Below are 72,089 nucleotides of genomic sequence, written 5' to 3' on the forward strand. Positions count from 1 at the left end.
CGTTAAAAGCTATTCTAGGCTACGTCAGTAGACACAGCGTGAACAAGGCTCGAGGTAGTTGACAAAAGCGTATAACATTAAATGCGATGCTGTACGGAACACGCAAAGCATTAAATGCATTCAACGGTCATCTTCTCCAACGCCTATAAATATGAAGTTCTGATGAGAAGCAAGGTTAACGATCCTGAACAAAACAATTCAAATTAACTTGCTGAAACTCTGTTCAAATCAAAACTCAGAATCTTCATCTTCAAATCAAAGCTCACTACATTGCTGTTGTAATATATTAGTGAGATTAAGCTTAAACGATTAAGAGAAATATCACAGTTTGTGATTATCGCTTTTAAGAAGCAATTGTAATACTCTTAGAATTGATTACATTAAGTTGTAAGGAACTAGAGTGATCGTGTGGATCAGAATACTCTAGGAAGTCTTAGAGGTTATCTAAGCAGGTTGTAACTAGAGTGATCGTGTGGATCAGTAGACTCTAGAAAAGTCTTAGAGGGTATCTAAGCAGTTGTTCCTGGAGTGATCAGTGTGTGATCAGAAGACTCTAGAAGACTTAGTTGCTGACTAAGTGGAGAACCATTGTAATCCGTGCGATTAGTGGATTAAATCCTCAGTTGAGGTAAATCATCTCTGCGGGGGTGGACTGGAGTAGTTTAGTTAACAACGAACCAGGATAAAAATAACTGTGCAATTTATTTTTATCTGTCAAGTTTTTAAAGCTACACTTATTCAAACCCCCCCTTTCTAAGTGTTTTTCTATCCTTCAATTGGCATCAGAGCGCCGGTTCTAAGGTGCAAGCACTTAACCGTGTTTAGAAAAGATTCAGGAAGAGAAAAACGCTTCAGTAAAAGATGGTTGATGAAAGTGAAAAGTCTACACCTGTATCTACATCTGGCTCTGCTGAGCAATACAACGGTAACAATGGTTATACTAGACCGCCGGTATTTGATGGTGAAAACTTTGAATACTGGAAAGATAAACTGGAAAGTTACTTTCTTGGTCTAGATGGTGATCTATGGGATCTTCTGATGGATGGTTACAAACATCCAGTAAATGCCAGAGGCGTAAAGCTGACAAGGCAAGAAATGAATGATGATCAGAAAAAGCTTTTCAGGAATCATCATAAATGCAGAACTGTTTTGCTGAATGCTATCTCTCATGCTGAGTATGAGAAGATATCTAACAGGGAAACGGCCTATGACATATATGAGTCCTTGAAAATGACTCATGAAGGAAATGCTCAAGTCAAGGAGACTAAAGCTCTAGCTTTAATCCAGAAGTATGAAGCCTTCAAGATGGAGGATGATGAAGACATTGAAAAGATGTTTTCAAGATTTCAAACTCTTACTGCTGGATTGAGAGTTCTTGACAAGGGATACACCAAGGCTGATCATGTAAAGAAGATCATCAGAAGCTTACCCAGAAGATGGGGTCCTATGGTGACTGCATTCAAGATTGCAAAGAATCTGAATGAAGTTTCTCTGGAAGAGCTTATCAGTGCCTTGAGAAGTCATGAAATAGAGCTGGACGCAAATGAGCCTCAAAAGAAAGGTAAGTCTATTGCATTAAAATCCAATATCAAGAAATGCACTAACGCTTTTCAGGCTAGAGAAGAAGATCCTGAAGAATCAGAATCTGAAGAAGAAGATGAACTGTCCTTGATCTCCAGAAGGCTAAATCAACTCTGGAAGACCAAGCAAAGGAAGTTCAGAGGCTTCAGAAGTTCAAAGAAATTTGAACGTGGAGAATCTTCTGATGACAGAAGATTTGACAAGAAGAAGGTCATGTGCTATGAATGCAATGAGCCTGGACACTTCAAGAATGAATGTCCAAATCTTCAGAAGGAAAATCCCAAGAAGAAGTTTCATAAGAAGAAAGGTCTTATGGCAACCTGGGATGAGTCAGAAGATGATTCAGACTCTGAAGATGAGCAGGCTAACTGTGCGCTGATGGCGACAGAAGATGACGGATCAGAATCTACATCAGAATCAGATTCTGAAGAGGTATTTTCTGAACTTACTAGAGATGAGTTAGTTTCCGGTCTAACTGAACTTCTGGAACTCAAGTCTCAGATCAGTCTCAAATACAAAAAGCTGAAAAAGCTATTTGAATTTGAAACAAAGAAGCTTGAGTTGGAGAATTCTGAATTAAAAGAAAAACTTTTAAAATTATCCAATAATGTTGGATCTCCTTCTGATTCAGAAAAATCCACTCCTAGTCTAAACCATATTCTGAAAGAATATGATTTAAGTTTCAGGAAGTTCTTATCTAGAAGTATTGGCAGAAGTCAGCTAGCTTCTATGATATATGCTGTGTCTGGAAACAAAAGAGTTGGCATTGGTTTTGAGGGTGAAACCCCATACAAACTTGAACCTGTTGATGAAATGAAATTTACATACAAGCCATTGTATGATCAGTTCAAGTATGGCCACTCTCATGATATTAGGCACACTTCACATGCTCAAAGTTTCCACATAACACACACCAAAAAGCATGTGACACAACCTAGGAAATATCATGAAACTCACATTAAAAATTATCATGTTGTTCCTCCTATTGCTTACAATGTTAAACCCAAGTTCAATCAGAACTTGAGAAAATCTAACAAGAAAGGACCCAAGAAAATGTGGGTACCAAAGAAAAAGACTATTTCTTTTTCAGATTCTCTTGGTGACAAAGAAGATAAAAGTCAACATGACATGTCTCCTGGACTCAAGTTGGTCTCAACACTTGAAGGGAAGAAAGACTGTCTTCCAAGTTCTGGTACTTAAATCTGTTGAAGAAACTTTGTCTGAAGGAGATCAGAAAAGATAGTTTATCAATCATTTGTCTTGTTTGTTTCTCAAGCAATGGTGTTTCGTTCTTAAGTATTCTAAATGCTCTAAATGCTACAGAATATACAAAATTGAAACATTGATTGTGGACGAATCAATAAACATCTGGTTTGATGATAAACTTGTTTCTGATAAAACAAAGCAACTTAAGAATTTCTGCAGATACAGTTTTGTCTTATCAGAAGCTGCAAAACAAAGAAGTGATCCTCCAGAAGTTGTGTATATCAGAAGTAATGGATCAGAAGATCATTCAGATTTATATCAGCACACTTCAGAAGGAGTGCTTCCAGAAGAGAAACTTGATCAGATCAGAAACAGTGATCAGAATCTGAAGGCGTAAAGTCTATTTTGAAATTTACAGCTGTCATCTATTATCTTATGGTGAACACGTGTCTGTATGGTTTGTACAAAGCGTGCAGTTGAAAAGACGCCGACCTAGGTAACTGTTTTAAATCATTTCATTTACCACGTTCTCTCTCCTCACGTCACTCATCATTTAATAAAATTGATTTCCTTTGATTCTGGAACTGTTCAGTTTATATTTCTTTTTATTCTCCTTTTTCAAATCCGTCTCTATATATTCTTTTCAAATCATATCTTTCATCTTTTTCGCTCCCTTGTCTCTCTCTCTCTCCTCGCATTCTCTCGTTTGAAAAGTTCTTAGCCGTTTTCTAAAAACCCTAATCGAAAACCCAGTTCGCTTTTCTTGTTCGTTTGTGTTCATTCTGCATCCATGGCTGCCTTCTCATCCCAAAATGCTGAGTCATCTGTTCCTCATCATCTCCAAGAAGAGACTTTGCAACTCACTCCTGTTGTTGCATGCTCCATTCCTAAAGATGAATTGGAAGTTCTGTGTGAACTCATGGTTGACTTTGACAACATTGAAGAAAACCAATTTCACCTTAAAGAAGACATCATCTTTCAAGGATGGACCTCGTTGTTTGCTGAGTTCGTTGGTCCAGTTTATCCGGATCTTGTCAAGGAGTTCTGGGCACATGCTGTGGTTGCTCCAAAATCTATACTTTCTTTCGTCCATGGAAAGTTTGTTGTTATTAGTGAAAACATCCTAAGAATGATGTTTGATCTGAAAAACCCTGAAGGGGTTTATGAGTTTGATCAAAGGGCAGATTTGGGAGATGTTCTATCCACTCTCTATCTAAATGTCAAGAAAACAAAATACGTCAAGGATTTGAAAGATGTCTACAGAATCTGGACAAAGATCCTTCTTGGGTGTTTCTACCATAGGAAATCAACACATGCCTCGGATTTCATCAGTAATGATCAAAGGTATATTCTTTATTGCATTGCCACTCAAAAGAAGGTTGATGCGATTTACATTATCTTCAACCATATGTGGAAGGCAGTAAAGGATTCCAGAAACGCTTTCAGAAAAGAAAATGGTGGAACACTCATTCCTTTTGGTAGAATTATTACAAACCTTCTGGTGCATTCCAAGATTGTTGAGAGTCTGGAGTCTGAAGGTATTATCAAAGACCTTACTGTCACCTCTGGAGCCTGTCTTAATGCTTTTTCTTTAAAGAAAATGAAAATAATTGACACTATCCTCAAAGTTCCTCAACCTCTAGCTGGAACAAGAATCAGAAGAAAACCAGTACTAGCTGACTTTGAAACCTTCTTCAATAGTGAGGTACCTGAAGTCAGAACTAAGTATCTGAAGTCACAAAAAGAGGATAAGAGTCTTAAAGATCAAGACAAAGGTGCTCCTATTAAAGTGAATCGTAAGAGGGAAGAAAGGACCAAAAGAAAGTTTGATCATCCTGCTGCTACTACCAAGAAAGAAGTGGTCCCAGAAGAAGTCATTGCAAAGGTTGCTAAGGCTGTCTCTGCTGATTTTGAGAAGAAAAAGAAGGAAGCTGAGAAAAAGAAGAAGAAGTCAAATAACAATGCTGAGATTGTTGAAGTTGTTGAGAAGAAGAAAATCAGAAAAAGAAAGATGATTCTTCCAGAATCTGATGAAGAAAATATCTCTCAAGAGGCTGAGAATCAACCAGAAGTTCTGGCATATGTCAGAAGGAAAGAAATCGCTAGCGGCAAAACAAAGATTATTGAAGAGCCGAAGAGTAAGAAGCAGAAGAAGACTGAGGATGTGGCCAAAGCTTTTCTGAGAGGTTCCAAAGGTATATGCATTTCTGAACCTGATTCTGTTCCTGCTGTTCGTTCAGAAGTTGCACCAATAGAGGTTGTCCCCACACCTGAACCAGAAAAAGCCACATCAGAATCATCTGTCCCTGTCCATGTTCTTACACCTCCATCTTCTCCTATAACCATTCCTTCCTCTCCACCTACCATAAATCCTGTTCTGGATATACCACCCCTTCAAACTCTCTTTCCATCTCAACCTTCTCTCAATGCCACCCTTGAACATACTCCCTCCACCTCTCAAAACAATCCTTGTGATTCTCCTTTTCCAACCTCTGCATCACATGAGCAGCTGCTCCGTGATTGCAACTACACTCCCAAGCCTCGTCCTGAAGCTGAAGTGGTAGTGTTAGATTCTGATACTGAAGCAGAATCTTCTTATAGGTTGGATAGAGAACCTCATCCGTACTTCACTTCCAACCCTGCCTTTTCAAAAACCCAAATAAAATTCCGCCCTGTATATCCTATTGGTGTCGTTTTTGAAAACATAAAGAGGAATCTCAGAAGTACCTTTGATACTCTCAGAATTGCTGAAAGTTCTGGATTGAATGATGTTGCTATGCGGAACTTCTGGAGGATCTTTCGCAGAGAATCAGATGCTCTGTTTTTAGAACTTCAGGAAGCCTGTGTAGCTGCTGCCCCACGGCCTCGTGGAATTCTGAGGAATTATGAAGATTTCTGGTTTGCTAGTCTCAAAGGTAGATATCTGTTGGAAGAGAAGCCCTTCTTGGATGAGATGGAACAATTAAGACTTGCTGCTGCATTGGAAGCCAATCCTTGCAGGGAGATTGTGGTCTGGATACCTCAATATCCTGTTCTGCTAGGAGACTTCAAGACTCTCTTTGACTTTCTGAGGGAAAACCCTTCTAAGAAAGACCCAAGCTTGGTCATTCCAGAAGTTGTTGACCCACCAGAAGTTGAAGGTCCTTCTGCTCCCAGGAATCTAGCTGCCATTCTTCAGGCACTTGAGAATGGAGAATCGGAAATTCCTGCTGCAGAATATGGAGATGCTTCCATGCAAGAAGCAGATGTTGAAGATCATGTTGCTAAAACTGTTCCTGTTGAGGAAATCCCTGCAAATGATCTATCTATGGAAGTTGCAGATCAACATGCTATTCCTGTGGTTGAAAGCGGTGAAGCTTCGTCTGATGAATCTTCTCGTCTTGCAAGGACTCTGGAAGAAATTCAGAAGAGACAGGATGAGCAAAGCTCACTCAATGCTGAGTATAGCGCCTTCATGGTGAGGCAAGAAGGACACAACAATATGGTTCAAGAGATGCTGACCAAGATCTTGTCAAGACTAGGGCCATCTTAGATTGAGTCTGTGTTGTTTCTTTCTTTTTGTTGCATCTGTCTTTGTGCATCTGATCTTTCTTGTCTTCATGTACTTCCATACCTGCTGTTTAAACTTCAATGAAATCATCTCCTTCCTCCGTGTGTTTCGTTTGTTTATCTCTGAATCTTTTTTGCTTTTTGATGATATGACAAAAAGGGGGAGAAAGATAAATGATAAATGATTTGATTTAATCAGTTGCATTTACTAACAAGAACTGCTAGTTCTATATGGTTTAAGTGTTTTGCAGGTATAAAGAAGTGAAGAGAATCTTCAAAGCAAACACAAGAAGCAAAACCATGGAAACTGAAGCAAGCTGAGTGCTATCAAGCTTCAGAAATCAGAAGCAAGAAAGAAGAATAGAATTTGATCCATATTTGTCTACTTGATCTGACAAAATTCTATTTTTGCTCTGATACATTATTTTAGCCTATATGGCTCTGATACATATCATGTGTTCTAATATACATTTTATGTTCTGACTCGTTCATGCTGACTTTTGTCGTTTAGTTTTTGTTCTGTAACATTTCAGGATGTAGAGATGCTCAGATGATGCTCTGGTACATTCAACAATGTTCTGATACAAATCTAGCATGAAGTGATGTTGGTAGAAATTCAAAGCTCTGAAGCTATCCGAGGGAAGCAGAAATCAGAAGCTGTGAATGTTCTAAAGATCCAGAAAACTCAAGTTCTGAAGCTGTCCTAAATGGAAGCAGAAATCAGAAGCTGTGAATGTTCAGAAGATCAAAGAAATTCAAGTTCTGAAGCTGTCCTAAATGGAAGCAGAAATCAGAAGCTGTGAATGTTCAGAAGATCAAAGAAATTCAAGTTCTGAAGCTGTCCTAGATGGAAGCAGGAATCAGAAGCTGTGAGTGTTCTAGGGATCTAAAGAAATTCTAGTTCTGAAGCTGTCCTATGGAAGCAGAAGTCAGAAGCTATGAATTCTCTAAAGACAGAAGCTTATATGATCGTCTCTACCGAAATAATCAGGGAAGTCTTTTATTAAAGTTCTTCGAGTATTTATTTCAGGGGGAGATTATTTATCTCAGGGGGAGATTGTTAATCTCAGGGGGAGACATATTCATATGCTTATGCTATAGCTGTGTAATTTGTCTTTTGCCGTCTGTTCTTTCTGATCGCAAATTCATATCATTTATATATGTTTTTGTCATCATCAAAAAGGGGGAGATTGTTAGAACAAGATTTGTTCTGATCAATTATCTTAGTTTTGATGATAACAATAATATGAATTTTGCTTAAGATAATATGGTACTCTAATCCAATGCAATTTCCTTTTCAGGAAATATATAAAGAGTACGCATAATTCAGCGCTCAGAAGCTTTGTCTCAAAGGGTTCAGCATGCAACATCAGAACATGGTCTGGCAAGACATCAGAAGATGGTCGAAGCAGAATCAGAACATGGGTCTATGGAAGCATCAGAAGAACAAGAGAACAGAAGCACTGAAGTACTGATGGTATCACGCTCAGAAGCACTTCAAGGTCAGAAGATCAGAAGATGCTATGCACCAAGCTGTTTGACTCTGATGATATTCAAACGTTGTATTCACAAACATCAGATCAGAAGAAAGTACAAGTGGCAAGCTACGCTGACTGACAAAAGGAACGTTAAAAGCTATTCTAGGCTACGTCAGTAGACACAGCGTGAACAAGGCTCGAGGTAGTTGACAAAAGCGTATAACATTAAATGCGATGCTGTACGGAACACGCAAAGCATTAAATGCATTCAACGGTCATCTTCTCCAACGCCTATAAATATGAAGTTCTGATGAGAAGCAAGGTTAACGATCCTGAACAAAACAATTCAAATTAACTTGCTGAAACTCTGTTCAAATCAAAACTCAGAATCTTCATCTTCAAATCAAAGCTCACTACATTGCTGTTGTAATATATTAGTGAGATTAAGCTTAAACGATTAAGAGAAATATCACAGTTTGTGATTATCGCTTTTAAGAAGCAATTGTAATACTCTTAGAATTGATTACATTAAGTTGTAAGGAACTAGAGTGATCGTGTGGATCAGAATACTCTAGGAAGTCTTAGAGGTTATCTAAGCAAGTTGTAACTAGAGTGATCGTGTGGATCAGTAGACTCTAGAAAAGTCTTAGAGGGTATCTAAGCAGTTGTTCCTGGAGTGATCAGTGTGTGATCAGAAGACTCTGGAAGACTTAGTTGCTGACTAAGTGGAGAACCATTGTAATCCGTGCGATTAGTGGATTAAATCCTCAGTTGAGGTAAATCATCTCTGCGGGGGTGGACTGGAGTAGTTTAGTTAACAACGAACCAGGATAAAAATAACTGTGCAATTTATTTTTATCTGTCAAGTTTTTAAAGCTACACTTATTCAAACCCCCCCTTTCTAAGTGTTTTTCTATCCTTCAGTATTCTTGGATGCGCACCATTATTGCATAAGTGGTTTATTTCACACTTATCCCGTTCTACACTAAAGAATGAAGACGGTTTGACTTGGGTTCAGAGAGTCATGAGGCTTTCATACGACGATATCATTTGGAACCAAAAAGAGTTTGAAGGAACCCATTTGTTTGATAGTTGTGGAGACTTCCCAAATGTACCTCTTCTTGGTACTCGAGGAGGAATAACTTATAATCCCATACTAGCCCGACATCAGTTTGGTTTCGCTTTGAAAGACAAACCTCGCTCCATATATCTTAACTCAGAAAATTTTGATTACGATTCAGATACAACCGGAAAGAAGTTGTTTATTAGAGCTTGGTCCAAGGTAAAGAAAGTATGCATAAGAGAATTGGGACTAAGGAGTTACATCCCTTCAGATATATATTTTAGGTGGATTTATGAGCGAGTTGTTGAGTATGGTATGCCATATCCGTCTGATATCCCTGTTGTGCCAAGGGTTACCCCTCCAATCATCCCTGTGGTTTTGGAGCCTTATGTCCCCGCTCCAAATGAAGACCTTGCTGCTACCGTTGCTTCTCTAAGAAGGGAAAAGGTGGATCTTGAAAGGCGCTTGCATAAGGTTGAAGTTGAGAAAACAGTATTGGTGGCTGATGCTAAAGAGCGAGATGGTATGCTTGACTATTTCTCCCGCAAATGGAAGATTGAGGAATTCGTCTCTCTAGATCAGATACAATTATGGGAGCGAGAGATCGATAGGCTCGTCTAAGAAAGAAACGAGATGATCAAAGCTCACAAAGAGGAAATCAGAAGTTTAAAGAGAAAGCGCCGACTCGAAGACTGATTTCTATTTACTTTTATTATAGTTTATTATTTTCAGCACTTTCAGATGTAACTATTAACTTTATAACGTTATATTTTATATTTTTATAAGAGAATTAATATTTTTGCTTTTATCTTTCAAAATGTGTTAAAAGTCCTTTAATTCCTTGGAAACATTGCATACACATAATCATGTCATTCATAAATATCGCATCACAGGTTTCATAAAAACAAATGCCTCATCTTTCTGCTGTTCATTTCAGCGAGAAAATGGATCTCGAACAATCAGTCAAAAATCTTCAGGCTCAGAACAACCAGTTCCGAGAGATGATCCTTAACTTGGCCAAGAGGCAAGAAGAATTGAAGGCACTTCTGATCGAGAAGGAGAAGAATCAACATAAGCATCAAGGTGGTAAAGATAATCGGAAATCCAAACCTAAGCGAGCATTTACTCCGTTGCATATGCCGCTGTCTCGAGTTTTGCAACAATTGCTCAATCAAAATCTGATAACTTTATTGCCTCCATATTCATTTCCTACCAATCCCACTCCTGGGTATAAGTACCATGCGAGATGTGCTTATCATTCAAATAGTCCTGGTCATGACACAGAGGATTGTGGACCATTGAAGCATAAGATCCAAGATTTAATCGACGACCAGATCATTGACTTCAACTTACCTGAGGAATCTCATATGGCTGATACTGTGTACAATCGGAAAAGTCGTAATGAACACAACCAATCTGTGGGGGCAGTTCTGATCTCCACACAGGCGCCACAACAAAGTCGTCTAAACAAGCAGGGCACGCTTAAGCGTCAGTTTACAAAGATCAATATGCCACTGGCTCAGGTATTGCAACATCTGCTGATGGAAAACTTGATTACTATAAGGGATCCTCCCGTGAAACCCAACACTTCCGCTCCTAGCTATAAGCCCGATGCAAGGTGCGCATATCATTCCGATAGTCCTGGACATGACACCAATAATTGTTGGTCGTTAAAGAACAAGATCCAAGATGTGATTGATGCTGGTGAAATTGAGTTCAACTCTCCCAAGACTCCTATGGTGATCACTACTCCCATGCCTAATCATGACAAGACTGATTGATGTCTAGACGGACGAACTTTTGGATCATTAGTTTTACTTTCATTTGTGTAAATTCTATTCTGTTTGTTTAAACATTCGACTTATGATAGACATTATCTATTTTAATAATCATCATTAGTGCATTGCATATGTTTGTCTTGAATAAATTATTTCGTTATCACTCATTTCAAATTATGTCTTTACTTTGCATATGTTTTGTGATATTCAACTCCTGCTAAGCTGTAAGGCTTTTGAGGGAGGATGACGAAAATGATACCGTAACCTCATACAGTATGCTTTTGAACAGACTATGTTGATGATGTACAGGCATTGTTTCAATTCCTAAACAGTGGAGATATAAGGATGTTAATCCCTCGTCAACCCCGTTTGAGCCTAAGAAGTAGAAGTTTCTTTCTTGTACTAATTAAAACCCTTGATCATAACCTGGGGCAGGATAGTTCTCAGTTAATTTGGCTGTGCATTCTATTTTAAGAGAATCATTCAGTACACTTTCCAACAAAGGTTTCAATCACAAGCGTTCATCCGCACACATCAAAGAAGTGTTGGAGATGTCAATCAAAAGCCAACGATGGTTTATCAATCATTAAGCAAGGCAGTCAATATCTTTCAAAAATAAAAATGAATGAATGAAAAAACACATATACAAAGAAAAGCCTGCTAAGTCAAAAATCAAAAAGAAGACTTAGGCAAAAATTAAGGCATCCCGCTGACTGTAAGCTCAAAATAGACAGTTCAGGCAAAAGTTAGGGATATCAAAAAAATGAAAAAAGAGAAGTCAATAAATTCCTGAACAACACAATGTTGTGACTACCAAAAGGAAGAAGTGACTGCCATCTCAAAAGTTCTCTTTGCTTGTGAACTATCATTATTATCAAAGGTGCAAATCCAAAAGTCTCTTGGAACCTGAATGCATAAGTTGAATTAACTGAACTTAGGACTGAAGATCATCACGAAGAGGGGTGGGTACAAATAAACTTTGAGCCTTTATCCTTTGTTTCTTAAACCGTGAACCAAGCCACGTTACAACCCTGGAAAGTCCTAATTGAAGCATGGTTAGTTCGAAAGCATACTGTCACCAAAAAGGTATCCCGACTCCTTAAGGTTTACTAAAATGCTGAGTCGATATTTCGCTTCTACAAAAATAGCATGTTTTTACAAATATCATGATTTTACATCTCTTGCTTTAATGTTTTTTCAAAAAAACTCAAGACAAATGTATGCATTGCATCTCATGAATTCATTATTAAACATATTCTGCTACATAATTTCAAATGTTAGCATCAGAAAGAACTTGCGCAGGGTACAACTAATGACTGGAAGTTATCCCGACAGACAAGATTACTCCGAGAAGCAATGTCTCCTACGTATACAAGGGGCATGGCACGCTTTGCCCAAATCAATCTGGGGCAATCAAGTCAAGATTCGAAGAATCTCTCAAGGGCGCCAAAACAATCAGGGGCATGCATCAAAATAGATCTGAAGCTACTTCCCAACCAACATGGGATATTGTCTTTGGCCTATGATTACTAGGGGCATGTCGCCCATAGTGCACGTCTCATAAAGTCCTCGCGAGACGAATCTTTTCAAAGTCTCACTAGCAGGGGCAAATATATGTAAGTCCAGTTGGACATCTTGGTCAATACTCAGCGGTGTGTCCTAATCAAATCCAGGAATGGTAGTTGCTATAATACTGGGGGCAATGTTCAAGGCATCCATGCCTTTCCACAGCTCCGATTTCACAAGATCATATCCCCACAGAGCAATTCTCAAGAAGATATCTTCAAACATACTCGTCCCGATAAAGACATGACTCCCCAACAGAGTTTACATCTTCAACCCTACTGGTTCTCCAACACTTTGCTCTTCTCCAACATGGTGTATTAATATCTCTAATCCCCAATCAGGGCACATCAAGTTACTGATCGTCCCCAAGCAGAAATCATAAATCCCCAGCTGAGCATCTTCAAGATAAGATCAAACATCAAAATTACAATGACATGGAGATCCACCTTCTCAATCAAGATGTGTCAAATAGCATAAATCATAGTCATACGTTATAAATCATAAACATATTCATACAATTGCATACATGTTCATACATAATACATAATGCATCGCGACAAATGCATACATAACATGCAAGGTTCTCATTTATTTTGAGAATCCCGTCACATAAACACATTACATGCATCATGACATGGCATAAAAAAACTAACTTTGCCTTGTTCAGGTTACTGCTGCAGTCAAATAAACAACTTCAAAACCTTCGGATCTAAGTCGATACCTTGGACGATTCCTTAATGATCTACCTTTGGATCTAAGTCGATACCTTGGACGGTTCCTTAATGATCTACCTTCGGATCTAAGTCGATACCTTGGACGGTTCCTTAATGATCTACCTTCGGATCTAAGTCGATACCTTGGACGGTTCCTTAATGATCTACCTTCAGATCTAAGTCGATACCTTGGACGGTTCCTTAATGATCTACCCTCAGATCTAAGTCGATACCTTGGACGGTTCCTTAATGATCTACCTTTGGATCTAAGTCAATACCTTGGACGGTTCCTTAATGATCTACCTTCGGATCTAAGTCGATACCTTGGACGGTTCCTTAATGATCTACCTTTGAATCTAAGTCGATACCTTGGACGGTTCCTTAATGATCTACCTTTGGATCTAAGTCGATACCTTGGACGGTTCCTTAATGATCTACCTTCGGATCTAAGTCGATACCTCGGACGGTTCCTTAAACAACCTACCTTCAGATTTAAGTCGACACCTCAGACGGTTCCTTAAACAATCAACATTCAAAATCTAAAGCGGACACCTCGGACGGTTCCATAACGATCAACTTTCAAAATCTAAAAGCGGTAACCTCGGACGGTTTCGTAACGGTCAACGCTCGAAGATCTAATTCATTTACTACGAACGGTGCTGACACGACCAATTCGCAAAGATCTAATCCATCTACCACGAACAGTAATGACACGATCAAAATTTAAACAACTACTTCTCAAACACTTCAAACATAGTCTAAGACAGGCTCACCAGGATGGCATCTTCAAGCCCATCCCCGACAAAAGTCCCTTCGTCATCAGCTAGGGCAAATTTCTGGGTATTCTATTGTTCAATCCTCTTCCACCTTCAGATTCCGACTGACATACAAACCACTCTACATCTTCAGGTTTAAGAAAATTGAACAGGGGCAGCTGTCATACCCCAAAATTTGCCCATACTATTTCTCTTATACAAATTGAAATCAATACATAAAGCTCCAAGACATATTCTCATATACAAGGCTCAGAAACTAGGGTTTGGTTTGTTCAAAGGAAAATCAATGAATCAATGGCTCCAAGGCATCTTATATGGCTCAATATATCTCACATTATCTCTGTGACAAGTATCAAGTCTCAGCTCAAAGGATTGATCACTCAAATGTTCAGAAAGTCAACAGTCGACTGGGTTGACCTAAAAGTCAACTGTGGGCAAAGTAAAGTCAAAACTCCTGATTTTTTGTCAAGATCCTAATATTGAAGTATCATTCACCATTTGATCAAGTATTGATCATGGTTCATCAAGGAAAGATAAAAAATCAACAATTCAAAAAAGTTTCTAAATTAGGGTTTTCATAGGAGAAAGTCAACTAAACTTTGACCAGCCATAACTTTCACATGGAACATCAAAAATTTTCCATCCAAAGCTCACTTTGAAGGAAATTGGATTCTCTACATTTTTGTCTCTCACATGCCAAGTCTAAAAATGCTTCATTTGAGAGATATGGACCAAAACATTACAGGTCCTTTTCAAAAGTCAACCAAAAGACATTTTTTTCAAAAGAACATACAAGGAGCATGGAAAGTTATTTTGATATGAGACCAAAGACACTGATTAGAGGACTCTCTAAGGTTTCAAAAAAGTCATAGAACACCTCCATACACCAAAAATTGAGAGAGATACGCCTTGTCAAAGTTGGACCATTTTGGAGGGAAAAATATGAAGTAAAAGGATTCAAATTGAGATTTTTTGCAAAGGAGCCCAAGTAATTATGGCCCAATCTTGATCCACAAGTCATCTAAAGTCTCAAACCTAATTCCCACGAAATTTTGACTTTTATTTGATTTTATATAAATTTTTTGATCATTTAAATGTGATAATTAACTTATATAAATCATGAAAATCAAATATTTCATTAAAGAGCCAAATTCAATCATAATCAATCATCAATAATATCACATAATCCATAAAATTTCGTGCAAAGCAAGACTTGGAGAAAAAGATTGGAATTGGCTAGTTTTAGAAAGATTTAAGAATCAAATTTTCCCAAATTTCCAATCAATGATTCAAGAAGATTTCTTCCAATTCTATAACCCTAATTCAGTCTCCTATATATACACAAACAATCCAGATCACAAGGGCACGAATTCTGCAGCCAGAGGAATCCTAATCAAAGCTTCAAAATCTCAAGAAAAATTCAAGATCCAGTTCTAAGATTAAGGCCGATTCAAGAGTTGCTATTGATCCAAACGTGTCCCTAAGGCATCTCTGAGTGTGTCTCGATCTTTCTCCAGAATCAAAGCTCTCAAAATCATTGTCAATAGCCCTCAGTTTGTCACTTTTTATTTCGTGTCGATTTGCATCATACAAGCATCATTACTTAAAATCAATTGCATATTATTGTTTATCTTGGTGTGTTTATCGATTCTGGAAAATTTGGTGTGTTATTATGCTGTTATGAGTGACTTGCCATGTTAGGGTTCGTGCCCTTGAGATTGGGGTTTTCCAAACAACGTAAAATCAGGCTTCCAGATAGGTACCATTGGCTTCACGTGGTCGAGACGAACTCAATGGCACCATCGCGCCAAATTTCTGTAGCCATTTGCATGTATTCGTTATTTTGCAGGTATGGAAGATGAAGTTTTTATGGCGCTGTTGCAAATAAGCGTTGTAAAAGGTGTTTTGCAGAGATTCTGAGGTTGAAGACAAAGAGGTGTCACCCTCTGGTTGGCCCAAATGCGCGCGCGTCAGATTTCAAATCCTGGGAGATCCTGCGCATTAAGACGTACACGTATGCTGTGTACCCTAGCTCCTACAGCCATCAGATCCTCGCTAAAGCAGATCCTACGCTTATGAAGTTGCATGACCACCATGGACCACACACGCGCGCCACACCTGATTAAAAGTTAAGGTTTTTTTTAATTTTTTTATTTTCAATTACATAACTTGTTTTTTATTTATTTATATGAATATGTTTTTTTTTTTCTTTTTTCTTTTTACATATGTTATTCTTTTATAAAATTAGTATTTATTCAAAATATTTTTCCTTTCACAAATAATAAAATTATATTTATTTTATCTTATTTTGTTTACTTTAATTATTAAAGTATAGTTTTATTTATTTAAAATTCTTAAAAAATCATATTTACTTTATTTTAATTCATAAAAATTCATAAAAAATACTGTGTCTGATTTTATTTTCTCTTCTCGATTTAATTAATTAGGTCGCGAGACCAATAATTAATTAAATCGCTCTTGTTAATTTTATTTAATCCGTACCCTAATCAGGGTTCACGAGAATTAACCATACACTGAAATATTTGTCTATGTCCTTTTCAGGGTTTATCATCAGACATCTTCCAACTACGCGCCTGATCAAGATCCGAAGCTAAGTATTCAATTTAATTATTATTGTTTTAAAGTTTATTTTCTCTCCTTTTAATTAGGGATTGCCTTTAAATAAATCTTGCCTACATTCACTTTTCTGCCTTTGCTTTGCCATTTTTCAGGGTTAACCCCGAGGCTTCCTCCGACCGCCAACCATATCAGATCAAATTCAAAGCTAAGTATTTATCTATTTATTTTAATTTCTTATCCTTTTGTTTTTGATTAGGGTTAGCTATGTTTACCTCTGAGTTGATAATGCACTCACCCTACTTCTGCTTGCTATTTTTCCCACCTTTTCAGGGTTTGCTAACTGTCAAGGCTCGAATAGTCGGTAACCCTAAACGTTAATCTCCTTTATTCTTCTGCTTTTATTTATCTATTTATTATCCTCCGCTGGTTTCATTTTCCCTTCCCCCCGCTGGTTTCATTTTCCCTTTCCCCATTATTACTTTAATTATTAATATTAGTTGTTGTGGTTAGTAATTCTAGGGAGTGCATGCCTGTAATTAACCTAGAATAACTAATTATAAGATAAATTTCTGAATCAAATCACGTGATTGGTGCACACACGCACACTTTTGGGGTAACCTCTCTGTTGCCTGTTGCCTTGTTGCCTGTTGCCTTGTTGCTTGTTGCCTTGTGTTTCTTGCAGAATAGCCATGTCCCTCGAATATGAGGATACCTCAGCCATGTGGCCTCGGTTATGCAAAGGTCATACGACCCTAATGATGCTGCCTTCGATACACCAATATGACCTCGACCCTCGAAAGTTGCCTACGAAAAGGCTGAGGTATCTTCTGGCTGCCTACGAAAGGCTATTCTGGTTCTTCCCTTAGACTACCTACCTCTCTATGGCGTGGGACAGTCTTATGGCGAACAAACTCTCGATGACCCTTCAACCTCCAAATGAAAGGCTTCCTGCCCTCTTATGGTATGGATAGACCCTTTCACCCTGAAAGGCTAAAAGAACATTTTTCATCTAACCAGGTAATTGCCCCTAATTGCTTTGCCTTGCTCTAAAAACGTTTTTTTTCATATTCTTTCTCATAAACCTTCAAAATGGCTACGCTCATTTACGAGCTAAAGTCCATTTTCTTTTCTTCTACATTTCTGAAAACAAAGAGCAAAGCAATTAAGAGCCCATGGAAAACTATGGATGCAAAGGGTGCCTTACACCTTCCCTTGCATAATTACCCCCCGAACCCTGTTTTTATTTAAAAGGTTTTTCCTGTTCTTTTAGCCTTTTCGATATTTGGATAAAATAAAAGTCGGTGGCGACTCTTGCTATCCGCACATTTCGATATAAAGGTCAGTTCACCGTATTACAGTATGCTAACAAAGATGTCCTTCGTACGAAGGATGCGATTTAGGAATGTAATCCCTACAGGCTAGGGAACGCGTAGATGTAAGCACATGGTGACTGTTCAAAGTAGTCACTGAATCTCATGGCCATCGAGAGGCCAATCGACGTGCGTAAACAAAAATGTCCTTCGTGGGAAGGAGACGTAGTTGTAAAATACAAAGATATAAAAGGAAACTCCCTACAGGTTAGGAAGTGCGTAGATGCAGGCGCGGGGTGACTGTTCATCACAGTCACTAAGTCTCATGGCCATCAAGAGGCCAATCAACGTGCATAAATGTAGATGTCCTTCGTGGGAAGGACATGGTCTTGGAATTAGAGTCCCTGTAGGGAATGCGTAGGAATACCTGCAAAATTAAAATTCAAGGCATTCGCAGTATATAAATTTTACATATAAGCACGTAAGCACATAAGCCCTAGGTTCGTAGGTTCGACGTAACGGCTTAGGATGCCTACCCTTCCCATTGGTATATTCTAGAAGGTCTCATGGGGTCGTTCGTAGCCGCCGAGACTTTTTGTCTCTTTGGATTTTAGAACAACTCATTTTATCCATGAGGTTCGAATTTTAGTGGTAGGTTCCCAGAGAGATCAGCTAAATACCAAGTCTTGCCCTCAACAAAGTCAAGCTTCGTATTAGACATTTCCGGATATTCAACCCACTCTGAGTGGAATTATAATAAGACTCGTAGGCGATGTAATTCCCCTCTGGTCTTAAATATAATTCCCACGCTTAGGTTTAACACAATTTATATACAACCCAGAAATGCAATAAAAATAACAAATATTCAAATAATCAAATATTTAATTAAATTACTGTAAATGAATTAAATTGCAAATAAATAAATAAAATTAAAAAATTTAAATATTTATATAAAAACCATAAACCCTGGAAATTGCAAATAAACATATAGATAAAAAGAATTTAAATATTTAAATATAAAAAAAGAAATAAAACCTAAACCCTAATCCAAAACCCTAATTTTGGCAAATTAGCCAAACCCTAAAAAATTCGCCAAAACCTAAACCCTGCCAAAACCTATAGGAACATAATAATTCACCATTATAGTTGTCCCCAGCAGAGTCGCTAGCTGTAGCAACCTGCCCTAAAAATAAAGATTTTAGAGTCGCCACCTATTCTATCAGGGCGAATAGGAAACCCTACGCAGTTAAGAGATCGGGGTAAGATTATTATAATCAGGTCGAGGGAAGGTGTTAGGCACCCTCAACCCTTTCCTAAGGTTTGATCTAAGGTAAATGTTCATAGCAGAATTATAGAGGTTAATAGCTAAGGAAATGAATAGGGCGAAAAGTGAGATTTGAACTGAATTGAGATTTTGGGGAAGGGGACTCGCCTTGGTTATCCAAGTGCCTACGTATCTCCTTAGGGAGAATCAGAGTCAACGTAGTTTGGGCACAGGGTTGTACGCCTTAGAATTTGATTTGATATGGTTTGAAGGCTTTTTGAATGGCCTATCGTAGTTTTTGAAATGCGAAGTTCGAAGGTATTTTGAATTACCTTGTCGTAGTTTTGAACATCGCAGTGTTGAAGAGATGAATTTTGTAGTGTCGTGGTTTAGTGTGTTTTCGATGTTTTGGGCGTACAACCCTGATTTAATATGTCACCGTTAGTTGCGATGATCAATAGGTTTGATCATTATAGTTAACGGATTAAATAATGTATTGTTGGTTGCTCTGATCGATAGATTCGATCGTCACGGACGGCAAATGAGGTGTGTTTTAATTTTGTAATTAAATTTTATGTTTTATTCTTTTATCTCTCGTCATTGCGACTAATAGATTTAGTCGGATCGAGGAGAGAATTAGTAAAGAATTGATTAAATTAGCATTAATAAATCGATTAATTTGATTAAATTTATTTCTCGTCAATGCGACTAATAGATATAGTCGGATCGAGGAGAAAATTATATTAATCAAGAATCAATCGAATTAATGTTTTTTCCAAATGGCAGTGGGATTGGGAAAACCCTAATGCGTTGATAACTTTCTAGGGTTTTTGTGATTTATTAACAAAATTTAATTAAATCAATTAAGTCGAATAATCGAAATAATCGAATAATCGGGTAGAATAAATTCTAAAAAACCTAATATAGCCCTAATCCTAATTTCATTGTCCTATTAACTCAATTTTTAAATTAAATTATATGCATATAAAATAATTGGGATTAATTATATACTTATACAAATAATATAAAAAATAATTAAATAAAACCTGGACAGAAATCCTGTGTGGCAGCTTATTGACAGTGTATGGTAGAACTGCATGCTGGAGCGTGGGATCTGATCCTGACGAGATCCTGAGGTTCAGACCTGAGGTTGCACCATAGTCTCTCACTAAAGGTGCGCACCGGATCAAGAACATATAATTCACGAAAAATAACAGAGTTGGGGGTGGGGATCGAACCCACGCCCCTATGCTTAGAATCTTCATCCACCAATTGTGCCATGCTCTCCATTTGTTTAAGATATACGCGCGTTGGTAAATATATAAAGCAAACACAGTGATAATAAAAGGCGCGCGATTCAAAATAACCCAATCAAGATAAGCCACGTCTTCTCCTTCTTCATTTTGCTTTAATTTTCTGAAAAGTGGCTTTTACCTACAACCAAGCCGTAGCGATAACCTATAGTGACGGATTTTCAGCGTCACTACAGACCTACAAAATCAAAGCTTATCAAATATGCAATATAAATCGTAAGAGAGGGTATAGATCAATTGGAAATCATCATCTGAACACAATGGCATAGGTCTTATGGTCCCATTTTTCCTGTAATTTAAAACCCCTATTTGTAACCTCCGTGACCTAACAGTGGCAGATTTTGATTCATGCACTTAAACAGAAATTAAACCATATGGGAAGCTTCGTTTCAACACCAGGAACATGAATATATAATCAAATTTCGTTTATCATGCGTAATTTAAACAAATCGATTCAAGTTTGGAAACGCCAAACCGTGACCGTGTAGGCGAGCGTTCGAGGTGCTGCGACCTTGGAGAATAGATGGAACATGTTCAATGATATCCCAGGAACATGTATGAACTCTCAAAACACCTTGAATCGATCCCTCTCTCCAAAAACCAGTTTTGCTTTTCCTTAATTTTTTCTTCAGAATTGATTCGGTTTTCTCCTCTTTTTGCCGCCCCCCTCTGTCGCAATTGTTATTGGTATATATATGATTGCATTAGGTCATTTAGTTTGGCACAAAATCCCTTTGAATCAAGAAATTCAACTTGATTGCAATCACCATTGAAACTTTCTAAAATTAACCTAAAAATGCCTTATCTCTCTCCAATCTCCTTGGAACGAAATTGGCTCATATCTTGGCTCTAATGGGTGATTGAAATTAATTTAAAATAAATCTAAATCAATTCTTTTCATATTTTCCATATATTTGCCTTAAATTGGATTTTTAATGAATGAAAAATTCAATAAAAATAAAATAAAATTCAAATGGGCGTGGCCTTGGATTTGGAGACTCTTGGTACCCTTATGAGAAAGTTTGGATCATAAAATAACAGGCCCATTTGGAAAAAATCCAAGTTTAACCCTTATTTGCTTCACATTTTCTTTCCGAAATCAACCAACTGTGACGAGGCATATCTCCCTCAATTTTTAAGATATGAGAGAGTTCTAGGACTTTTTGGAAACCTCAAGATGTCCTCTACAAGCCACTTTGGAACATATTTTTCATTTGGATATTTTATCTTGATGATATGCCCTTTGACAAAAAACTGCTTTCGGTTGACCTTTGAAAAAGACCTATAATCTTTTGTACCATATCTCTCAAATGGTGCATTTATGGCCTTGGCTTGTGAGAGACAAAGTTGTAGAGAATCAAATTTCCTTCAAAATAGGCTTTGGTTAGGAGATTTTTGATGCTCCATGTGAAAGTTATGACCAGTCAAAGTTGAGTTGACTTTCTCCTATAAAAAACCCTAATTTGAACTTTTGCATTTGTTCATTTCTGAGTTTTTATTAATGGATCTTGATCAAAATTAGATCAAATGATGGATATAACCTCACGTACTTGATGTTGACCAAAAATCTTGAAGTTTGATAGTATTTTGACTATAGTTGACTTTTAGGTCAGCATAGTCGATTATTGATCATCTGAGCCATTGAGTGAGCGATCCTTGGAATTGAAGCTTGACTTTTGACCTGGATATGCTTTGATACATATGTGACACCTTGAGATCCATTTGAGGCCTCAGAGATTCAGAATCCTTTGATAAACTGCAAACCCTAATTTTGAGACCCTCGATTAGGAGAGAGTGACTTGAATAAACCTTTGAACCTTGAGCCATTGTGGATGCATAGAGGAGGGAAAATTTTGGGGTATGACAATCCTAAAGATTGGTAACTGAATGTTATGAACTTGTTGAAGAGACCTCAACTCTGAGTGTTACATGCCAAATCAACCACTCACCCTAGCATCTCATATATTTGATAATAAAAATCAATTTATTTTCTCGTTATTAATTCTTTGTAAGGATTTAATCCAACAAAACCAAAACCTTAGCTTTTGTTTAATTGAAATATTGATAAAGCTCTTATTCGTCAAGCAATCCTCGAGATTCGATATTCGGGGAATTTCCCCTTTATTACTACAGAGGCAAAATAGTATACTTTCTATTTTACCGATCAAAATTCGATGCCAAGAACAAAGTATAATGCGAGGGAAAAGTAAAGAACAAGGAAGAAGAAGAACACAAGAATTGGTTATAACTGCTATTCTTTCACTTTCTCTTAGAAAACAAGATTACAAGTTTCCAAGAATAACAAATAACCTCTCTCACCCTAAATTAGGATTTGCAGCTTAGCAATGATGAGAGACTAGTATGCTATTTATAATAAAAGCTAACATACTAACTAATGGGCTTTTTCCAGAAGGCCCATTACACAAGCCAACTTAATAAACAAGCTAACTTAACAAATTAGGGTTTAAACACTAAAATCTAATTTAACATGCTAACAACCCTAGTATCTTCGACACAAGCATGTGAACAACCTTCAACTTCATGCTTAATCCTTTCGAACCAAGAAGCTACCCTTCGACCATACTAGAGTTCGATCCAATATCTCACAAATCTCCACCTTGGACCCAACTCTACAATGTTAAGGGAACAAACTAGCTTTCTTCATGCAGCTTTATCAACTGCATACAGTGGAAAAACTTGTAACTCGGCAATGTCTTTGTGATCATATCAGCAGGATTGTCCTCAGTTGAAACCTTCAGCACTTGGACTTCTCCACGCTCGATTACTCCTTTGACAAAATGCATCCTCACATCAATGTGCTTAGTTCGCTCATGATAGGCTGAGTTCTTCGACAGGTGTATTGAACTTTGACTATCACATTTAACAGTGATACCTTTACCTTGAAGTTTCATCTCCTTAGCAAAACCTTCAAGCCACAATGCTTCTTTCACAGCTTCAATTAGGGCAATATACTCCGCTTCATAGGTTGATAGAGCAACCACCTTCTGAAGTGTTTCTTTCCAACTAATTGTTGTGCCAAACATGGTGAAAACATATCTAGAAATAGACTTTCTAGAATCCATACAACCTGCATAATCAGATTCGACATATCCTTCGATTACTGCTTTACTATCTTCACCCAAGGATCCACCATAAATTAGGACCCTGTTCAGAGACCCATTTATGTACCTTAAAATCCACTTCAATGCTTGCCAGTGAGCCTTTCTAGGATTCGCCATGTACTTATTTACAAGACTTACTGCATATGATATATCGGGTCTAGTACATACCATATCATACATCAAAGAACCAACTATATTAGCATATGGGATGCTATTCATATTGGCTCTTTCAACATCAGTACTGGGACACTGATCAATACTCAGCTTGAATTGAGGGTTTGTAGGAGTCACAACTGGCTTTGAATTCGGCATACCAAACCTTTTGAGAATCTTTCGTAGACATGCCTCTTGAGATAAGCATAACTTCGACTTCTTTCTATCTCTTTGAATGTCAATTCCAAGAATCCTAGAGGCAGCTCTCAGGTCCTTCATATCAAACTCCTTATTGAGTTCAGCCTTCACCCTCTTTGCATCTTCGACATTGTTACTTGCTATGAGACTATCATCCACATAAAGCAACAAAATAACAAATGAATTACCAAGTCAAAATCTGAATTAAAGACAGTGGTTGAACTGACTTCTAATGAAACTTATGCATGCCATGAACTTGTCGAATCTCCTATTCCACTATCGAGGAGATTGTTTCACCATACAAGAACGCAGTCTTCACATCCATCTGTTCCAGTTCAAGATCAAATTGTGCCACCATGGCAAGCAACATTCGAATGGACCGATGCTTCACAACCGGAGAAAACACATCATTGAAGTCGACACCTTCTTTTTTAGTGAAACCCCTTGCGACCAACCTTGCCTTGTATCTTTTCGACGTCACTCCTTCAATTCCTTCCTTAACTTTGAAAATCCATTTACAACTGACTAACCTTGCCCTAGCAGGTTTCTTGATCAGTTTCCAAGTGTGATTATCATGAAGAGATTTCATCTCATCATCCATGGCCTTCAACCATTCAGTCTTATTTCGACTGCTCATAACTTCCTTATAGTCTATAGGTTCTTCGTCTAGAACCTCACTTGCAGAGATTAAGGCATAAGCTATAAGATTTGCATACCCAAGTCTCTGAGGTGCCTTGATGACTCTTCTCGACCTATATCTCGATAATAGGTAGTCATCGACAGTTTCCTCATCCTCAGCATCTTCTGCTTCTTCTTCGACTTCATCAGGGGTATGCAATTCAGCATCAACATGCTCCACCTCAACAGGAATCTCTACTTGTTCCAGCTCTCGTCAGATGTTTCTGCATTTTGACCAACATTATCAATTTTCTTAAAAGCCATTTCAGCTTCATTGAAAACTACATCTCGACTGGTGATACACCTCCTGTGACCTGGCTCTAGGCACCATAGCCTATAAGCTTTGACTCCTTCAATGGTATCCCATGAACATGCATTTTAGAGCTCTAGGTTCGACCTTGTCTTGCCTAATGTGAGCATATGCTACGTAGCCAAATACTCTCAGTTTGTCGAGATCTGGTGGATGTCCTGACCAAACTTCTTCAGGTGTCTTCATATCTAACGCAGTCGAAGGACATCTGCTTAAAACACCTTCTTTAATCTGGCACTAGTCAACATGCATCTGACTCTCTCCAAAATAGTTTGATTAAACCTTTCAGCCAAACCATTTTATTGTGGAGTACCTGCAGTAGCTCTATGCCTTGCAATACCAGAGCATGCACAAAAACTGTCGAACGCCTCATTGCAAAATTCAAGGCCATTATCGGTTCTCAACCTCTTGACCTTCCTGCTAGTCTGATTTTCTACTAGGGTCTTCCAACTTTTGAAATTCTCAAAAGTTTCGTCCTTAGTCTTCTGAATGAATACCCATAACTTTCGGGAATAATCATCAACTATGGATACAAAATACCTTGCTTCTGAATGTGATGCACACCTTGTAGGCCCCCAAATATCAGCATGAATGTAATCAAGGGATCCATGTGTTCTTTGTTTTCCTTTGTTGAACTTCACTCTGCAAGATTTTCCAAGTACACAGGGTTCACAAAACTTCAGCTTTTCGACTTTGTCTCCACCAAGCAGATTTTGTTTCCCTAATTCGACCAGACCCCTTTCACTGACATGGCCCAATCTCATGCGCCAGATTTCTGTCTTCGACAAAGGTTTCGTGGATGCAACATTTTTCGAACCACTTACAACTTCAGCCTCAAGGGTATACAAGCCTTGTTTCTTCACGCCTCTCAAGACTTCCTTCGACCCCTTCATGACTCTTAGGATACTTTTCTCTCCTTGGAAAACATATCCTTTCTTGTCGAATTCACCAAGATAAAGTAGATTTCTCTTCAAATCAGGAACATACCTGACTTCAGTCAACAACCTTATTGACTCATCATGAAGCTTGAATCTCACAGATCCAACACCTGCAATTTTGCAAGCCTTGTTGTTTCCCAGCAATACTGATCCACCATCTTGATCACATAATTCCTCGAACAAGTCTTTGTTTGGAGTCATGTGCCAAGTGCAACATGAATCCATAATCCACTCTCTTCTCGAGTCACTGCTTGAAACCACAAGAACATCAGATGATTCAAAATCATCTTAAACAATGGTTGCATTGCCATTATCCTTAACTCCATGATCTTTCAGGCGTTCAAGGCACACCTTTCTCGTGTGACCCTCCTTCTTATAATGATAGCATCGAATACCAGATGCTTCACCACTATAAGACTTTGACTGGCTTTTGCCCTTCTTCTTGTCAAAATTACCATCCTTTCACAATAATTTTCCTTTAACGGCCCAACCTTCACCAATAGTCGAAGGTTTATGCTCTTTTCGTTCATTCAAGTCCTTAGAATACAAGTCTGATTGAACTTCTTCAAACGTCAGGGACTCCCTTCCATACAAGAGAGTTTCTTTGAAGTGAGCATGTGATCGAGGCAAAGAACACAATAGTAACAGCGCTTGATCTTCATCGTTGATCTTCACATCAATATTTTCAAGATCAAGAATCAGCTTGTTGAACATATCCAACTGCTCAGCCAACACTTTGTCTTCAATCATCTTGAATGAATACAAAGCTTGCTTCAGGTAGAGTCGATTTACCAGCGATTTGGTCATATACAAACTTTCAAGTTTCACCCATAACCCTGATGTCGTTGTCTCCTTTGATACCTGCCGGAGAACCTTATCACCAAGGCTCGACATAATTGCGCTGTGTGTTTTCTCGATCATATTCGTCTTCTCCGCTTCCATCAATTATGCATTCATGGCTGCCTCTCCCTTCAACGCTTCCAAACAACCATGCTGAACCAGTAGGGCTTTCATCTTCAAGCACCACAGACCGAAATCATTCACTCCGGTGAACTTTTCAATCTTATACTTTGTTGAAGGCATCTTCTCCACGCTCACTGCACCAATTTGTTGTGAATTCGATGCCAAGAACAAAGTATAATGCGAGGGAAGAGTAAAGAACAAGGAAGAAGAAGAACACAAGAATTGGTTATAACTGCTACTCTTTCATTTTCTCTTAGAAAACAAAATTACAAGTTTACAAGAATAACAAATAACTTCTCTCACCCTAAATTAGGATTTATAGCTTAGCAATGATGAGAGACTAGTATGCTATTTATAATAAAACCTAACATACTAACTAATGGGCTTTTTCCACAAGGCCCATTACACAAGCCAACTTAATAAACAAGCTAACTTAACAAATTAGGGTTTAAACACTAAAACCTAATTTAACATGCTAATAACCCTAGCATCTTCGACACAAGCATGTGAACAACCTTCGACTTCATGCTTAATCCTGTCGAACCAAGAAGCTACCCTTCGACCATACTAGAGTTCGATCATATATCTCACAGTATCCTTATAGAGAATGATTTAGATGATGATGCGAAGAGGAGGAATCAGGAAGCTATTTTATTCAAAGCTGACTTTGAAAAGGCATACGACTCGGTGGAGTGAAAATTTCTCGTTTATATGATGGAAAATATGGGGTTTAATGAAAAATGGAGAAGATGGATTGAGGAATGTCTGTGAACTACTAAAGTCTCAGTATTGATTAACGGAAGTCCTATAGAAGAAATTTCGTTGGGTAGAGGGTTGAGACAAGGGGAACTTCCATCCCCTTTCCTATTTCTCATGGTGGAAAAAGGATTTAGCTCAATGATGGATAAAAGTGTGCATAGGAGATTGTTTGACGGATACGAGTTCGGAAATGGTGAGGTGAAAGTGTCGCATATTCAGTATGCCGATGATACTATTGTGATGGGCAAAAGAAGCTGGAAGAATGTGTGGACAATAAAATCATCACTTCACATGTTCGAATTAGTATAGGGGCTGAAAGTTAATTTCCACAAGAGCTCTCTAATTGGTATTAATATACCTGTAGAGTGGTTAGAGGTGGCGGCGTCGGTGCTTAACTGTAGGGTAGGTGGAATTCCTTTTAAATACTTAGGGATTCCAATTGATTGGAATCATCGAAGGGAGGGTACATGGAAATCAGTGAATGCTACTATGAAAAGGAGATTATCATCCTGGAACAACAAACACCTCTCAATTGGTGGTCGTATCATCCTGCTAAAGTCAGTTTTAAGTGTGCCTCCTATGTATTATTTATCGTTTTTTAAGGCTCCATCAAGTATTATTATGAAATTGGAATCGATGTTTAATATTTTTTATGGGGCAGAGATTTAGAACGTAGGAAAATACATTGGATTCACTGAGATAGGATTTGTAGAAATAAGGCAGAAGGTAGTTTGGGCATTAAGAACTTAAACGCGTTTAATCTGAGTTTGGTAGGAAAGTGGAAATGGAGATTAATTACCGAGAAAATAGGTTATGGGTTAGAATCTTGGATAGTAAGTATGGGGTTAGAAATTTTGGAGGAAGCAAGCTAGATAAGTATAGCTCACTATGGTGGCGAGATTTACAGTCGATTGATAAGGATGAAGGGAGTTTTAGGGAAAAGTGGTCTGATAACAATCTAAGTAAGGACATTGGTAATGGTACTGAAATATCCTTTTGGGAGGATCCTTGGCTGGAAGGGAGGAGTCTAAAGGAAGGCTATTCTGAATTATATAGGGTGGCAACGGAGAAAGAAATATCAATAAGAGAAGTTATTAGGAGTGAGAGTAAGGGATCAGTTTGGATTGGAAACTGGGAGAGCAATTTGAATGAGGAAAATGTCAAGAGTAAAGAGGAAATTAAAGAAAGGATACATACAGTCACTTTGAGGGATAGTGTGAAAGATAAGTGGAGTTGGTGCAAGAATGTTTATTCGTTTAAGGAAGCGTACTCAGTGATCTTGAAGGGGTTAATATCCCAAATAGGGGAAAATAAGGAATTGACGGAGGTTTGGAGCAAAATTGTCCCGTTTAAAGTTTCGGTATTGGCGTGGAGAATTTGGCAGAATAGAATTCCAAGTAGAGATAATCTAGTTAGAAGGGGTCTCCTAGTAGAATCTCAAAATTCATGTCCTTTTAGCTGTGGAAAAGAGGAAAATGTTGCTCACATTTTCTTCGAATGTACTTAAGCTTGGCTAGCATGGAGTGAGGTCCTAGGTTGGCTCCTTATTTCTTATGTTTCTCATAATTCTGCAATGCATAATTTTGCTCATTTGGCAGGCATTGGCAGTGAAGGGCGAGTGTTCAGGGAGAGATTCTTAGTGATACGGTATGCTTGCATACGGATCATATGGAGAAGGAGGAATGAAAATATCTTTAGATCGTTGGTATGCCGCAATTCCAGCTACATAGAGGATATTCAGGCTCTGTCATGGAGGTGGTTAACATCAAAGATTAAAGGATTTAGTTATGATTTAAATCAATGGATAACACATCCAAAGGAGTGTGTTGGATGGATTAGCAACTCGTTTTATGGATGTGGCAGATCTCTATTGATTTGGAGAAGATGATTGTATAATACTGCAAAATTTGGGAGTGTGATGTAATTGCCAATTCAATATTTTTACAGTGTCCGTGAATACTCCATCAGATATTTGCTTGTTTTGGCTCTGTGGAGTTGTGAGGCTTTTTGGATTCAACTTTGGTGTAGGATGTTGTTGTGTGGCGTAGATTGAGTTTATCTTGACGGTGTTATTGGCTGGGTTCGTATTGGGTAGGCTGGGCTCTGCAGAGTTGATTTCGGAAAAGTGCTGGAGAAAGTTTGTTTAGTCAAGTTACTCGGGTCGCTGATGAATTTGTATTAGTTCGATAGAGGTCTTAATTTGTTGTTTTGTTTATTGTCTGATGTTGCAGGGCATTGGGAAGGGTGATGTTAGACCGTGGTTCTGGTTTGGTAAGGGTGTGTTTTGCTACAAGGCATTTGAGCTCTAGAGATTTAGTTTGTATTGGTTATGTTATTCTGTTGCTTCTGTACTGGTGTTGACTCTATGCTCTTATACCACAACATTAGGGGTAGATTTTTAGACTTAGCAGTATAGTAGTAGTGGTGTTCCTATGAAAGTGTTGAGTAGTAGCGCCTCATCAGTGTGGAATTTAGTCCGGAGTGTTGGCAGTCGACGGTAGTGAGATCCGAAGCGAGTGTTAGAAGTTAGGGTTATTGAGGTAATATCGCAGTTCAGAAATTGTAGTTTTTTCAGCAGTAATATTATGTCGTGTTGTATCGGTTTTTGATATGGTTTTCAGTAATTTTGGAGGCGGTCCAAGCTGTTTTTGTTGGAATTGTGTATCTGTTGGGGTGTTGGCAAGGGAGGGGTGGAGTATATATTGTTAAGACAACAATTTCTCGTTTTCTCATTAGTAGCTTTGGTGTTATTTTTGTAATTTGTCTTGGTATGTTTCTTGTGTTGTTATTTTTAGCTGCAACACTGCTTGTGATTGTAGTTATTCAATAATATATTTCCTTTGGCTTTGCAAAAAAAAAAATGTACAAAAAAGGTAGTGAGACGCTCTCTTTTATGAAAAATATAATTTAAAAATGTATCTTTTTATTTGTGAAAGGTTAAGTCGGAGATGTATTTTTGTAATAACCTCTAAAGGTGTATTTTTATTGACTGAGTTTGTTTATTTCACAACTGAGTAACAAATCCTAAAAGGTAATTTTGAGAATTTGTCAAACAGAAAATTAAATAAAACACCATCTTACATGTTCTTCTTCCTCATGATCAAATTACACTTTTCTCTCAAAACCCTTGAAAAATATCCTTCAATTCTCAATCAAATTTTACATTTCAAAACATCATTCTTGTTAAGAGAAGAAGAAGGCAACTGAATGATCCAGGTCAGCTAAGAAAAGAAGTTAAGAGATAAAAGGTCAGATTTTCCTGTAAGAATACATGCAACTTCGAGTGTACTCAAGTGCACTATGAGTCTCTCTATGCTCTAACTTGTTGCATTAGCAGTTGCATTAGCACACATGTCAAAAGAAAGCGACATAACGTTTCAATGATGGAACCACATTTAATGCGCTTGTTCTCCACTACTCTTTCAATTAAATTTAAGCGTTCCAGGTCTAGCTTATCTTAGACAACGTCTTGGAGGCCGGCCAAAATTCCTAAAGGCTTCCCCAACACCCTCCGTATCTAATAAAGCCATTGCCTATCTGTTATGAGCCGGATAAAGATCCAAATAGCTAAGCGTGTGTTTGGTTCTGCGATTGAAAAAATTGATTTTGAATGAATTGATTATGTAAAATTGATTCTGGATAACAGTGAGTTAAAGATAAAATGATTTATGTTTGGAGAAAATTTTGTAAAAATGTGTTGAACAATAAATTCCATTATAATAATCACATTTGATCAAAAGCTACAAATCTTAGATTCAAGTAGAATCAATTCTGAAAAACATAATTAATGCTGCTCGAGATCAACTAAACACGTCAAAATTAATCCTAGACATCCAAAATCAATTCTAGACGTTCAGAATTAATTCTAGATACCTCAAACGTGAAACCAAACATAAACTAAGGACGATTTGCCTCTTGAAGAGAAGAATTTTGAGAGTTGCACCTAGGAATATTATAAATAGAGGTGTTTGTTCTTTCCAAAGTAGTACTCCCTTGAATTGAACAAATATTTCGGTTTATGTGTTTGTTCACTGTATCTCTTGAATAACCGTTGTTATTTACATTCTCTATGAAATTTTAATGAAACAACCCATGACTGAGCCATTAATATGTTGCGTTCTCTCTGACGTAGGTTAATAACTTTCTTTTCCTTTCCAATGTCATCTACTACCTAGAAACTAGAGCAACTTCATGTAGCAGTATCAATTATTTCCAATAGTTTTAAGAAGAACAAAGCGTTCATATTATTTATACAATTCTAGTATTATTAGTTTAATTATGCAATTCCTTAATTGCAATAATATGGATGCAGCTCAATTAGATGATCAACCTTATAATGTTTGACTGTGAGTTTTTTTTTTTGATAATCAAAGAAGGTATATTAAAATAGCACAAGGGGTGCTAATCCACGATTACAAAAGAGAGGAGCCTAAACCAATCCCACAAAGAAGCAAAAAAACCACGCCAACCCCACCCAACCTAGCAAGAGAAATAAATTATCGGATTCACACACCAATCCACCCAAAGAATGGACACTCTAGAATTGTATGAACATAAAAACCATTCCCAAGCTACTAATTTTATCATCCCAAGCGCATCAAAATTACGCAACAAGACACTATTAAAAGTATTCTCATTCCTACAATTCCAAACCCCCAACAAAAAGCCAACCCAAAAAGTCAACTACTATTCATTTTATATTTGGTTCTACAAATAGACTCCAAAGAACAAAGGTGGTTAAAAAGATTACCCGAAAAGCTTGCACCATCAATCCAAAGCCAATCACAAAACTTATTCCACCAATGAAGAGACACCAGACACAAAGCAAAGAGATGCTCCGCATTTTCCTCTTCCAAACCACTAAGCGGACACAACAAACGTAACAGATTCACCAAAATCTTCTGATTCGACTGAGAGTTATGATGGACCGAAAAGGCAACAAAGTTCTGTATGCCGAGGCTGGGAAGGATTTTATTGACGCTCTCTTCATTTTCTCAACGTTGCCTTTAGGGACTATTACCAAACTTGTATCTAAGGACTCAAATATTGAAGCAGTTCCATTTGGAAGCCTGAGTTCACTCTATCAAAGCATAATATATCTTGATGAACAATATATATGCAAGGAAATGCTACTCAATCCTAGAAACTTAATGGAAGCATATTGCCATAAACACAAACTCAACATCGATGACACTGAACCTATACAGTATTTTCTCTGAGAGAGTTCGGATTGTAATCGGAACCAATTTAGCCTATTTAAAAATCTAAAGTGTAGTTGTGGAAAAGTAATGAATAGAGAATTACATCTGTCACCAAAAACAAAATTTTTGAGTTTAGGAAATGGCTTTGCTAAGGAAAACGCCACATTTATCATATCTGATGATCTTTATGTGATGCATAATGTTTTTGGATCTGTTGTACATCTACATCACAAACATAAAATCTCCAACTTTGAAGCCGTCGTCGAACAAAAAGTTGAAATCACCAAAAAAAGAGGTATGCATGCTATGCTACTATCTCTATAGCTCTCATCTTGTATTTGATTTTTCTTTCTCTCATTGATTATTTCTTCATTTTTTTAACATGTAGTTGATATTCTCAAGTTGTCATTGAATTCATAGACACCTTTGACAGATTCCATCTTTAAGAAGAAACATTTCCATGTAGAACATAAAAATAAAAATAAAACCGAATTCAAGAATGCAAAGGTGAAATCCGACAAGGGTATGCAGATGTCTTTGAAAGTTGTGAGACAAAAAGCAGGAGTAGACGGGATCGCAGGTAGAATTTTAGAAATCTGTTGCCCAAACCAAACCAATTAACATCGGGTTTCATTGGGTTGGTTTGGTTTTTGCTTGAACTAAAAAATATCCGACCCAAACACCACGATTTGGTTTGAATTCTAGTTTGGTTCGGATATGCCCGAACCAATGAACACCCTTATTATACTCAATTTTAATCTTGGACTGACTTGAGCATTCCAGACCTAACCATGCAATTCTACCCTGTGCGTCGTAACGGAGATTGGAGCCACGGTTCATGACATCAAATTCATCAACTGCATTCTTTTCTGATTTCTGAATGAAACAATAAATTATTAAAATCATGGGTCATGTTAACGAGTGGCCCCAATAAATTATTTTCTTTATTTAAGCATACTAAATAAAGAAAATAATAGTGTAAATATTGGTGTACAATGTGGGTTTAAGTAAGGGTGGACAAAAAATCAGAGTTGCCTGCAAACTGATAAATCCGAAAAAACAGTTTTTCTTTTAAGCGGGTCGAAATGCGTCTCGGGTGGAATATTTAAAAAATGCAGTTTGTAGAGGGTTCATATGGGTGGGCCGATTTTGAAATCTAGATCCATCAATAACCGAACTAGAGGTGGCAATTGAATCCATTAAGACAAACTTCATCCTATCCATCCACAAAAAAATCCATCCAATCCATCCACCAAATAAAAAAAAGTTAATGGATTTAATTAAATCTATCCAATTATGAACATGGATGGATTCAATCCATCCATAACATTTTAATGATCCAACGAATTATGTTAGTTATATACTTTAAATCCGTTAAATCATTTTAAAAAAATAAAAATAGTTTTTGGGAAATATAAAAAATCAAGCTTTTTGGAAAAAATTTGAGTTTTTCGAACAACAAAAAATCGAGTTCTTTAAAAAAAACCAAAAAGTGAGTTTATTTTTTTGAAATATCGAGTTTTTTTCTTTCTTTTCGGAAATACGAAAAAATAAATCTTTTAGAAACACGAAAAAATAGTGTTTTTTTTTCCGAAAAATTCGTGTTATATGAAAAACAAGTTTTTTTAGAAATACAAAGAATCAAGTTTTTTTCGAAAATATGAAAATTCAATTTTTTTTCGAAAATATAAAATAATCGATTTTCTAAAAAAATCAAGATCTTTTTTCATGAAATATCAATTTTATTTTTGAAAACGTTAACAAAAATATTATTGCAAAATATTTGAATATATTTAAATTAATTTTTTGGATGAATAAATATACATCTATTAAAATGATGTTAATGGATGAATTGAATAAATTTTTTAAAGACAATTTGTCATCCCACCCCATGAGTCTCTTACGCACCACCGAATTGGCCAAATTGTCACCGTGCTTCCATAGATGTACTTCCGGAAGCACCTCTTTTTTGTTTATTGTTATTTTATTCTGTAGCTGCACTTACGGAATTCTTCCGTAGATGCATATATGGAATAACCCAGACTCAGAAAACCAGAACAACAACATTTGTAATGATAAGAGATCCATTTATTGATTAAAATCAGCATTGATTTAAAGATACATTGAAATTTCAAACAGAAAATTAAGAAAACTAAGAGATCTAAGAAATTACAACGGTTAAAACAAAGTCACCTGATCCATTCATCATTAGAATGGAATCAATGTCGCCTTCCACTTCATCTCACCAACATTCCTTTTCTCCGGTCTCAGATGAGGTCCTTGTTCTAAGCCTCTGGATCCTTCTGATGACTTCGCCGGGTATGTACTCACACTCCAAAAAAGCAAAACCAACGGCAAATATCTTCTCGGTGGATGTAACACCGACCATCTCAAATAATGGGAGTTGATACTTGTTGGTAGAATCGAGAATGAGCACGGTCGGGAAAGTGCTGAACAACTTTATCGAATCCGGATGAGTCCAAAAAATATCTCGGACCATAACCTTGTCATCGCAAGTTCTGTACCGCGACACATATTTGTTAGCATCCAACATTTTCAACAATTGTTGCATCTCACTCCTATCTCCCCTAACCACCTTATTATTGCGGTACCGTTGATTATACACTTGCCTTACATTCAATACGTTGTCGGGTTCCTTCCTTTCCAATGTGGCAAGTATATTTTTCGGTTGGACAAGTTTCAAGGACATGTCTTTAATAGATGTCTTCTCTTTCGGATTGAGTCGACAAATACTAGGATGTCTTTGTAATTTTGCGCACAAATCATGGTTATGCAAACCACAAATAACACAGCATCTCCATTTCTTGCTAGCCTACATGTAACAACGGATCTTAAATGGACACACGCATTTTCTAGTACCCGTGTCGTCTCTTTTAAAATTCTTTAGAGGAGGAGGATATTTCCCGCTTCTTTCGCACATCATTATTACAAACGGGTTTCTTCTTGTCGTACAATTATCCGATCTACCTATTACCACACCAAAACCAAGGTTATTGGCATTCCTACGAATCCATGTTAGCATGCTTTCACGATCATCAAAGTCTTGCTTGCTACTAAAGTCACCTCCGACATCTATCATCTTTGCGACTACCCCATCAACATCAACACTCGTACAAACATCGACTGAAGGAGCTAATTCTCTTGAAATATTATCGGGCTGCACCATACCTATATACAAACAATTGACAAAATAACACAGAATTACATAACTGCTGGAAAAACAACTCAGGGATTGTTCCGTAGATGCACCTATGGAAGTGTTCTTCCTCAACACACGTTCCGTAGATGCATCTACGGAAGCAGCGTAACTTTTTTCAGAGAAATTAGTTGCATAATGTGAACAATGTAGTGGTTGAAGATGGATATTTGCCTGAAATTCAGACTTCTATTGCTCTCTTTGATTTGTTGCACCAAAAAGTTTGAGTCTTGAAGTGAAATAAGGTATTGATGATGTAGGGTTTTTAGGGTGTGGAATATGAAGAGTTTGAAGAAATGAAACAACGGGGGAGTGATCATGCTGGTTTAAAATATATCAGACACTTCTGTAGATGAATCTATGGAATATTCTGGCGCTAAGCCATTCCGTAGATGAACGTATGAAACTATCCCTGAACTGAATTTATTTGTATTTTCCCCACATATAAGTATTTTATAATACTTCTGTAGATGTATCTACGGAACAAATTATTATTTTTTAGATTAATGAGGTGTTCCCGGAAGTGCATATACGGAAGTTGAGGGTAAAAAAGAAATTTTATACAATGTATAAGAGATCTATAGAATGCATTAAGAAATCTAATTTTTTAATTAATGAAAGAATTAAATTGAATATTTGTAAATAAATTTTAATAAATTATTTTGATAATCCATTAACCATCTAATCTATATTTATCTAATCCTTCTATTTTACACCCGGAACCCACCTCCCATCAAAAGTACTACAATACTAATTGTACTATTTTAAAGGTTTTCTTTTGTCTTTATTAGAAGTATTAGAGCATCTCCAATGGTGCAACCCATTTTTGGGTTCTTTATGGGTCCCACTAGCCACATCATCTTAAAATAATTTTTATAATTTTTATTTTAATTGTATAATTCTAAAAAGTTATTATTGGGCCCACAACTTTACCTCATAAACTAATTTGATTGAGTACCACAATTTTTTCATAGTTGCATTGCAATGCAATGGTACTATGATGTGGCATGTCTAGGTGGAGAACTTATTAGAAGGAACTACCATTGAAGATGGTCTTAGAAGCAAAGCATATTTTTCTCCTAAAAGAAGATGTGACTACTCGATAGACACTAACACAGGTACTGTCACCTTTAATTTTATAGAAAAAATAGCTGTAATTAATTATTACTTTTACTAAAAAGTGAAACCACTAGCTGTTTTGTGAAAACCATTAACTATTTCTCTCTCTTAAAAACTAACATTTGCTATTAGCATTTTCTAGATCTTACAATGAAGTTCTCTTCCCATCACAACTTCAATTCTTTTATGAAATTTCCTTCTCTTGACTACCGTTGTTATTTACATTCTCTATGAAATTGTAATGAAACAATCAATGACTGAGCCATCAATATGTTGCATTCTCTCTGACGTAGGTTAATAACTTTCTTTTCCTTTCCAATGTCATCCACTACCTAGAAACTAGAGCAACTGTATCAATTTTTTCCAATAGTTTTAAGAAGAAAAAACCGTTCATATTATTTATACAATTCTAGTATTATTAGTTTAATTCTGCAATTGCTTATTTGCAACAATATGGATGCAGCTCAATTAGATGAGCAAGCTTACAACGTTCGACTGAGAGTTATGGTGGACAGTAAAAGCAACAAAGTTCTTTATGTTGAGGCTGGTAAGGATTTCGTCGACGCTCTCTTCAGTTTCTTAACAATGCCTTTAGGGACTATTGCTAGACTTGTAGCTAAAGACTCAAATATTGAAGCAGTTCCATTTGGAAGCTTGAGTTCACTCTATCAAAGCATAGCAGATCTTGACGAAAACTATATATGCAAGGAAATGCTACTCAATCCTAGAAACTCAATGGAAGCTTATTGTAAAAAACTCAAACTCAACATCGATGACACTGAACCTATACAGTATTTCCTCTGTGAGAATTCGGATTGTAATCGGAACCAATTTAGCCTATTTAAGAATCAAAAGTGTAGCTGTGGAAAAGTAATGAATAGAGAATTACATCTGTCACCACAACCAGAATGTTTGAGATTAGGAAATGGCTTTGCTACGGAAAACGCTACATTTATCATATCTGATGGTCTTTATGTGATGCCTAATGTTTTTGGATCGGTTGTACATCTACATCACAAACATAAAATCACTAACTTTGAAGCCATTGTAGAACAAAATGTCCAAATCACCAAAAAAGAGGTATGCATGCTATGCTACTTTCTCTAAAACTCTCATCTTGTATTTGATTTTCCTTTTCTCTCGTTGATTATTTCTACATTTTTTTTAACAGGTAGTTGATATTCTCAAGTTGTCATTGTCTTCAAAGACACCTTTGACAGATTTCATCTTTAAGAAGCAACATTTTCCAGCCAAGCTTAGAAATCGAAACCAAACCGAATTTAAGATTGGAGAGGTGACACATGACAAGGGTAGGCAGATGTCTGTGAAAGTAGTGAGACAAAAATCAACTGGAAAGATCTTGTTTGCTGAAGCAGGAGCAGATTTTATTGACTTTGTTTGCAGTTTCCAAACTTTTCCCTTAGGAGGAGTGTTGCATATGCTTCAAGGAGTCTCTTCTTTAGAATGTATTGATAATTTATACAAAAGTGTGGCAAAGTTGAGTCCAGATATGTATTTAGTGTCACAGGATGTGAAAGAAAAACTAAGGAAGCCTCTTGTTGCCGCACAATTTGAACTCGGTAACCAGATATTGCCAATTTCTGCGGCTTCCTTACCGGTACATTACTATCATTCTTATTTTGTTAAATCATGTTTATTTGGATCCGTTACTACTTCGCGCAAGCATGGAGGTTACTCTCGGGAAAGTTTTGTACCTTTGAAGTTGGTAGAACCTAAGTTTTCAGCTTGGGGAAAATTCGCGAAAGGACCGTCCATGTTTATGGTGACAGATGATTTGGTTGTGACTCCAATATCGTCATTCAACGCTGTTTCATATCTAAATAGTTTAAATGTTCCTCTGTTGGATGTGGAAGAAAGAGTTGTTAAAATTGGTCTAAAGGAGGTAAATTATCTCTGTAATACTCTTAGCATTGTTATTCATTTTGCATTCATTATTTCAATGTCTATATTATGTTGCAGGGTCTCAGTGTTCTAAAAGCTTCTCTGACCTCAACTTCTGCTCTAACAAATGGTCTCAGCAATGTTTTTAAATCGCGGTGGTGGTGGCGGTCGTTACGGTTGCGGTCAGTCGTCATGATTGTGTTAGTTTCTTTTGCGGTTGTTGGTCACAATGCAGCTGTTGTGGAGGGGAAATCATTTAAGTTGCCACAAGCTATAAAATTGGGATCTCCATTCCGTTACAATACTAACTCATCTTAGTTAGATAAATATTTGAAGTAGCATAAAACTTGAGGTTGTAAAATATTAATTTTTCTAAAAAGGTTTTAAACAACCATAGCTAATGTTGTTTATGATGCGGTTAGGATCGAATCACTGTTGCAGTACAACGAAAACCTTGGTATCAACCAATTAATAAACAATAGTGAAGAGCAGAAATGATCATAAAATTTCCTCTAGAATGGTTGTAGTCGATACAATTTCATCAGATTTTTTATTATGGTTTATTTTGTCTTTCTCAATGATATATTTTCATCTATATTATTTCAAATGGTCTAATGCAATTTGTAGCCTAGAAATCTTTATTCTATCTCCTTCAAAGAGAGACCAGAGGTCCATAAAAAGCTGAATTAATCTCTGTAGTATGCTCACCAAGTGTACCACATACATACAGCGCATGAAAAGAAAGAAACCAATATCTCATTTGACCTTGGTGAGATTTTTTTAGAAGAAAAGCTAGCCAAAAAAATTCTCAGATCTCTTCTAAAGAAGTTTGAAGGTTACAACCATTTAAGAAGCACAAGACATTAGCACTGTCGTAGTGGATGAATTTATTGACTTGCTAATCACTTTTGAAATGGCTATTAAAGACAAATCTAAAAAAAAACAAAAGTGTAGCACATTGAAAATACCAATCGTTAGTTGGTTCAGTGGTGATTGGCGCTGAACTTGGTAGGGAGGGCCACGGTGAACTGACCCCCGAGTTATTTTTTGAAAATTTTGCACTTTTTAAAATAAAAAAATTCTGTGGAAAAAAAAACACATATTCTATCCCTGGAATTTGTAGATTCTTCTGTTTTGCTCTAACGTTGGATTTGGTCAACAAAATTGATCATGTGGCGCTGTTGTGTTGACTTTTTCTATTTTATTTATTTATTTAAGGATTACGTGGAAATGCCATGTGGAGGTAGTAGAAGCCCTTACCACTAGGCTATTTGTTTTCCTTGTTTAATAGCTTGCATGAAAATCTATATATTACATAACTACTATTTATTTTTCACATTGATTTTACATGACAATTATTCAACCATATTTCATATTTTAGTTTATTAAATAATATAATATTTTAATATACTATTATTTAATAAAATAAATGAACCTAAATATAATATTTTAATGTATTATTTCAATTTATTAAATAATATAATATTTTAATATACTATTATTTAATAAAATATTGAACGTAAATATATTTTTTAATAAATTGAAAGTTAAATACTTAAATATTTAAATATTTGAATAATTTATTATATAATGAAATTAAATAAAGTAAATTTTAAAATATATTTTATAAATATATTTAATAAACTGAAAGTAAATAAAGTAAATATATAAATATTAAAATAATGAATGTTTAATACTTTTGTTTTTATTTTTATTTTCCATTTATTATTATTTTATTATTTACTATATTATAATGTTTTAAAACTTTTAATATAAGTTAATTGAATTATTAATATAATATTTAATAAATAAATAAATATGTTAGTTAATGTACATAAATTAAGTAACATATATTGGTTAACATTATTTATTTGTTAATGTTATTTATTTGTTTAGTGTAATACCCTACTAGAAAAGGTTGAAATAGCCACGAAAATTTAAAATAATGTTATTATCTGAAGAAATTGATGTGATGTATAAAGTTTTAAATAATACAATGAATGAAATAAATAAAAATATTATATTATTATTAGAAAATACCAATAGAATTGCAGATTATACCTTTAATAAAATAAAAAATGGGCTTAATCAAAAAAATAATATACATGAAACCTTTGATGAAAATAATAGAGATAAAGAAATTGATGAAGATATAAATATTCAAAAAATTAGGAAAATTCTTTATCAATTAGAAACCTTGTTAAAACATGAGGAAAGTAATAGAAGTATAACAATAAAAGATTTAGAAGAAATATTAGTTAGAACAAAATAAGTAAACCAACTAAAAGTAGTTAAACAAGAACCTATAACCACATTTATGTTAATAAACCCATCATCTTCATGGAGGGGATAAAAACTGAATACATAGAAGCATTAAGAAGTTCTAATGATATTGAAGAAATTAGACAATTAATGGAACAACTACAAATAGTAGAAGAAGAAAATAAGCAAGTAGGAAAAATGGAAAAAAAAAATAGAAACTAAGGAAGAGAATGAAGAAGTAATATTAAAATTATAATTCTTCAGAAATAGGATCAGAATTAGGATCTGAATCAGATATAGACGAAATATATATGGAAAAAGGAGAAACAAGTAATTCTAAACAAAAAAGAAAACATGAAGAGAGTTGAAATCCTCATAGTTTTTGGGAAAATTATGAAAATGAAACTATGAATCAAAGAGGTTATACAAAGGCTAGTGCAAAATGGACAAAAGTTGCGGAAGAATTTAAACCTTACTATGAAGAAACTAAATCTAAAAAATTATTAAATTTAGGCTGTGTAAGAAATCCAGAGGATATACTACAAAGGTGGTCTAATGATATGATTATGCTTATAGCAACCGATGATAAATTTTCTAAGATAAACCTAATGGATGTCAAAAATTTAATAGCTTATAGAACAACAGGAAATGTGCTGAAATTCTTAACAAGTATTAACGATGAAACATGGAATCAATATATAGGAATAGTAGAAAATAATCAACAATTTGCTAAACTAATAATGTAATTAATATATAAAGAATTCATAGACTACAATACTTTTGAACATAAAATAGAAGTAAATAAACTTTTACGAGAAAAGGCAGAAATTCATCTAATTAATATGCAGATATGTAATATGTGTGAAATAGATAGTTTCATTTGTGAGTATAAAAAAATACTATTATGAACTAGATAATGAAACTAGGGAAATATATCGAGGAGTCTTCATATCCAAGTTACCGTATCCACTTAGTGCAAAAATAAGGGATATATGGAAATCCCAACCAATTGAATTAGGTGATAGCTTAGGAGGAATTATTCAAATCATATATAATGAATTAAGACGGAAATGTATAAAGAGTACAAGATATAAACAATTAAATAGAGGTAGAACCTCACTTTGTTGTGATATACCAGAAATAGAGCAACCAGTAAATTATTGTTGTAATCAACGAAGTAGAAAAAGTTACAAAAGAAAACATAAATTAAGAAAAACTTATCCAAGAAAAAAGGCCTATAAAAATACTAGAAGAAAGTATTTTAGAAAGAGAAAGCAAGCACCTAAAAAATATTGTCCAAAAGTAAAAAATAAATGCGTATGTTGGATATGCAATGTAGAAGGTCATTATGCCAATGAATGTCCAACAAAGAAAGAAAAAGATCTTAAAGAAAAATCAAAACTAATAAAGAAAGTATATAAAATATATAATTTAGAACCATTAGCAGATGAACTAAGTGATTCTGACTGTAGTGTATATGAATATATAGAGGATGAGTTATCTTCAGAAGAAACAAAATCTGAATAGTACATATATCAAAATCAAAATTGAAAAAGAAAACAAAGAAACTGAAGCCGATATAGATACATGAGCAAGTATTTGTATAGCAACCAAAGCATTATTTAGTAAATGGAAAAGATTAGAGAAACCATTAAAGATTCAAATAGCAGATGGCTCAATACACCCACTAAATTGGGTAGCTACAAGAATTACTTTAAATATTGAAAATAAATTATTCATAGTACCTACAATATATCAACAAAAAACAGGGTTAGATATAATAATAGGAAATAATTTCTTACGATTATATGCACCCTTTTGCCAATACTTAGAGTATATATCGATTAAGGCTCCATATATTAAAGGAAAACAACTGAAAGAAATTATTGATATCCCTATTATTCATTCCTCACAAACAATTTATTCAAGAAAACAATCAGAGCTCTCCAGACTTAAACGTGGTGAAATTATAGATTTAGTTTGTAGAAAAATGTGTTATGCATTAATTAATTTAAAACCAGGAAGAAAAATCCCAATACATATTGAAGAACTATTAGATAAAGTGTGTAGTGAAAACCCATTAGATCCTAAAATTAATAATAAAAACATGGAACTAGTTGAATTGAAACTAAAAGTCCCAACAATAGAAATCAAATGTAAACCTGTGATATACACAAAACAAGATAGAGATGAATTTGCTGAAGATATTAAGCAAATGTGTGAAAAAGGATTAATAAGACCATCAAAAAGTAAACATTCAGCACCAGCATTTTATGTTGAAAATTATAATGAGATTAAAAGAGGAAAGAGAAGGATGGTAATTAATTATAAACAAATAAATGATGCGATGGAAGGTGATGCGTATTTTCTTCCAAGAAAGGATATAATTATTGAAAGAGTTAGAAATATGAATTGGTTTAGTACTTTTGATTGTAAGTATGGATTTTATCAAATAAGATTGTCAGAAGAATCTAAAGCTTTAACAGCATTTAGTTGCCCTCAAGGTCAATATGAATGGAATGTTCTTTCAATGGGAATGAAACAATCACCAGGTATTTTCCAACGCAGGATGAACTCTATCCTTAAAGAATTCAAAGATTTTTGTCTTATTTATATTGATGATATATTAGTTTTTCAAATAAGGATTTAGATGATCACTTTAGAAAGGTAGAATTAGTACTTAATAGGTGTTTAGAACATGAAATAGTATTAAGTAAGAAAAAAGCTATAGTAGCTCAAAATAAAATCAATTATTTAGGATTAGAAATTGAAAAAGGGAAAATAATAATGCAAAAACCTGTATTAGAAAAACTTCAAAATTTTCTCACTAAACTAAAAGAAAAAAATGAATTATAAAGATTTCTTGGATTACTAACATATATTTCAAATGAAGGTTTTATTAAAAATCTTGCAGCTGAAAGAAAATTACTTCAACAAAAACTTAAGAAGGATGCTATTTGGTCATGGACCGAAGAAGACGAAATACTTATTACTAAATTGAAATATTTATGTCGAGATCTTCCTGAATTACATCATCCATCAGATGATGATCTAATTATTATTGAAACTGACGCATCAAATGAATGTTGGGGAGGTGTTATGAAGGCTAAGCCCCCTGACCAAAAGAAAGAATTACTATGCAGATATATGTTTGGAACCTTTTCAGACAGTGAAATTAATTATCCTACTCATGAAAAAGAAACATTAGCATTAATTCGGATGTTAGAAAAACATCGAATTTATGTTCTTGATAAAGAATTTATTGTTAGAAACGATTCTACTTATGTTGCAGGTTTCAAAAATATTAATCATAAAGGAACTTACAAGCAAGGGAGACTTATAAGATGACAAATGAAACTAGCCGAATATAATTACTCAATTACTCATATTAAAGGCGAAAAGAACGTACTTGCAGATATACTTTCTAGAGAATGGAATGAATCTCAGAAGAAATCTTGAAACAACAATTGGAGTTAAAAGAAGCACTAAGAATTTACAAAATAAAAGAGCAAGAACTGATTGGAAAGGAAGTGGAATTAATCAATAAGAAAATAGAAATTATAAAATCTCAACTTAGAATAAAGAATCCACTTGAAGAGATTAAATTAAAAGAACCTAAGAAATGGTATGCAGTATTTAACGGACCATTTCCAGGAATTTATGATGAATGGTATAAAGCAGCCCCTCATTGTACAAAAATCACAGGAGTTACTTATAAAGGGTATGCCACCAAAGAAGAAGCTGAAAAAGCAATGAATGATCATAGAGAATTAGAAAAATCAAGAAAAGAGATTTATCTTGGCCCAAGAACTTTTTCAGAAACAACAAAGAATAATGCACCAGAAAGAACATCCATGAAAATCTTAGGAAGAATCCCTTCTTCCCTGGATAATTTGCCAATTATGTCTCGAAAAGAGCATGAAAATCAGGTTGAATTCTCTAAAGAAAAATTTAAGGAGAATTTAAAAAGACTTACTTACTGGACCGAGAAAGAAAATACTTATTGTTTCTATATGGTAGATAGAAAGCTTTTTGGAGTAAAAGCTATAATTACCCCAGGAGCATCCCAGTTACTAACATTTAATATGTTACAATTTAGACTTATTGAATGCCTTTATCTAAGTAAGAATCTGGAAGAAATTAATCTTTTCCCATATAATTTTAAAGAATCAGTCCAGAATTTTAAAAAGAATATTGCTGGAGAAAGAAATATTTATTTAAAATTTTATTCAGCCTATCCGGATTTTACAACGAATCAATCAGCCAATCACTTTGTCTTCATTGGAGTAAGTAATAATCAATTTCCTTTAAGAGATGACTCAAAAGAAGAAATGTATGATGATGATCACTTAAATATAATTTTATCTAATCAACTTTCAAGCATATTCTTTCAATGTCAAGCTATTGGAAAGAATTCATGTGTGAAAGTATTGTACAAAGCACCTAATCGCCTACTACTAAGCAAGACAAGTGGAAAAATACTAAAGGATAGAGATATCCATCTATTGACATCTTTTGAGCTACCATTCTACGCATTTAATAAGGAGACAATGAATTATAAGCCATGTGTACTTAAGGAGTTATGTTCAGGTATAAAAAAGAGTGAAAATCATGCATGTGAAAGATGTTTTCAATAAAAAGATGTTGTGGAAGTGACCAAGTGTCTAGAAAAGTCCATGTGCCTTAAGGATGAGGATAGGGAGGAAGCAATAATAGAGTCATGAAGTAGATAAGAGTGAAGTCATTTGTCATGTAATACTTAAGTGTTTTAAATAAGTGGTACTATAGATGAATAGTACTATGCATTATTGTAAATAAAAAATAATATTATAATGTGTGTTTAGGGCTATAAATAAGTGCTTCTACGATGGGAAGAGGCAAGTTTTAGAAAACAATCCTTTGTGCAAGTTTCTCTTAAGAAACATATGCTAATCCTTTAGGATTTAGCTTGACACCTTTTGTGTGCATTGTTGTAACATAAACTTATATAAATAAAACCATGTTTCTACTTATTCAAGAATCATTCAATTAAATTACACAACATATATATCTATTAATCAACTATATCACATAAACTTACGGAAGCAGTGGTGGACCAAAAGTTCAGAAGAAATCATGATCAGGTATAATTTCTTTATTTACTTACTTTGATTAAGTGTTATAATTTTCTTATATGTCTAGCATAACAAAAATGGAAAAAGAAATAGTAAATGATATAGAACATTTACATATTACTAAAGAAGATGGAAATTACGAAGGAATTATTTTAATAGATCCAACCTTATTTCAAAAAATACAAAAGGAAGACTTAGATTTTACTAAGGATGCAAATATGAAGGGAAAAGATAGAATTGGAGGAATAATGAAAAGATTTAACCAAAAGGATAATATTATATATTATGTTCAAGTTGGCTATGTTGTGCAAGTTGGTTATGTTGTTTATGTTGCTTATGTTATTTAAGTTGTATTTGTGGGTGTGCATCATTGAGTTGCATCCATGACATTGTTTAAGTTGGCCCAAGTGGCAAATTTTCAAGTTGGCCTAAATGACAATTGTTTAAGTTGACCTATATGGCAAATATTTAAGTTGGCCCAGTGGCAAATGTTTAAGTTAGGAGTCTACTCCAAATGGTACCACATGCATACGCATAACATAAAGTTGCATATTGAGTCTCCTTTGATTGTTGTGATTGAGATATGAATGTTATGATGTGTTGATGTTTTAGTTGTGTAATTGATTATGGTGTTGGGATCGACTAAAATGTTGCAATTGTGATGAAAGTTGTTGTAAGTTGAGAAGTGGTGAGCTATGTATGATTCTTTCCGTGCTTTGAATATTATCATTTCCTTTATAATGAATGATATCTCACCCTTCTGTTTGAATGTTACCCATTGTTAGTAACGTGCAGGTAACGACGCGATGTAGCCATTTACCTTATAGCTCGAGTCGGTGTGTCGATGCTCTGATACGTAGCACTCTGGGAAATGTTTGCGATACTTGCTTGTGTTTTGCGTTATGTTTATTATCTATTGTTGGATTTTGTTGTTATGCATTGTTGAGACATGTTGGATATGTTGTGCCATGTTACCAAGGATATATGATTTGAATTTATGGTGTTATGGAATTCCGCTGTGATATTATGAACTATTTCTGGTTGAATGTTTAATGAAGTACGCTTCCCCATTATAAGAGTTATGTATCATTATAGATGTGAGCTTGTATGTTGTTTTGCTTAAGTTGAAAATTTGTTGCCTCAAATATGTTGCTTGTTTTAAGATTTTATACTCTGATTTATCCTAATAATTGTGGGGTAGATTTGGGGTGTTACACTAAGCTGAAGAAAAGGTAGAATGTGATATGGACTAATTGGATATATAAAACATAAGAACAAAAACTATTGGCTTAAATGCACTTTTAGTCCCCCTATATTGACATTTTTAACTTTTTAGTCCCCAAACTAAAAAAGCCAATTATTAGGTCCCCCATTTTTAAATAACATGAATTTTTGAAGGTCCCTTGTCACTTAACAGCATTTTTAATGACATGGCAGTCTCATTTATGACGTGGCACTGCCTAGTTTGACCAAGTTTGAAAAATTATTTGCCACATCATTAATTTTCATTTTTAATTAAAACAAAGTAAATAAAAAATAATTAAAATTATATATTAAAATTAAAATTAAAATTAAAAACAAACCTAAATGTTCTAATATTCCTTCATCTTCTTCCCCAATTCACAGCCAAATCCAGAAAACCAAAAATACTACAATTTTTTTTAGATTAAAGCTATTAAATTAAATCCAAAACATTCAAAAGTTCGACAAAACAAAATCAAAACACTAGAAATCCAATACTCAAGCTTCAGACTTCTGGTAAACATAGGTAAGCCCATACTTACCACAATAATGATTCGCCATGAAAGTCCCGGCACCGCACTCTGCATTCGGACCGCAAGCTTCACCTTGTAAAACTGCAGAACCACAAGCTTCACCTTCCTATGCTTGTGCTTGATCTTCTTTGGCTTGGTGTACGTCCTGTTCTTACGCTTCTTGGTGCCACCACGAAGACGGAGGACGAGATGGAGATGGACTCCTTCTGGATGTTGTAGTCGGCGAGAGTGCAGCCGTCTTCCAACTGCTTGCCGGCGAAGATGAGAAGATCTGCATCTTGGTGGAAACTGTGAAGCTCTTGAAGGATAGAAAAACACTTAGAAAGGGGGGGTTTGAATAAGTGTAGTCTAAAAACTTGGACGATAAAAATAAAGTGCACAATTATTTTTATCCTGGTTCGTTGTTAACCAAACTACTCCAGTCCACCCCCACAGAGTGATTTACCTCACCTGAGGATTTAATCCACTAATCGCAACAAATTACAATGGTTTTCCACTTAGCCCACGACTAAGTCTTCTAGAGTTTCCTGATCACAACCTGATCACTCTAGGAACAAATGCTTAGACACAAGCTAAGACTTTCTTAGAGTATCCTGACCACCACGTGATCACTCTAATTACAACTGCTTAGACACAAGCTAAGACTTCCTAGAGTATCCTGATCAACACTTGATCACTCTAGTTACTTACAAATTAATGTAATCAATTCTAAGAGTATTACAATTGCTTCTGAAAAGCTATAATCACAACAGTGATATTTCTCTTAACGTTTAAGCTTAACCTCACTAATATATTACAACAGCAATGTAGTGAGCTTTGATGAAGATGAAGTTTCTGAGCTTTGAGTTGAACAGCGTTTCAGCAAGTTTTTCAGAATAAGTTCTTTCAGAATCGTTAACCTTGCTTCTCATCAGAACTTCATATTTATAGGCACTTGAGAAGATGACTGTTGGGAGCATTTAATGCTTTGCGTATTTGTCGCGGGCGAAAAATCGTTTTGTTCCTCTTTTTTGTGGATGAGACACCTGATGCCTTCTTTGGGCTCGAGTGCTCAAAAAAAATGATTTTTCTTTTGTACCGACCAAACTTTTTATTATTTCCAAAGGAGGAAAAGGAAAAAAGCTGCAATAACCTAAAAGTGGGGGGAGAGATCTTGGGTAAGAGGGTTGGTTATACGAAGGGAAGGTATTAGCACCCAACGTATCTATAGTACTCTATAGGTTTCTTTGCTTTGTTTTTCATTCCATGTTATTGAGAGGTTCTTGTGAAATAGGTGGGACCTAAGGTGTTTGTTTGATTATGCTCGCAAAGATCATCGCGATCCTCTGCATACATATCCCTTAGAGGGAATCAGAGCATCTGTAGCTCGGGTCTACGGGTGCTAAGGTTTGAGTGGTTTTTTTTGTTTTGTTTTGCTCGCCAAGGATATGACCTTGTGCCTACGTATTCTCAAAGGGATGTTGAGAAAGTCAGAGCAATCGTAGTTCCCACTTATGCTAGTGGAAGCAAAGGAAAAGAGACATATGTCATCTCAATGTTCGATGTATCTAATCTATATCATCACATACATCTGTTTGTTTTTGTTTGAAAATCTTTTCATTATAAGCCCTGGGCCATGCCACTTATGGCGCTTAGAATGATAAAGATGTTTTTTTGTTTGTTTAACCAGCCTTGTGGCAAAAACTTTCAATGAAGTCAACCTTGTGACAAAAAGTTTTGATTAATCAGCCAGCCTCGTGGCAAAAGTTTCAATGAAGTCAGCCTTGTGACAAAAACTTTGATTAATCAGCCAGTACGGTGGCAAAACGGTTTGATTGATTAGCCAGCCTTGTGGCAAAAAAGTTTGATTGATTGATTGTTTGTGATGATATAGAAGAGATACTCCTATCATAGAGATGATAAATGTCTAATCTCCTAGGGTATTTGATTTGGATATTGGGGATGCTTATAAGAAGCCCGTGGGTCCTTGTACGAAGCCCAAGAGGAGGCTATCCGAGGGTCCTTGCATTGTAAGCCCAAGAGGAGGCTATGGGAGGGACAATCCAGGGTCCTTGCATTGTAAGCCCAAGAGGAGGCTATGGGAGGGTCACTCGTTTGTACAAAGCCCAAGGGGAGGCATGGTATAGTTGGTTTGAGCTCTTAGAGCGATTTCACCGGGAAACCATACTCTATGTCCTAACCTAAACTAGTGGAGATTCTTTGCACGAAGCCCAATAGGAGGCTATGGGGAACCTAGTGTTGTACTAAGTTGAACAAGTATATATAACACAATCACAAATATGAACAAGTACGAACAAATATGAACAAGTACATGAACAAATATGAACAGTTATACATATATGACAAAGTGTGTGTATATAATGGAGTTTATGAAGGAAATATACCTGTAAGCATAATCCATTTGTATACACGGGGGCTCGGGACTCATACTCGAGGAGAGGTCCACTTGAATTTATTCAAAGCTATGTAAACAGGTATTTACAAGGGCTCGGGACTTATACCTACATGGAGGCCCATGGTATTTTTGGGAAGATTTAAAGAAACCTTCATTTTTGGTTTGTTATTCAAAGTTGAAAAAACAGATTGATTGAGATATGTACAAAAGGCGTACAATGAAATACCTAATTTCATGTACTGGAATGGGTATGTACAAAAGGGGCTTGGGACTTATACCTACGTGGAGGCCCATGGTATATTTGAAAAGTTTGTTTCTTTGAAGTTTTGTTGTTTTGAAAATGATTTGAAAATTGTTTTGAAAAGATTTTTGTTTTGAAGTTTTATTGTTTAAAGAAAAAAACAAACTGTACAAAAAGAAAAGAAATGGGACTTACACTCTCTAATATTCGAGAGGCCCCACTTGTTTTGAAAAACAATGGATGATTTGAAAGTGAATTGATTACTGTTGTGAAAACAGTTGATTGAGTTTTAGGCTTACCTCGAAGAATGAGAAAATTGGATTTCTGAGTTTGAGGTGTTACCGTGATCTTCAAGTGATATGCTTGGAATAAATTAGGATCTCAACAGATATTAAGGATCCACACCAGCAGAAAAGAAACGTCGAATAAGCTCACAGCTTTCAGCAATTCCATGATCATCCAGTAATTGTTTATGGAGTTCTACAACAAATGGAAGACCAAACAAACAGAGAACAACAGAGAAATAATCTCGAAGTCTCGGATGAAGTTAGAAAATTCAAGCAATGTGCAATGGTAATCAAATAATATTAATCTAATAAAGATATATTTTTTTTTTGTGATTTTTGGATGAAGTTAAGTTAATTAATAATGCTAATTAAACAAATAATTAAACTTAACAAGAAAAAAAAATAATTCTTTTTATATCTAAAATTAGATTATACAAATATAAACCTAAATATAAAAAAGAAAATATTTTTTTGGAGTTTTTTAATATGGATTAGAAAATAAAACTAATTCCTATATTAAATTAGAATACTTAGTCTTTTTTATGCAAACAATTTCTTAAAGAAAACTAAAAGAAATAGTTAAAAGAACTAATAATTGGGCCAGAGGTGGGTGTGAAACCCGAATTGGAGTATGCAACCCAAATGATTCAAAAGCTGAAAAAATAAAAGAAAGCTAGGCCGGACCGGGTCGGGTCAGATGGAACCCGGATCCGCCCATCTTAAGTGAACTAATTGGGTTTTGTAAACCCTAAATGAATGAAGCAAAGAGGCAGAGGCGCCTCTCCCCTCTCATTTTCGTTCTCACATGCTTCCTTTCTCTCTTCCATGGCTAAAACACAACATAAAATTCTCCCTGCTCAATCAACAACAACAATGACTCATTCTCTCCATCACTCGTTTTTTCTCTCAGTTAAACAACAAGGAAGCTCATGGTTCTTTTACTCAGTGAACAACAGCAACAGTGGTGTTTACTTAGATTCAACCATGGTGGATTTTCGTTCTCATCATCATCTTTTCCGCAGACGGCGACAACAACTATGGTCTCTCGGTGCTTATTTTTTCTCACGAAGAATAGCAACAACAACAACTTCTCAGGGTGCTTCTTGGTTGTTTCATTTTGAAGGTAAAACGAATTATTTTTCCAACTTCTTAAATAGATTCGTTTTTTTAGTTTTATGATTATAACTCAGTTGGTAGCTTAGTCTCCATGTTTTGATTTTTTTCTGGTGATTTTCGTTTTAACAGGGAACCAAGTTTAACAGCAACAAACTACAATATTTAGAGAAAGAGTTGAATCGACGTACCTACAGCAAGGAGATTTTTGCGGTTTTGATGTTGAGGTAAGCTTTGATCCTTATGCTTCTGTTTATGAACTTACTGCAAATTTGTTGTGAAGATTCTGTTGCTGAATCTTTGAAGAACAATTTGAATTTTTGTTGTCGAGGCTTTGAACCTGTCATGAACTTTTGCTGCAATTGATGTTGATACAGCTGCTGAATTTTTGCTTTTACTTACAGCAACAATAACTCAATCTCTATGTTTTCAATTTCCAGCTATGCACAATAATAACATATTTGCAAGAATGATTTAAACAATAATATTTGAGCATGAGGATGAATACAACTTACCTACGGCGAGGAGGTGTTCGCCGGTTTATTGTTGAGGTACACCTTGAATTGTTTATTGTTACTAACAACTTTGAATTGTTACTAACAATTTTCCTAACAACTTTGCTTGTTGTTGTAGGATCCTTTGATGAAGATGATACCATCTCTTTGGATATTAGGGAGACTTGAAGATGGACTTCAAGTTGGAACTCTCTACACCAAGGTATGAAGAATTTCTTCTTCACTCTCTTCAAACCATGGAACTTTGTAACTAGGAATTCTCACTTCTCAAGTGGTTTTCTTTGGTTTGAAGAATTGCTTCTTCTTGCCAAGAAACTTGAAAACTATGAGAGAAAAGAGAGAAGTGAGAAAGCTAGTAGTATAGTAGCTTTGGTGTGATTTGCAATGAAGTGAGGCCTTCTATTTATAGGAAAAGTTAAGGAAGTGTTTGGCATTTGGTAAACTTGAATGGCAAGTTTCAATCATTGCAAGATAAGAAAAAGAATAAGAATATTCTTTATGAGATTTTTCTCTTGCAAGTGGACATGAAATATCTTTGATTCCTTTTTGAATTATTTCTTTTTTTTTGAATTATTTCCTTTGTTGGATTTTTGCTAATCTCACCCCTTTTTGTCTTGAATTATTCTTTTGCTAAATTCACCCCTCTTATGTTTCTTTTTCATGTTGCATGAGGACTTTGAAGAAAGCATGAAGAAGCTTGAACTTGAAGGATGAAGACTTTGAAGATTGAAGAATTCAAGAAAGCATTGCATTTTCTTTTATTCTTTGTAATCCAAATTTATTCCACTTTAGAATTGTATGAACTTGTATTCTTGAAAGTGAATAGAATTTTGGAATGATGTAATTCTTGAATTTTGGATTCATTTGTTCCATGTAAAGAAACATCATTTGTAAATGCTTGAATTTCTCTTAGAATCCTTGAATGAAATTGTATGAAACTTGAATATTTCTTGAATGAATTTCAAATGCAATTTCTATGTCTTGAATCAATTCTTGAATTCCTTTGAATGATCCTTTTTCAAAAGGAAATGGTGGAATATCCTTGAAGTAGTGAAGTTTTGAATTTCAAGTCTTGAAATGTATTCTTGCACCGTGAATTAGAAATGATCTTGAATTAAAATCCTTGAACCCATAATCTTGAATCATTTTTGAAGTAATTTTCCAACAATGAATTAAACATGATATTTTCTTTGCAACTTTGATGAAATTCCCATGAATGATCAAATAATTCATATGAATCAAATCTTCACCATGAGCAATCCATGAGCCTAAAAAACCAAGAAATAGATTCCAAGCAAGTCTCTTAAATCGCACCAATTGGCAATGGCGCCTTTAAAATGAAATCACCCACGAACATGAATGTATCTTGCAAAGAATGAGTGAATGAATGAATCATATTGAGTTATTGGAAGACCTTGAGTCATGGTTTGAGTTGTGACATCTTGTCTTGATTAAAAAGTCAGTTGTTCAGATGAATTAGGTCAAAAACCCTAATTGTCGACCAGATGAAATTGATGACTGTAGGTCTTGAATTGAGATGTAATTTCCATTGGATGTTGTCATAGGGATTATTAGAGGATGATTGAAATCTTTTATTGACTTCCTGGGGATTTTTAGGGTTTCCCAAATGTGATCCCTGATTTCAGTCCCTGATAGTTCAAAAACCCTGATCTGAGGATTTGTCTGATCAATCTTTGTATAGGAGATGTTCTGAGCCAATGGATTAGGTCAAAATGATGCACTTGGGGTCTTGAGGTCATGTCCCAAGTCATTATGTCAAATTCTGAGCAAAAGTCAGGAGTATACTATCTTCAGTCAAAACCCTAATTTGGTTGGTTCAGAGCCTTTGAGCTTGTTGAGATGAATCTGAGGACCAAATGTTGATTGTTGATGAAGATGATTCCTTTGAGATAAAGGGAGAACAAAACCCTAATTGATTTGTTACTTGTACTGATGAGTGATTTCTAGATTAAACCCTGCTGAGTCACAAGTAGCAAACACAAGCTATGCAATTTGTTAGAGATGCAAATGATGCATATGCAAATGATATGAGGTGGTATCTTAGGTCAAAAATTGGGGTATGACAGATGCCCCTATTTAAGTTTCTTCAACCTGAGACATGAAGATTGAAAATCTTCGTTTTGATAGGGTGGAAGAGACTTAAATATCAGAAGACGCGAATTTTGGACCTAAGATACCAAAATTGCGAATGATGCAAGGATATCTTTACCGAGGGATATCAAGACTGACTCCTCTGGGGAAAAGAGATCGGGAAGGATATCTCAATCCGTTTTAGGAAGAGAATCTGTTTTTTCCTTTTTTTTCGGGAAAGCAAGTGTATGCTTCACCGGGGAATGATAGCTTTGTAAGAAAAGCTTACCTATCGACATTATCGACTATCAGCATGGGGATAGACCTGTTTAATAATGCGAAGGTGAAAGATATGAAACTGTATTTCCGACTATCAGCATTGTGATAGACTTGTCAAGGTAAATACATTTCAAAGGTTCGGTTAATATTACCGACTATCAGCATGGTGATAGACATGTTAAATAATATAACCAGAACAAAAGGTTACCGACTACCAGCCTCGTGATAGTGGTTCTGAAGACAAGATCAATTATCAGCCGAGTGATAAAATGATTTTGGAGACTTTGATAGGGGAATTACTGGATATTCAGCCTTGTGAACAGTAATAAGACCCTGATCGTCAAATGATCTTCATGATTGATTTCCTTGAGAGGAAATTTTTGAAAGAAACATAAACTGCTCAGATGATGAGGCTATTGTTTAGGGTTCAATTTTTTTTCACGACTCTGTTTGAGGAATCGGAATTTGAATTTTTTGGTAAAGACAAGGTTCTAACCAAGAATGAATTGGAAAGAGACAGTCAAACAAGACTTTGTACCCATGAGGAATGAACTCGAATGGGAATTTTCTCCTTTGTTTTGAGAGGAAAAACTAAAGAAACCTTCTTCCACGAGGAATGATCTTAGTGGGGAACTGGAGAAAGAAAATTTTATTTCTGCTTATGGGTGACAACCTATTGGAGAGATGACACGCCCATACCCGTTTCTTTTTTTTTTCTTTTTCTTTTTTTTATTTGGGATAGATATACCCTGAACAAGTGATTTCGAAGCAATCATTGAAAAATGCAAGAATGCATAAATGATGCAAATATGTATGAATGATGAATGTCATGAATGTAGTATGCATGCCGGCAATACTGACAGACAAAGAAGTATACTGGAGAGGGACCGACGTCGCAATACAACCAGATATTTGGCAAATGTTCTTCAACACGGTGTAGATAGCACGGGTGATGAATGGTGCTGCATGTTTTAGACTTCTCTGGGGAAGATAAGCATCTTTTCTTATTGAGATGGAAGAACCTCTTCATTGGTGATGGAAAATCTTCGTCACTGGGGATAAAAGACCTTCTTTACTGGGGATAGAAGAGCTTCTTCACTGGGGATAGAAGAGCTTTTCCTATCATAATCTTTTATTCATCCCATGGAGATAGCTGTTGATGTTCCTTCTGTTGTTCACAACTCAAAGGAAAGTTTCGCTTTTATTTTGAAAAAGAAAAGTGAAGTAAATTCATTTAAAATTTATTTTTTCTTTTTTTGTTTCAAAAGTGAATAACACAATTAAAGCGTCATTTTGCAAGCTAAAAGAAATTAGAGATTGCAAACAAATGGGCACAAGGCTCAAATTTATTTAATAGGATGGTAATCAGCTAAAGGCGTGATTCCATGGAGTATTTACAAAAGTTGGAAATGGTAATTATGCGGAAAAGGCTACATTGAAAGCAATAACCACTATTTTCCCTAACAACTTTGAGTTCCAACTGTGCTTGTCGCTTCAGATTGGCGATGATTTGATTGAAGATCCTTTGATGAAGTACAGACTCTTCAGGTGACGAAGTACAGACTGATACAGTTACTTTGTCATTAATCCCTAATTTTTGCCTAGATTGCCCTTTCAGGTTTTCAATCTACCAGGATGAATTTTTTCTGTTTATTGTCTCTAATTTTTGCCTGGACCGCCCTTTTGGGTTTTCAGTCCACCGAGACGCTCATTTTTGCCTAAGTCGCCCTTTGCGGGTTTTCGACTTACCGAGCTGTTCTTTTGTATTTTTTAGACAAAGTATTTCTTGACTGCATCAGCATTTACAGGATGTGGGAGTTCATCACCATCCATGGTTGTAAGAATCATGGCGCCGCCAGAAAATGTTCTTTTGACAACATACGGACCTTCGTAATTAGGAGACCATTTGCCCCTAGAATCTGGTTGAAAAGACAAGATCTTTTTAAGCACGAGGTCGCCTTCTTGAAATTCACGAGGTCGAACCTTTTTGTTGAAAGCTTGTTTCATCCTTGCTTGGTATAACTGTCCATGGCATAGAGCAGTCATACGTTTCTCTTCGATTAAATTCAACTGATCGTATCTGCTTTGACACCATTCAGCCTCTGATAACTTAGTCTCCATGAGGACTCTCATTGATGGGATTTCAACTTCTACGGGGAGCACAGCTTCCATGCCGTATACTAGAGAAAAGGGAGTTGCCCCTGTTGAAGTACGCACTGAAGTACGGTACCCATGTAAAGCAAATGGCAGCATTTCATGCCAATCTTTGTAAGTGACGACCATTTTCTGGACGATTTTCTTAATGTTCTTGTTGGCGGCTGTTAGAACAAGATTTGTTCTGATCAATTATCTTAGTTTTGATGATAACAATAATATGAATTTTGCTTAAGATTATATGGTACTCTAATCCAATGCAATTTCCCTTTCAGGAAATATATAAAGAGTACGCATAATTCAGCGCTCAGAAGCTTTGTCTCAAAGGGTTCAGCATGCAACATCAGAACATGGTCTGGCAAGACATCAGAAGATGGTCGAAGCAGAATCAGAACATGGGTCTATGGAAGCATCAGAAGAACTAGAGAACAGAAGCACTGAAGTTCTGATGGTATCACGCTCAGAAGCACGTCAAGGTCAGAAGATCAGAAGATGCTATGCACCAAGCTGTTTGACTCTGATGATATTCAAACGTTGTATTCACAAACATCAGATCAGAAGAAAGTACAAGTGGCAAGCTACGCTGACTGACAAAAGGAACGTTAAAAGCTACTAAAGGCTACGTCAGTAGACACAGCGTGAACAAGGCTCGAGGTAGTTGAGAAAAGCGTATAACATTAAATGCGATGCTGTACGGAACACGCAAAGCATTAAATGCACTCAACGGTCATCTTCTCCAACGCCTATAAATATGAAGTTCTGATGAGAAGCAAGGTTAACGATCCTGAACAAAACAACGCTTATTAACTTGCTGAAACTCTGTTCAAATCCAAAGCTCAGAATCTTCATCTTCATCAAAGCTCACTACATTGCTGTTGTAATATTTTAGTGAGATTAAGCTTAAACGTTAAGAGAAATATCACAGTTTGTGATTATAGCTTTCAAGAAGCATTTGTAATACTCTTAGATTGATTACATTAAGTTGTAAGGAACTAGAGTGATCGTGTGGATCAGAATACTCTAGGAAGTCTTAGAAGTGATCTAAGCAGGTTGTAACTAGAGTGATCGTGTGGATCAGTATACTCTAGAAAAGTCTTAGAGGGTATCTAAGCAGTTGTTCCTAAAGTGATCAGTGTGTGATCAGTAGACTCTGGAAGACTTAGTTGCTGACTAAGTGGAGAACCATTGTAATCCGTGCGATTAGTGGATTAAATCCTCAGTTGAGGTAAATCATCTCTGCGGGGGTGGACTGGAGTAGTTTAGTTAACAACGAACCAGGATAAAAATAACTGTGCAATTTATTTTTATCAGTCAAGTTTTTAAAGCTACACTTATTCAAACCCCCCCTTTCTAAGTGTTTTTCTATCCTTCAATTGGCATCAGAGCGCCGGTTCTAAGGTGCAAGCACTTAACCGTGTTTAGAAAAGATTCAGGAAGAGAAAAACGCTTCAGTAAAAGATGGTTGATGAAAGTGAAAAGTCTACACCTGCATCTACATCTGGCTCTGCTGAGCAATACAACGGTAACAATGGTTATACCAGACCGCCGGTATTTGATGGTGAAAACTTTGAATACTGGAAAGATAAACTGGAAAGTTACTTTCTTGGTCTAGATGGTGATCTATGGGATCTTCTGATGGATGGTTACAAACATCCAGTAAATGCCAGAGGCGTAAAGCTGACAAGGCAAGAAATGAATGATGATCAGAAAAAGCTTTTCAGGAATCATCATAAATGCAGAACTGTTTTGCTGAATGCTATCTCTCATGCTGAGTATGAGAAGATATCTAACAGGGAAACGGCCTATGACATATATGAGTCCTTGAAAATGACTCATGAAGGAAATGCTCAAGTCAAGGAGACTAAAGCTCTAGCTTTAATCCAGAAGTATGAAGCCTTCAAGATGGAGGATGATGAAGACATTGAAAAGATGTTTTCAAGATTTCAAACTCTTACTGCTGGATTGAGAGTTCTTGACAAGGGATACACCAAGGCTGATCACGTAAAGAAGATCATCAGAAGCTTACCCAGAAGATGGGGTCCTATGGTGACTGCATTCAAGATTGCAAAGAATCTGAATGAAGTTTCTCTGGAAGAGCTCATCAGTGCCTTGAGAAGTCATGAAATAGAGCTGGACGCAAATGAGCCTCAAAAGAAAGGTAAGTCTATTGCATTAAAATCCAATATCAAGAAATGCACTAACGCTTTTCAGGCTAGAGAAGAAGATCCTGAAAAATCAGAATCTGAAGAAGAAGATGAACTGTCCCTGATCTCCAGAAAGCTAAATCAACTCTGGAAGACCAAGCAAAGGAAGTTCAGAGGCTTCAGAAGTTCAAAGAAATTTGAACGAGGAGAATCTTCTGATGACAGAAGATTTGACAAGAAGAAGGTCATGTGCTATGAATGCAATGAGCCTGGACACTTCAAGAATGAATGTCCAAATCTTCAGAAGGAAAATCCCAAGAAGAAATTTCATAAGAAGAAAGGTCTTATGGCAACCTGGGATGAGTCAGAAGATGATTCAGACTCTGAAGACGAGCAGGCTAACTGTGCGCTGATGGCGACAGAAGATGACGAATCAGAATCTACATCAGAATCAGATTCTGAAGAGGTATTTTCTGAACTTACTAGAGATGAGTTAGTTTCCGGTCTAACTGAACTTCTGGAACTCAAGTCTCAGATTAGTCTCAAATACAAAAAGCTGAAAAAGCTATTTGAATTTGAAACAAAAAAGCTTGAGTTGGAGAATTCTGAATTAAAAGAAAAACTTTTAAAATTATCCAATAATGTTGGATCCCCTTCTGATTCAGAAAAATCCACTCCTAGTCTAAACCATATTCTGAAAGAATATGATTTAAGTTTCAGGAAGTTCTTATCTAGAAGTATTGGCAGAAGTCAGCTAGCTTCTATGATATATGCTGTGTCTGGAAACAAAAGAGTCGGCATTGGTTTTGAGGGTGAAACCCCATACAAACTTGAACCTGTTGATGAAATGAAATTCACATACAAGCCATTGTATGATCAGTTCAAGTATGGCCACTCCCATGATATTAGGCACACTTCACATGCTCAAAGTTTTCACATAACACACACCAAAAAGCATGTGACACAACCTAGGAAATATCATGAAACTCACATTAAGAATTATCATGCTGTTCCTCCTATTGCTTACAATGTTAAACCCAAGTTCAATCAGAACTTGAGAAAATCTAACAAGAAAGGACCCAAGAAAATGTGGGTACCTAAGGATAAGATTATTCCTATTGCAGATATCCTTGACTGCAAAAAGGACAAAGCACAACATGTCATGGTACCTGGACTCTGGATGCTCACGACACATGACAGGAAGAAGGTCTATGTTCCAAGACCTGGTGCTTAAGTCTGGAGGGGAAGTCAAGTTTGGAGGAGATCAGAAGGGCAAGATAATTGGCTCTGGAACTATAAAGTCTGGTAACTCTCCTTCCATTTCTAATGTACTTCTTGTAGAAGGATTAACACATAACCTCTTATCTATCAGTCAATTGAGTGACAATGGTTATGATATAATCTTTAATCAAGAGTCTTGCAAGGCTGTAAATCAGAAGGATGGCTCAATCCTATTTACAGGCAAGAGGAAGAACAACATTTATAAGACAGATCTGCAAGATCTTATGAGTCAGAAGGTGACTTGTCTTATGTCTGTTTCTGAAGAGCAGTGGGTCTGGCACAGAAGATTAGGTCATGCTAGTTTGAGAAAGATTTCTCAGATTAACAAACTGAATCTGGTCAGAGGACTCCCTAATCTGAAATTCAAATCAGATGCTCTTTGTGAAGCATGTCAGAAGGGCAAGTTCTCCAAACCTGCATTCAAGTCCAAGAATGTTGTTTCTACCTCAAGGCCATTAGAACTCTTGCATATTGATCTGTTTGGCCCAGTCAAAACAGCATCTGTCAGAGGGAAGAAATATGGATTAGTCATCGTAGATGATTATATCCGCTGGACATGGGTAAAATTCTTAAAACACAAGGATGAGACTCATTCAGTGTTCTTTGATTTCTGCATTCAGATTCAATCTGAAAAAGAGTGTAAAATCATAAAGGTCAGAAGTGATCATGGTGGTGAATTTGAGAACAGATCCTTTGAAGAATTCTTCAAAGAAAATGGTATTGCCCATGATTTCTCTTGTCCTAGAACTCCACAGCAAAATGGGGTTGTAGAACGAAAGAATAGGACTCTGCAAGAAATGGCCAGAACCATGATCAATGAAACCAATATGGCTAAGCATTTCTGGGTAGAAGCAATAAACACTGCATGCTATATTCAGAATAGAATCTCTATCAGACCTATTCTAAATAAGACTCCTTATGAATTGTGGAAGAATAGAAAGCCCAACATTTCATATTTCCATCCTTTTGGATGTGTATGCTTTATTCTGAACACTAAAGATCATCTTGGTAAGTTTGATTCCAAAGCTCAAAAATGTTTCCTTCTTGGATATTCTGAACGCTCAAAAGGCTACAGAGTATACAATACTGAAACATTGATTGTAGAAGAATCAATCAATATCAGGTTTGATGATAAGCTTGGTTCTGAAAAACCAAAGCAGTTTGATAATTTTGCAGATTGTGATATTGATATATCAGAAGTTGTTGAGCCAAGAAGCAACGCATCAGAAGCAGAGCTTCTCAGAAGCAAAGAATCTGAAGATCAAGTATCAGCTTCTCTGGAGGATCTAAGCATTTCTGAAGAACCATCTGTCAGAAGATCATCCAGACTCATCTCTGGTCATTCAGAAGATGTCATTCTTGGAAAGAAGGATGATCCAATCAGAACAAGAGCATTCCTTAAGAACAATGCAGATTGTCAATTAGGTCTTGTATCTTTGATCGAGCCAACTTCTGTTGATCATGCTCTAGAAGATCCAGACTGGATAATTGCTATGCAAGAAGAACTGAATCAGTTTACAAGGAATGATGTTTGGGATCTTGTTCCTAGACCAGATGGATTCAATATAATTGGTACAAAATGGGTCTTCAGAAACAAGCTCAGTGAGAAAGGTGAAGTGGTAAGGAACAAAGCCAGACTGGTGGCTCAGGGTTATAGTCAGCAAGAAGGGATTGATTATACAGAAACCTTTGCACCAGTGGCCAGGTTAGAATCTATTCGTCTATTAATTTCATTTGCCACTCAACATAACATCACTCTTTATCAGATGGATGTTAAGAGTGCCTTCTTAAATGGTTATATAGATGAAGAAGTTTATGTCCATCAACCTCCTGGTTTTGAAGACTCTATGTCTCCTAATCATGTTTTTAAACTTAAGAAATCATTGTATGGATTGAAACAGGCTCCCAGAGCTTGGTATGAACGCTTAAGTTCTTTCCTTCTGGATAACGGTTTCACTAGAGGAAAAGTGGACACTACTCTCTTTTGTAAAACCTTTAAAAGGGATATTTTAATTTGTCAAATATATGTAGATGATATTATTTTTGGAGCATCTAATGCTACACTTGGAAAGGAGTTTGCTGAGTCTATGCAGGCTGAGTTTGAAATGAGCATGATGGGAGAACTCAAGTATTTCCTTGGAATACAAATAAATCAAACATCAAAAGGAACGTATGTTCACCAAACCAAGTATGTGAAGGAACTTCTGAAGAAGTTTAATCTTCTAGACTGCAAAGAAGCCAAAACTCCTATGCATCCAACATGCATTCTAGGTAAGTATGAGGTAAGTAAGAAGGTAGATCAGAAGTTATACAGAGGTATGATTGGATCTCTTCTATATTTGACTGCTTCTAGACCTGACATTCTGTTCAGTGTTTGTTTGTGTGCTAGATTCCAATCAGATCCTAGAGAATCTCATTTAACTGCTGTTAAGAGAATTCTAAGGTATCTGAAAGGTACTACTAACGTTGGCTTAGTTTACAGAAAATCTAAAGAATACAACTTAGTTGGATTCTGCGATGCTGACTATGCTGGAGACAGAATTGAAAGAAAAAGTACTTCAGGAAGTTGCCAATTTCTTGGAAGTCATTTGATCTCTTGGTATAGCAAGAAGCAAGCAACTATTGCTCTATCAACAACAGAAGCAGAATATGTCGCTGCTGCTGGTTGTAGTACACAGATGCTCTGGATGAAGAGTCAGTTAGAAGATTATCAGATATTTGAGAGTAACATTCCTATATTCTGTGATAATACTTCTGCTATATGTTTATCTAAGAATCCTATTCTTCATTCAAAAGCTAAACATATTGAGATTAAACATCATTTCATAAGGGACTATGTTCAGAAGGGTGTTATATCTTTAAACTTTGTTGATACAGACCATCAATGGGCTGATATCTTTACAAAACCCCTGGCTGAAGATAGGTTTAAGTTCATTCTGAAGAACATCAGTATGGATTTATGCCCAGAATGAGAAGATGAGAAGTTCTTATGTATGAGTATCTTCTGAAATGAAAATGGATTATTTTTTATCAGAAGTTCTGATTGAAATCTTTTAGAAATTATGATTCGGTTATTACTAACGTTTCATTGTCTAAGTTGATTCAGAACCTCTTTTAAAGCAAAACAGCTGTTACGTTTTATCTCGGGATGGTAAACCTGTCGTTACTATTCATGGATAAACGTGCGTGCAGTTGAAGGGACGCCGACCATAGGTAACTGTGCTAGTCACCTCATTTGTCTTTATTATCTCTCCTCACGTCACGTAACATTAAATGCTATTCATCATTCGTTTCATTTTATTTTCTTTTAAATACTCTTCAAACACTTCTCTTTCCCTCTCATATTTTCTCTATTCACTCTATCTTTTTGCATTCATATCAAACCCTAGCTGTTCATTATCTGCAAATCCATCATGAACTCTTCATCAAGCCCAGGAAACCATGAAAATGATCAAAACAACAAGAGAAAAGCTGTTGAAACATCTCCTTCCAAACCCAAAAAGATAAAAATCACCTATGATCCTCTCAAGGTGAATCCATTCGAAGCAATGTTATCTGGAAACTATTCTAGACGTGTGTTTCAACCCCCTGGTGAAAGCCCTCCATCATCTCCATCTTCTTCCTCATCTTGTTTCCTTCTAGACTCAACCTCCTCTTCATCTAACCTTTCCTCTCCCTTAACCCATTCCGAAGAAATCTCTTCATCTTCACCCGCTGAGAATGTTGTCTCTGATAAAGATTGTGGAAGATCTGCATCAGAACCAAGTCTCCCTGACCCCTCGCCTGGAAGCCCAAGAAGCAGTCAATGAGGCGTTTCACTCCTTCATGGCATGCTGGCACAGACTTTGTCTTAGCTAGGGTCTTAGGTTTTGGTCTTTGTAGTTTTCTTTTCCTTGTTGCATCTGCTTGTTAAACATCTTCATGTAATATCTTTTGATTATCAATGAAAAGTTTCTTTGCTTTTACATTCCAGTGTTTTTATTTGTCGTTTTATGCATCTGAATCTTTTGAAATATTCTTTTTGATGTTATGACAAAAAGGGGGAGAAGATAAATGATAAATGATTTGATTAATCTATCAGTTACTGGGTAAAACTCCCACATATTTACTAACAAGAACTGCAAGTTCTATATGGTTTAAGTGTTTTGCAGGTATAAAGAAGTGAAGAGAATCTTCAAAGCAAACACAAGAAGCAAAACCATGGAATCTGAAGCAAGCCGAGTGCTGTCAAGCTTCAGAGATCAGAAGCAAGAAAGAAGAATGAATCAGAAGCACTGATAATAGAATTTGATCCATATTTGTCTATTTGTTTTGACAAAATTCTATTTGCTCTGATACATTATTTTAGCCTATATGGCTCTGATACATATAATGTGTTCAAACATATATTCTATGTTCTAACTCGTTCATGCTGACTTTTGTCGTTTAGTTTTTGTTCTGTAACATTTCAGGATGTAGAGATGCTCTGATGATGCTCTGGTACATTCAACAATGTTCTGATACAAATCTAGCATGAAGTGATGTTGGTAGAAATTCAAGCTCTGAAGCTATCCGAGGGAAGCAGAAATTCAAAGCTGTGAATGTTCTAAAGATCCAGAAAACTCAAGTTCTGAAGCTGTCCTAAATGGAAGCAGAAATCAGAAGCTGTGAATGTTCAGAAGATCAAAGAAATTCAAGTTCTGAAGCTGTCTTGAATGGAAGCAGAAATCAGAAGCTGTGAATGTTCAGAAGATCAAAGAAATTCAAGTTCTGAAGCTGTCCTAGATGGAAGCAGGAATCAAAAGCTGTGAGTGTTCTAGGAATCTAAGGAAATTCTAGTTCTGAAGCTGTCCAATGGAAGCAGAAGTCAGAAGCTATGAATTCTCTAAAGACAGAAGCTTATATGATCGTCTCTACCGAAATAATCAGGGAAGTCTTTTATTAAAGTTCTTCGAGTATTTATCTCAGGGGGAGATTGTTAATCTCAGGGGGAGACATATTCATATGCTTATGCTATAGCTGTGTAATTTGTCTTTTGCCGTCTGTTCTTTCTGATCGCAAATTCATATCATTTATATATGTTTTTGTCATCATCAAAAAGGGGGAGATTGTTAGAACAAGATTTGTTCTGATCAATTATCTTAGTTTTGATGATAACAATAATATGAATTTTGCTTAAGATTATATGGTACTCTAATCCAATGCAATTTCCCTTTCAGGAAATATATAAAGAGTACGCATAATTCAGCGCTCAGAAGCTTTGTCTCAAAGGGTTCAGCATGCAACATCAGAACATGGTCTGGCAAGACATCAGAAGATGGTCGAAGCAGAATCAGAACATGGGTCTATGGAAGCATCAGAAGAACTAGAGAACAGAAGCACTGAAGTTCTGATGGTATCACGCTCAGAAGCACTTCAAGGTCAGAAGATCAGAAGATGCTATGCACCAAGCTGTTTGACTCTGATGATATTCAAACGTTGTATTCACAAACATCAGATCAGAAGAAAGTACAAGTGGCAAGCTACGCTGACTGACAAAAGGAACGTTAAAAGCTACTAAAGGCTACGTCAGTAGACACAGCGTGAACAAGGCTCGAGGTAGTTGACAAAAGCGTATAACATTAAATGCGATGCTGTACGGAACACGCAAAGCATTAAATGCACTCAACGGTCATCTTCTCCAACGCCTATAAATATGAAGTTCTGATGAGAAGCAAGGTTAACGATCCTGAACAAAACAACGCTTATTAACTTGCTGAAACTCTGTTCAAATCCAAAGCTCAGAATCTTCATCTTCATCAAAGCTCACTACATTGCTGTTGTAATATTTTAGTGAGATTAAGCTTAAACGTTAAGAGAAATATCACAGTTTGTGATTATAGCTTTCAAGAAGCATTTGTAATACTCTTAGATTGATTACATTAAGTTGTAAGGAACTAGAGTGATCGTGTGGATCAGAATACTCTAGGAAGTCTTAGAAGTGATCTAAGCAGGTTGTAACTAGAGTGATCGTGTGGATCAGTATACTCTAGAAAAGTCTTAGAGGGTATCTAAGCAGTTGTTCCTGGAGTGATCAGTGTGTGATCAGTAGACTCTGGAAGACTTAGTTGCTGACTAAGTGGAGAACCATTGTAATCCGTGCGATTAGTGGATTAAATCCTCAGTTGAGGTAAATCATCTCTGCGGGGGTGGACTGGAGTAGTTTAGTTAACAACGAACCAGGATAAAAATAACTGTGCAATTTATTTTTATCAGTCAAGTTTTTAAAGCTACACTTATTCAAACCCCCCCTTTCTAAGTGTTTTTCTATCCTTCAGCGGCTTCAACGGCACCGTTCATTTTTGGTCTGTAAGGAGAAGAGTTATGATGCTCAATTTTGAATTCCTCACATAATTCTTTCATCATCTTGTTGTTCAAGTTTGAACCATTGTCAGTAATGATCTTGCTGGGAATACCATATCGGCAAATGATGTTATTCTTGATAAACCTCACAACCACTTGTCTTGTAACATTGGCGTAAGATGCTGCTTCGACCCATTTGGTGAAGTAATCAATTGCTACCAAGATGAAACGATGACCGTTTGAAGCTTTCGGTTCGATCATTCCAATCATGTCGATACCCCACATGGAGAAAGGCCACGGAGATGAGAGAACGTTGAGTAGAGTCGGTGGTACATGGATCTTATCTGCGTAGATCTGGCACTTGTGACATCTCTTCACGTGTTTGTAACAGTCAGATTCCATTGTCAACCAATAGTATCCTGCTCTTAAGATCTTTTTGGACATTGCATGCCCATTTGAATGAGTTCCAAAGGATCCTTCATGCACTTCATGCATTAACATGTCCGCTTCGTGTCTGTCCACGCATCTGAGCAAAACCATGTCGAAATTTCTTTTGTATAGCACATCTCCATTCAAGAAGAAACTGCCAGAAAGTCTCCTTAGAGTTTTCTTTTCTTTGTTTGATGCCCCAAGTGGGTACTCTTGAGTCTGAAGGAAGCGTTTGATGTCGTGGAACCACGGTTTATCATCGATGACTGCTTCAGTTGCAAACACATAGGCGGGCCTTTCAAGGCGCGTAATTCTGACTGTAGGCATATCGTTCCAATGACTGACTTTGAACATGGAAGATAGAGTAGCCAAGGCGTCTGCCATTCGATTCTGATCTCGAGGTATATGATGCAATTCAACCTTGTTGAAGAAAGTCAACAGACGTCTTGCATAATCTCTGTAAGGAATCAAGCCAGGGTGGTAAGTTTCCCATTTGTCTTTGATTTGGTTGATCACGAGGGCTGAATCTCCATATATGTCTAGGATCTTGATCCTTAAATCAATGGCTTCTTCGAGACCCATGATACAAGCTTCATATTCTGCGATATTGTTGGTGCAATCAAATAGTAATCTGGCAGAGAACGGGATATGAGTACCCTTGGGAGTGATGATGATTGCCCCAATTCCATTGCCAAAAGCGTTTACTGCTCCGTCGAAAATTAGGCCCCATCTTGATCCAGGCTCAGGACCTTCTTCAGGTAACGGTTCGTCACAATCTTTCATCTTCAAGTACAAGACATCTTCATCAGGAAAGTCAAACTGAGAGATTGATATTCATTAATTGGTTGATGCGCCAAGTGATCGGCGAGAATGCTTCCTTTGACCGCTTTTTGAGCACGGTATTCAATGTCATATTCAGATAACAGCATTTGCCACCGGGCAATCCTTCCTGTTAAGGCAGGCTTTTCAAAGACATACTTGATCGGATCCATTTTGGAGATTAACCAAGTAGTATTGTTGATCATGTACTGGCGGAGACGTTTTGAAGCCCAAGCCAAAGCACAACATGTTTTTTCGAGCATGGAGTAACGAGACTCACAGTCTGTGAATTTCTTACTCAAGTAATAGATGGCATGCTCCTTCTTACCGGTTTCATCTTGTTGTCCAAGCATACAACCCATGGATTCTTCCAACACAGTAAGGTACATGATTAATGGTCTTCCTTCAACTGGAGGAATCAATACTGGTGGTTCTAACAGGTATTCCTTGATACTGTCAAACGCTTTCTGGCAATCTTCAGTCCATACAACCCCTTGATCTTTGCGGAGAAGCTTGAAAATTGGCCCACAAGTAGCAGTCATTTGAGAGATAAATCTGGAGATGTAGTTCAATCGTCCGAGAAATCCTCTTACTTGCTTTTCAGTTTTTGGCGCAGGCATCTCTTGAATAGCTCTGACTTTGTCGGGATCTACTTCAATACCTCTTTGGCTGACAATGAACCCCAAGAGTTTTCCAGATCTAACCCCAAAAGTACATTTGTTAGGATTCAAGCGAAGCTGATATTTCCTTAGTCGTTGAAACAACTTCAAAAGGTATTCAATATGTTCTTCTTCTGTGCTGGACTTGGCTATCATGTCGTCCACATAAACTTCAATTTCTTTATGCATCATGTCATGAAAGAGAGTAGTCATTGCCCTTTGGTAAGTTGCGCCTGCATTCTTTAATCCAAATGGCATCACTTTGTAGCAAAAGGTACCCCACGGGGTGATGAAAGATGTCTTCTCCATGTCTTCGGGAGCCATCTTGATCTGATTATAACCAGAGAACCCGTCCATGAAGGAAAAGACGTTGAACTTAGCGGTGTTATCAACCAGCATGTCAATATGTGGTAATGGAAAGTCATCTTTTGGACTGGCCTTGTTCAAGTCACGGTAGTCAACACACATTCTGACTTTGCCATCTTTCTTCGGAACTGGCACTATGTTGGCCAACCATTGAGGATACTCGGAGGTGACAAGAAAACCTGCGTCGAGTTGCTTTTGAACTTCCACTTTGATCTTGTTAGCCATGTCAGGGTGAGTCCTTCGCAATTTCTGCTTAACTGGCGGACATTCTGGCTTCAATGGTAAGTAATGCTGAACAAGATTGGTATCCAACCCAGGCATGTCTTGGTAGGACCAGGCAAACACATCAACATATTCTTTGAGAAGGTCTGTCAACTTACTCTTGACATCAGCATCAAGCAGCGATCCAATGGTCACTTCTTTTTTGTCTTCTTCAGAACCCAAGTTGATCTTTTCTAAAGGCTCTTTGTGAGGAAGAATGGCTCTTTCCTCGTGCTTAAGTAATCGAGAGATCTCGTCCGGGATCTCCTCTTCTTCCTCTTCTTCGGCTTCGAACACAGGAAACTCAAAGTTGGGAGAGGGCATAGGGTTATTGCATTCAATGGGTTTATCAATAGTAAATCTGCACATGTGATTTATATTTATTTCTGAAAATTTATGAATGCAGGAGTGTATGCAGATTTTTTTTTGAAAAAGTTTTTTTATATTTTATTTTGGTTTTTTAGGATTACCATTTCCAGAAAAAGCAAAAATAAAACATATAATGTAGGGAATTCAAAATGACACTTTATTTATGATTCATTTTTGAAACAAAGCCCTAAACACAAACTCATTTGTCTTGGGCAGGACAAAGAGGGAAACTTTTAAAACAAAGCCCTATACACAAAGTTATTTGGGCGGAACATTTAAAAGCAAAGCCCTATAAAACATCTCTCTGCTTTGGGCAAGGCAGGAGGTCAAAATAACAGCGAGGTGATTACTTTGAGCGGCGAACAACATTCGAAACGTCGACAGCTTTCCAGTAGCAACGAACTCCTCTGTGTATTATGTATTCAGGAAAATTCTCCCCAGAATTATCTTCAGTATTGACATTGACCGCTGGTCGAGCAGGATTTGAAGGTCCTGGTTTGTCAACCTTGTTCTTTGTAGAGTTGAAACGGTCTTCTTCTACTTCTTGAAGAGCATAAGATGAGTCACAATCTTCAGAATTTTCAGGATGTATTTCCCAGTCTTCAGGATGAAGAGACTCATTGTCAGCGACACTTTCCGAGTCAACTGCGGGACCATCTTCCCCTTCATCTTCAAAAATGGCATTTATGTGATAATAACCACCTTCAGGATTATAAACCTTGGCAGGTGCGTTGAAGCTGAAATCTTTAGTAATTTCAGGCTGCTGAGAAAATTGACAGGGCTGATAAGCCTCTTCTGGTTGACTATTATATTCAAAGGAATCTCCCCATCCAGTTGGTTGGATATCTTCAATCGCGATCTTTGAACTTTCAGGTGCAGTGTATTTCACCATGTAATCAAATTTTCCACTTGGTTGTCCCAAGGTGTCCCATATTTCTGTAGGAACAGGCTCAGTTTCTTTGCCATTGGATTTCTCCGAAGGAGGATATGGTTCTTCCTGAGATATATATCCCGAGTCGTTGAGATAACATTTCCATTCTTCTTCATCATCAGAGAGACCTTCTTCGATGCATTCTTCGATAAGGACATTAACCTCTTGAGGAATTGGATTGAGGAATCCTCCACTAATGAATGTTTCTTTGATCGGACGAAGGGTTTCATCCTTCTTGGTGCAGTTTGAGAATGTTGGTGAACATCCGAGACCTGCTCTGGTTTCATTCTTGGTCGGGATCACAACTTGCCCCCAGCCAGTGGTAGTTCCATCTTTCACTACTTTTACTGCCTCTTTGTAAGAAGAGATTGATGCTTTCTTTTTGGAAGATTCGTCTTCTAAAGAGAGACCTTGGAACTGAGTTCCTTCCACATCATCGGCACTTATGCAAGAGAAATTGGACAAATGGCTCACCATCAAGGCTTGTTCTCCACTTATCGTTACCAATTTTCCATTTGTTACAAATTTTAACTTTTGATGGAGCGTAGAAGTCACTGCCCCTGCTTCATGGATCCATGGTCGTCCTAACAGACAGCTATAAGCAGCTTGAATGTCCATGACCTGGAAGGTGATTTGAAATGTATGTGGACCAATTGTCATGGGAAGGTTGACTTTGCCGATAACAGATTTTCGCGATCCATCAAATGCTTTGACTACTACACCACTGAACTTCATAGGCATTCCTTGGTAAGACAAGCGAGCAAGAGTCGTCTTTGGCATCACATTCAAGGAAGATCCGGTGTCTACCAACACATTGGACAAAGAGTCTGACTGACAGTTCATAGAAATGTGCAAAGCAAGATTGTGATTTTTACCCTCCTCGGGGAGTTCTTCATCACAGAAGCTTAAATTGTTACAAGCTGTTATGTTGGCTATTATCCCATCAAAGTGATCAACAGTCACATCATGGTCTACAAAAGCTTGATCTAAGACCTTCATCAGGGCTTCCCTGTGGGCTTCAGAGTTTAAAAGCAATGAAAGTATTGAGATTTTTGAAGGAGTCTGCATAAGCTGATCCACAATCTTGTATTCACTTCTTTTGATAAGCTTCAAAATTTCATCAAAGTCAGGATTGACATTGGTTCCACTGGATTGACCAACATCAGTGTTTGTATTACTGACAGGAGTTTCCACAGGATTTCCCACTGGAACATTGACAGGATTTTGTCCGGCTGCAGGAGCAACAGGATGCTTTGGGGGTAGTGGAGTATACACACGTCCACTTCTTGTTACTCGACTCACATCGGCGATATTCACGACAGATGAAAGAGTAGGTAAAGGAACCTCTTGTCCATTCTTTATCATTGTGGCATTGTAGTTGTATGGAACTGCCTTGTCAGAGTCATAAGGAACAGGTCCTGGTAGGCAAATGATCAAAGGAGCAATAGGAACCCTTGGCTTGTTGTAAGTAACTTCTATGCGCTCGGGCATGTTGAAATGAGGAATGATGACGTTAACTTTAGGCATTTCCGAGTTGATATCTGAG

General features: G+C 36.4%; 1 protein-coding gene and 1 long non-coding RNA gene across 5 annotated transcripts; both read left to right on the forward strand.

The window, feature by feature from the left end:
- Positions 1 to 36,978: 36,978 nt before the first annotated feature.
- Positions 36,979 to 39,300, forward strand: LOC131611666 (uncharacterized). 4 transcript variants are annotated; one of them, XM_058883590.1, is made up of 5 exons: positions 36,979 to 37,128; positions 37,299 to 37,382; positions 37,476 to 37,915; positions 38,007 to 38,738; positions 38,816 to 39,300. In XM_058883590.1, the coding sequence occupies exons 1-5, from the start codon at positions 37,077 to 37,079 to the stop codon at positions 39,053 to 39,055; spliced, it is 1,548 nt and encodes a 515-aa protein (XP_058739573.1). In that variant the 5' UTR covers positions 36,979 to 37,076; the 3' UTR covers positions 39,056 to 39,300. The 4 variants fall into 4 exon arrangements, with proteins under 4 accessions (XP_058739573.1, XP_058739574.1, XP_058739571.1 ...); XM_058883591.1 differs by having other exon boundaries at positions 36,979 to 37,124; XM_058883588.1 differs by having other exon boundaries at positions 37,299 to 37,915.
- A 12,296-nt stretch (positions 39,301 to 51,596) lies between these two features.
- LOC131611667 (uncharacterized) lies at positions 51,597 to 53,354 on the forward strand. The gene is made up of 4 exons (XR_009287079.1): positions 51,597 to 51,934; positions 52,057 to 52,151; positions 52,365 to 52,475; positions 52,558 to 53,354. It is a non-coding gene; the product is annotated as an uncharacterized LOC131611667 (long non-coding RNA).
- The last annotated feature ends 18,735 nt before the right edge of the window (positions 53,355 to 72,089 follow it).

The sequence above is a fragment of the Vicia villosa genome, linkage group LG6 (genome assembly GCF_029867415.1).
Source record: "Vicia villosa cultivar HV-30 ecotype Madison, WI linkage group LG6, Vvil1.0, whole genome shotgun sequence".
Classification (NCBI taxonomy): Eukaryota; Viridiplantae; Streptophyta; class Magnoliopsida; order Fabales; family Fabaceae; genus Vicia; species Vicia villosa.

Coding starts and splice junctions, on each gene's coding strand:
- LOC131611666 (XM_058883588.1), top strand. CDS start 37,077: ATGAAACAATCAATGACTGAGCCATCAATATGTTGCATTCTCTCTGAC. Junction 37,129..37,298: donor TTGCATTCTCTCTGACGTAG/GTTAATAACTTT, acceptor ATATGGATGCAG/CTCAATTAGATGAGCAAGCT. Junction 38,739..38,815: donor TTAAAATTGGTCTAAAGGAG/GTAAATTATCTC, acceptor ATTATGTTGCAG/GGTCTCAGTGTTCTAAAAGC.